This window comes from Lytechinus variegatus, chromosome 5 (genome assembly GCF_018143015.1).
Source record: "Lytechinus variegatus isolate NC3 chromosome 5, Lvar_3.0, whole genome shotgun sequence".
Classification (NCBI taxonomy): Eukaryota; Metazoa; Echinodermata; class Echinoidea; order Temnopleuroida; family Toxopneustidae; genus Lytechinus; species Lytechinus variegatus.
This window is the reverse complement of record NC_054744.1, coordinates 17,409,573-17,481,661: the sequence shown is the minus strand read 5'-3', so window position 1 is coordinate 17,481,661 and position 72,089 is coordinate 17,409,573. Positions and strand designations below refer to the sequence as shown.

The window sequence follows — 72,089 nt, the reverse complement described above, 5'->3', positions numbered from 1 at the left end:
GAAAATTACGTTATCATTGAATGTGTGGTTCGTTTTCGAACGATTAATTAAGCAGAAATGCATATCTTTATCTGAAGAATGGCAATATTCTTTCCCTCCCCCCCCCCCTTTAAGAGGGCCTCGGCTCAGATAATGATATACCCCATCCCACTGTCAGAGGCCATGTTGGGCCATGGCAGGGTTGTCTTCCCGTGATTTACATACTGGAGAGGGTTCTTGAAATGGAAGGCGATGTTGGTTAAATATCAAGCCTATCTTGGTTCCTTATTGATTTTAAATAAGAACGACAACAACCTGCATAGTGGGGGATTTACTTGGTGATGGAAATTTGCGATGACACGTATAATCATAGAGAGGTCGGCTATGATTGCCAAAGCTAAAAGCGTACCAATTAACGTCATAGAGCATTTTCCATGAAGAGTCTCGACTTCTCACTGCCCCTGTTTTTGTCTTATGCTCCTGACGCTTTTCGCCTGCATCTCATTTCTTCCAGTTTTCTCCTCTACCCCGTTCACTTTACACAAACACACTAGCACACTTCAAACACACCCACCCTACCCACCCTCACGCACACTGCTTGCACATACCTTGGACCTATTACCCATGCACATACAAACACCGAACACCCCTTTCTCCAGTATTGCTCCCTCTCTCTCTCTCACGCACATTCGCATGATACAAAACATACACATAAAACGCATCCTCACACTCTCACATTCGCCCGTTAACATAATAATACACAGAGACCCCCTCCCCCTCTTTCTCGCTTTACCTTCCCTCTCCCTTACCCCACATACACATGCACGCGCGCACACACACCCGCATCAGTGCACGCCACGCATGCAAAACCTTACCTATATCCTCACGCATCCCCTTCATCTTCTGTCTGTGAGTGTATACCATTCATCTCTCTTGCTCTACTCATATTTTATATTTGATGCTCTCCTACATTTGATGTTATTCTTATATTTCCATATTAATAATATACGCCCTCATGAACAATCGCCCATTCCGCTTTTTTCTTTCACTACGCATATCTTCTCGAGTTGGACAAAAAGAAATAATACAATATTATACAACTAGTCTGTCTTCCGATCACACTGAAATTCATTTCTTGTGTAGGTGAATTAACTCAACAGTCTCGCCTTTCAATTGCCGACAACTTTAATCTTTATAGGATATTACTACATGTATATGAAATGGTAGATATCGACCCATTAAATAAAAGCTTTGTCCAAATATTACGTTCCATGAGGTTATTATTTTCTTTTTTTTAAATCGCAAAATATAACACTTATTAGCATATTGAAGGTAGTAATTGGAAGTGCATGCTTCAGCCATGGTTCATCAATATAATTTTGGTTTGTCATTACCATGGATTGTAAATAAAAGACATTATGCTCCGTGTCTTCAGCAAAACAGCAGAATTATGTTGTCACAATGTCTTCAGCAGAACAAAAAGGCTAATTCGGTATCAATACAAATAATTATTGATAAATGGATTAACTTCAATTTATGCTGCTCTGAACTTGGAAAACCCGAGGAACATATGGGATATATTTATTGAATTACCTTTTACTCCTTGCATTAATGAGATGTTTTTATTCGGCTAGGTCTGAAAATAGCTGAGGGGCGAAAAAATATTTTTTGCTCTAGTCCTGTGCGTCTGCTAAGGAAGTAATTACTATTTTCCAAATATATTTTTCTGTAAGGGCACTAAATTGCCTTCATTGCTGTTAAACCTAGAGCGTTTTAATTAATTCGACAATATAGGAATTTCGCATTATCATGTCTAAAGCTAATTTTATGTTTCGTTTATGCTTCCGAAATGATTTAAACAACATAAACAATATTTTTATTATCTTTTTTTGTAATAATGTGGCATTGTATTTTAGTATTACTTACATGTATACCCAACTGTAAATGATAATTCAAATTGCCTTTTATCAAAATATGATGTCCAAACTGTTTTTTTTTTATGTGCTCTCTCAAACAGAAAATTAATTGGGCAAAATTTGCACAGCAAATATAAATTGTATTACCACACGTTACAAGAGATATTTTTTTACAAAATAGTTTTGTTAGAGACATCGACTTGAAGGTAGTATATGCATTACGTTCGGGATATCGAAATCTTCAGTTTTCTCTTTTTTCCCATTCAGATATGAAAGTATAAATAGGAAATATCCCTTCGCGCTTTGATTGCAATTTTGATTAATGTCTCCGTAAAAGACACGCACAAATTAACTGGGTAACAGTTTGTATCAGGTCGTTGACTCTAATGACCACTATTACCATAACAGGGTTGGTGGCAGTTCATGGTATTCTTTTCTTAAGATATATTGGGAACATGTAACACATCATTTACATTTCCAAGTGATCAAGGTGATAAAACAAAGGAATGTTTTTTTGCAATATTAATAATTGCATGCGGAGGCGGAATGTGATATTCTTAAAGTCGTTCGTGTTATTTTCATTTGGCTGTCCTTTGTCCTTTCTCACAATAAATCGCAGACATAAAAGATTGATCATCCAAAGTGGTTTCCTTGAGTTATCATGTCCTTATTTTGCTCTCCACCCACCTCGATGAAGATTGGAATAGGTTGATGTAGAGGTTCACCGATGGAGGAAGGTCTAAAAGAAGATGAAAAGGGGAAAACCTGGTGTATGTAGAGGGGACGCAAAGAGACACTGAGAAAAGGGGGTCACAAACAGGCATGCATGAAGATAGGGTAAAGGGAGGGTTACCTTTTGAGTTCTCGATTATGTGGTGTCCATCTCCTACATGTATGATACAGGGTCAAGCCGGTTCAGATAGACAATTGGGTATAGCAATGAGACGGGGGACGTGAAGTGAAAAAGGAATGGTGGGAGTGGCTAAGGAACTGTGTACCAGCGAGATGGGGTGAACCCATTGGCCACAAGGTACATTTGGTGGTGATCCTATCAAGCTACCTTCATTTCAGTAGAGCAGCTGTTTTCCATTTTTATAGAGGAACGTGCCAGACAAATTATTCATCTGTCATCGCTGTATAAGGCCGGTTAATTTTTATGTCTTTAGTGACACAATTTCAAATTTCATTTAGTTTGTTATAAATTACTTTGGGAATAGACAAATTTGATCTCCATGCAAGTATTTTGACTGGGATTGATTGGTCTAGAGGCTAGACTGCTCGGATATAAATGCTCTTGGACAAAACCGAAAAACCAGCCAGACAGCCAAACTTCCTGCAATCTCACACCCTTTGAATAATTTGATTGAAATACACATGTAGGTGCCCTGGAAAACAACCAGACTATCTAGCAATCAATCACTGAATTGATTTCATTGTTAATGGGTGGCTGGATCAAAGCCCAAAACGAGACATTTTTTTGTTTTATTCTCGGGGAGCAACCTGCAGGCGTGCCAGTCCATGTGCATGAGAGAGCGTGACATGATGGCGTGTTATGTAGGGCAAACATGCAAGTTCGCATAAGCTGCGTGGCGAACCGTACGAATTCTCAGGCCGACCGAGAAGGCGCCATCGTCTCTTGGCGGAGGCGTCAACGCAGTGTTTGGCCATCACACTTCAGGAGGCAGAGGTGGGTTCGGATGGAAGGGTGGTGTGTAAGTGCTGAGAAAATGGTAGAAATGGGGGGGGGGGGTACGGATGTAAGAAACGCTAAGAATCCAATGAAAAGTTAGCGATTAGCAAAATATTACCGAGTTGACATCGACATGATTGACAAAGGCCATTGATCCTGTCATGTAGGTGGATTAGGGATATCAATCAAGGGCAACTAGAAGCAAAAATCATTGAAGGAGGGAGCTAGAAGGGCACGTAGTCATGGATGCAGATACCCAAAGTCAGATTTAAAAGAATAGTCATAAAGGGTAAATCGAGGCAGACTAACTGACTGAAGTATATATATTTCAATAATAGCTTGATGTTATAAGAAAAATCAATACATATATAGAAACAGAAAGAGTTTCGTCGACAAGCTTAAATCAGCCTTGCCTAGCGACCTATACATCAGCTGCTTTTTGTTTACGATAAACATTTATTACATCAGTGATTCTGCATTTGTCATGTGTTTCATTAACCAATGCTTTCCAACCCTAAAATGACGAATGCTGTCAAAGGTCATAGAGATCCGTCACCGGTGAAATCAATTTCAATCTACCTGTGGCTAAAATAAGCTATCAAGATGGAAAAACAAATCAGTTTTAGCAAGACAAATCATTTTTATCAGAGTACACCAATTTACATGTATAGCTTATCACCATGACAATATTGTAAGTTAATTTGGAGTGATGCATGCAGACATTTTGGTCGTTATAATGTAGACTTCCAGGAATTAAAATTCACAGTCCCTTTTGTACAATTTGTTTGCTGTGCCAGTCTTGATACAGGTTGATTATGCCAAATACATCATTTCATATCCTGGTTAGTGTGATAGTGTGAGAAAATCTGCAACAAATACTGCCGAAGTGTGAGTACCAATGTCTTTTAGAATAACAACTTTAAAATGATGTGGCAACTATGTGTAATATATGTATAGACTAGAATGTTCTGAAGCTGATGTATAAGGAAAGTAGGGAGATGCAAATCTTCTTGTTTTTGTCGAATCGTTATGATGGTCACATTATGTTATTGATATTGACGTATTTGGGTATCCAAATCCCACTACACGTTAACTCACGTTGGCAGTGGCAATTCGAGCAACGGGATATCGTTCACTTGCTGTGACGAACTCATGACACAGCTTCGCTCACCCCACCGAAAATCCCTGAGCGCGTGGCGGGGGCTCTCTCTATTAGCTCCTTGGAGAAATCGATCAAATGGCTTTTATTATTCCTAAAGGCGACTAGGATCGTGAGGCAAGGACCAAAGTAGTTGCCTCACTCACAAGATTGGAGTAAGACATAAGATATCTCGTCGAGGAGAGGAGAGGGATATGCAAAGATTGATGGAGATGTATTGAATTTAGGCTCATTTGAATTGGCTGTTATTCCGAACAAAGTATAAATGGGATTTGCGTTACTGCAGTTGTTGTGTGTCAACGTGAACGTGTCAAAGATTGAAAACCCTTGAGAATGCACATTGCAAAGGGATTGAGCCGCATTCATTTATGATAATATTTTATAGAATTTTCAGACAAGACTATCCCAATAAGATGTATTGTTCAAAAGACAAATCTAGAATGAATAATATCCCATCATAAACTTCCGAAGGCGATACGAACTCAAAAGTATACATTGGTGGATAGTGATTAAAATCATATGAAAATATGACAAAATCATGTTTAGTTTTTCATGAGTATAAAGAATTATTGCTGGCAATCTTTCCTTCATTTGCCTAATACTCTTTCTTATCTTTAAAATGTTGGTTATATTCACCCCACTCTGAAACTGTCGTTATACATAATTATAGAATCTGCAAATAAAATTATGATCATATTACCAAAATCTTCCATTTACTGTTGCAAAGATTCATTTAATAGATTTGATATACACCCCCATCTACACATTGCATCCATGATATTGCAATGCTAGAAGTTCATGACATCTGTCATATCAATTTTAAGGAATCTGTTTGATATACACGTATGGCGGGACTATTGTTATGGAAGTTTGATTAGGTATGCTAGGATTATGTACGTTGCTCTTCATCACTATTTTACTGAAAGGGTCTCATGATATTTCTGCACATTTGTCAGAAGTAAAATATCCTACCTAACCATATCTACATGTATGTAAGAAAACCTCCGTGTATTTGAATGGAACATTTTCTTTCTTAAAAAGCGAAGTGTGAACTTCATGAAGCCGAAACATTTTGTTTTGCGCGCTCATATTTTTAGAAAAGAAATCATTGTATTTTTCACAATAAAAGAATGAACCTATTTTTTAGAATTGTTAGTAAATCCTTTACAAATGATCAATGACATTACGAATGAAAAGGCGGTGACGCACGAAAGGAGATGCATTGTAAGGCCGAAACAAATCTAACATCCCATTTTTTAAATTATACCTATGATTTATTATCTGTGCGTTTGTCTTGCCCGTAGCTAGTACATGTGATTAAGATGATTTTGCTGCCGTCATTGCACCTGAGCCCAATTGATTGCCTTGAGAGCACCAACTAATGGAAACAAAGGAGCATGAGAGACAGACAGACAGACATAGACAGATACAGACGGACAGATTGAGAGACGGATGAAATTTTGATATCATAGGAATACAGTTCATTTCTCTATTTCCATATTTTGGCATTTAAGGTTGCTAAAATCCGCCATTTTGTTTGCCTTTCAACACATCCTTGTTTAACCTTCGCAGAATGTCAGTTTCTCCATGTAAATTGCATTGATTGGAAGTAGCGCTATTCCTCCTACCCTCATCCCACATCGTAAAGAAAATTCCATTTACTGTAATTGAATTGAAATATTCATACCGCTGTCTCTCTCAATTCATTCTCGTGAACTATAGATGCGTTCTTCCCGTTTCATACCAGATATATTGCTGTGTTAGTATGGAATCGCAGGCAAGTCATTCTTGCAATGTTTTATGAACTTTCAATATCTCTTAATTTACTATTCTTATTTCATTATTATTATGTTTAATTTTCGATTCAGCCTTCTTTTAACATTTGAAATAATTTTTTTTCTTATCTTATTTTCTTTTTTCATAAATACACCCTTTTACTCCAATTGTTAGAATCCCTTTTTAATATTGTAAACACTCTTAGGCCGTAGGCACTCCTATTATAGAATATTATGATTGATATCTTGATGGTAGGATACTTATGGTATAGTGACATACCAACTGAAACTTTCGTCACATTTCAGCGAATCTGAAATGTAATTTACCTTGTTTATACATTCTGCATTTGTGGGCGGTGTCGAACAACCCATTTGTCTTATTCAGTCATTCTTGCATAATTTAATCGAGCGAAACTTTGATGAAAGGAGGGAAGTGGCATGCCGAATTGGCATTGGATGTATACTTCCGGGTCATAGTGAGTATGCCATAGTTATCAGCAACCGAAAAGTTTGTCATACAATGACGTCTCAAGTATGCAAATTCGGATTCGTGTATGGTGCAAAAGGAATGGTTCCAAGTCTGCAGAGGTAACACGGTGTCCCAGCCGGCGGCGGTCCGCAAGGGGTTAAGCCTGTAGATGGATGGATGCTATTAAGTCCTCCATCCGTCCGCCGTTGTTCCTCTCCAAATATCCGTCTTCTTTAGAAGTCGATGGCCTCAATTCCGTTACCATGGCAAGCCGCAGGGCATCTGGGTCTTGTCGTCTTTTCATCTCTGTTGCCATCAACGGCCAGAGAATAAAAAATCAGGGTTAGATTTCCGCCAGTAGTTTCAAGGTTTTGTGACGGATTTTTACCATGTTTAAACACATAGAGCACGGTGCACTAATTTGATGTGTGGTTTAAGGATCGTTAAAATTCATTGTAAGAGCGGGAGATAAGTAGTCTTGTCATATTATGATGTATGATGTGTTAATCATGACCGTGTTCGACGGAAAACGGTCAGTCCTTGTATTGGTCACTCACAAGCATACATGCTTCCCCAAAAGTCGGAAAATGAACGAGTCTAACCAATTACTTTCCCGCTCTAATCCATTAGCGTTTCATAATAATGCTAATGCTGAAATACTTGTCATTGACCTCTAAATACATCTCACAATATTCAGTAACAAAACATATGGAGGTATTCAACATGAGCTTTTGAAATAATATGGATTATTATCATGTAAGTAGAACGTTAAGACAGACCGCATCCCCTCTTCCCCTCAAATACAAAATGTATCAAGAGTCTATTAAAATTGGTTAACTATGTAAAACTTGGGTAACTCTTTTCCTGATGTATTGATGGCTACGATCATGACAGTCTAAACATGATTAGATAATTCATTCAGTATTTCATGTCGAGTTGAATTATACAACTTTAGAATTTGAAGATATGAAGGATTTCTTAAATTACGTAAGACCTTGCCCTTCTTTGCTAATTGATCATTTTACTTACTAGAAAACTACATATCGGCCTGAGCCAAAAGCGCTCTTCCTCAAATCAAAAAAATGTGTTGGCATAAAGAGAAACACGACTTCCCGCATGGCTTGGTGACATGATCTCATTATTGGAGGATCTCTTGCAAAGTTGTATGCATCACGTGACCAGAATTTGTCAGGACGCATTAGTTCGCTGAACCTCTTTGCCTGAAATATGCAGAAATTTTGCAGCTATCGGTAACACACTTGACATTTCATCTAATGAGGGCGCGAACCAGGTTCGTGGCATTGCGTGGTGTATTGCTTATCCACCGGCCCGAGGGGATTTTGGATGGAGTGAGGGGGGGGCTAGCAGTGCCGATATGCAATGGAAAGATTGTAATACAGAGATTGTTCGTTAACAAGGGTAAAGTGGGAGAACAATTTTAGGGGGAAGAAGCCCGAGATTCTTAAGTTTTTCTGATTAAATCTAATGGGATATTTTAAAATTATATTTGAGAAAACGCAGAAGAGGAGAAGACGAAGAAAGTGTAAATTGCCGATTCGTCCACTGCCAGCATTTCTCATCCATTCACCACCTGGTCTACCTTCATTTAGTCTAATCCCATTCGGTCCATCAACACTCTGTCTAACAACAATTTGGTCCAATAGCCATTTGCTCCAATCATCACTTCGTCTAATCCCCTGTTATGACAATTTCGTCTCATATTACCAGTTGGTCTATAGTATTTGTTTTATTTTCATTCATTTTGCCCAATTAACACTTAGTCTATTTAGACTAAATTGTATATGGACTACATGGCTATTGGACCAACTGTTTATTGGACGAAATGGTGAGTTGTCTAAATGGCAATTAGCCAATAAATGGCATTAAAATGAAAAGAACCTCGCCTACGTACAGTGCCAGCATAAAATGTTAGGGGAATGAATGTCTGGTCTGAAAGTGAATTGTATAAAGGACCTAAAGGTTTTGTGAAATAGATGTGGGGAACAGATAAAAGGAAGTATACATGTTTTACGAGAGTAATACTTTTGAGGCAACGTCTTTTTCACATGAATCATGTATTGCTAAGTTGTGACAGGATAATTATCTGCCTTGGGGTACATGAATAAATGAGCTGGTACTCAGGCTGAAACTAAGATGAGAACGCTTGACATTCATGGTCACTATGCTTGTCTGTTTGAGGGCGTCATAAATCATTGATGATCCGGGGGTGCTCCCTTCGGACATTCTAATTTCAATAATGATATCAATACTGGGTCCCCCGGGCCATTCTTCCGACCTCGCGCAACGAATCGCAACAAGGATTATTGTAACCAAGTAATATTGGCAACTCAATGGCTTATTTTTTCTCACGTAATCTGTTCTGCATGGTTCAAATTTCAATCTTTTTTAACTAAGATGTCGACAAAGTCAATTGATTTGATTTTTTGTACATTTTTGAAAGCATGTCAAGGCATGAAGCGCCAATGGATATTGTTGCAGTGTTTGTTCTGACAGAGATGTGAATAAGGTTATGTAAAAGACAATATATAACTCATTTTTGCTTCATAAAACATTAGTTCTGTAGTATTCATATTCATAGTATTTGCTATGTGCGGGGAAAATACTCGAATATTGTTTAATATTACTCTGGAAATTCATAATAAATAAAAAAAATGTGCAAATTTGATATTTTTGGAAAGGGGCTATGGGGGGGTTGAATTGCGTGCATTGACTTGAATACCACGTTCATCCACATTTAATACAGTGCAAAGATTTCGACGTTAGAGAAAGTCCATGTAAATTTGATTAATTGTAATCATAAAAGAATGTACGGAAATGTATAGTAGCAGACAGATATGATAATAAACTGAATATTGCGAATGATAAATGGACGATGATATGATAAAAGAAAATGAAATGAATGCAAAATAAGAGTATGGAATGGGAAATGAATGGATAGATACAATCATTATCATACCCAAATTGATCAAAGATTAATCCAAAAGATACATCTTGAATGGAACGTATAACCCTGATCATAAATTTTATAGTCTCACAACTTTCAAGAATACAGTGTCACGCGGTGTATTTAGTGTGTTCTTAGTGTAATCACAGTGCGTTTGTTCACAGTGTTTTCACAATACGTTTATGGTTGTCTACGTTGTGTTCACACTTTATTCAGTGTGTGTTTACTTGATATCTGAAGATAATTATTATCCACACTGGTTACATGGTCAAATTTAGCAGTGCAGAGAGGGTTCAGCATTGTGCAGCGCACTGTGCACGAACCACGGGACATTGTGTTCTGCGTTCTTTCTAGCAGTGAAATTCATACTGCACACATAATTGCTCGATGTGTGGTGTACATGAGCAAGATAGCCAGACACCTAAAGTTCAATAGTATTATGTCTTAAGTTACGTCGGACAAAGCACACGCTCGTTTTCCTGAAAGGGATCCTGTCTTGCGGTGGCGGGTGAGGATGAGTTTATTGCTAAACTTTTAATATTAAACGCGAAAGAAGAGATCAGAACGGAAACAAAATCGGTGTTAATTGCACAAACTTGTTTTTGCCGGTAATTAAGTAGAAAGAGCTCGATGGTACTTTTGAAACGAATAGACAGATACTCTTTACTCGTCGCACCATGCTTCAACAAACCCGACATACCCGCCGGTGGCTGTTTGCTTAACACATGCTTCTAGGATTCTTTTCTTTACACCATAATTATGAAGACATTTTCTAATTACCAAGCAACGTGATTGGCACTGACATTTTCTTCATATGGATTAGAGGGATGTAATTTTTTTTTAAAACAAAATCAGCTGATTTTGTTTTTAAAAATGTCAGCATCAATGTCACAAAGAATAAAGTTGATCTTTATCCTAGATTTAATCTGCTATTTCTAAAAATATATGTCTTGACCTTTTTAAAAAGAAAATAAACAGATCAAAGACAAATGATGTTTTTATTAGAGCAATTCATACTTTCTAGATGCTGATGTTGCTGTTGATGTTGTTATCATCGTTTTTAGTGTTTCCTTATTCATTAGATGTTAAGAAACATTTTGAATTGCCTTTCCTGCAATTGATGTCGTTTGCCGATGTTATCCATGACTTTTTGTTGTTTCCGCTATCAGGACATCGTTGTTTTCGTTGTTCTGATTTTGGTAGGTATGCACTTGAATAGCATGGCGTGTCTTCGAATGACACGAAACACTTTAAAGTTCTAACCTTGGCATTCGCTCCCCGCTCCTTTTGGAGAACTTGACAGACGACGGGTGAAGATGAGCCGAAGCGATAAGAATGTCTGCTTGTAGAAGCCAATTGATGAGCAGGGGAATGAGAACAAGGGATGACACAACGGGGCTAAGGCAAGAAGGATCAGAGTGTGATGAAAACTGACGGATAATGATCGGGATAAAGGCTTTTGATTGGTGTGCCGGTTAGATCCTAAATAATTCTATACTCGTTTGTCTTTAAGCTCTATAACATTTATCAAGAAAAGCGAGACTAAGAATCATGTTAACATGCAAGAGATCACCAGATTTGTTCATATCAGTCCAACATTTTGTGTAAGATACTGGATATTACTACCAAAATATTATCGTGAGCTGTGGGGTCATATGAAACCTTCACGATGACTGCTGGATATTTACTGTGAATAAGAGGTCCATATTTAATGACACAAAATTAAAAAGTTTATTCATCCCGTCCTCCCCTAATGTGTAAAAGTATTTTTGATCATGATTAACTCATTTTCTTCAGTGGGAAGTCGTTTTTTATAAGACTCCACCAAAGTACTGTATACAGGTTTGTTCTGCGTGATGATGAATTTATTCGTAGATTATCAACCATTGTAAAAGAAAATAAAAATGAAAAATACGACGAAACTAACAAAAATTGAAAAAAAATATATATCACATTTATTGCCTGAAAACAAAAGAACACATGGTGGCTCAGTGGTAGAGCGTCCGCGTCATGAACGGGAGGTCGTGGGTTCGATTCTCGGCCGAGTCATACCAAAGACTTATAAAAATGGGACCTTCTGCCTTCTTGCTAGGCGCTCAGCACTTAGATTGGAGAAGGGTAATAATAACATAATGTTATGCAGGGCCCGCTGGTAGAGCAGTTTCCTAACTGAAGTGGCTACCCTGGGTAAATAAAACGTTATTATTATTATTAAGACATTGTATGTAAAAAAATATCAACATAGATATTGATAGAAAAATATAAAGATTTTAACATGGAATAATTTTGGTGATCATTATGAGCGCAACAGCGTTCAGAATAAAACCTAACCTGAGCTCATTATAGGTTGATAAATGGGTAATATGTTTTGGAATGATTTTCATCTCACGCTAATGTATCCGCAGGAGGTTTTCGATTTCATGGCGCGGAGATAACATGAATGTGACTCGCTATTACCTGTCTTCTTTCCATCTGTCACCTGCTCCTCCTCCTCCTCCTGCTTCTTTTGCTATTTCCAAAATATGATCACGATTCTGCTTCAGCTCCCTCAATCCATATCGTCATTAGCATAATTCAGTTCGAGCGAGATCGATCCATGACAATGAAACAACTCGCAGTAGCTTCTTTGTGCGTACTCCTTTATTTTACCTCGAGATTGAGTTGCATTCGCCTTTTGTCAATTTAGTCTAAATTCTTCATTTAATTTTTCTCTTTGTTTACGGTAAATTTTACAGCGTACATATGTTGTTTGTTGCGATTCTCCTCTTAATAAATTCGTATTCATAATACCTGATTTGAATTACCCCGAATTTCAATTCGCCCCGTAACCATCCTCGAACTTCGCCACCTTTTTCTCCGGTAGATGACAGGGGAATCTATATCTCCTCAATAATCTAATCTCAATGGGTCCTGCGGTCAAATTGGAAAGAAAGAAGAGTCTCCCGATCATATTAGCGTCGACTGTTAACAAAACAGGGCACGAGCTATGCTCAAAGCCCAGCGAGGTGGAGGGGATAAAGAGAGAGGGGTACAGATGGAAAGAGAGAGAGGGGATAAGGACGTCTCAAAGGGGATCAGTCTAAACGAAGAGGAGCAACAAAAATGGATTCAGTTAAAGAGAGTGGGGAAAGAAGAGAGATGAGGAATCGGAGGTATAGTGTGAATAAAGGAGAGAAGGTACACCTAAAATTCAGGGTGATAACTGAGGCGATTGTAGCACCTGTAGACAGGGATTGTGTGTGTGTGGGGGGAACACAGATGCCTTATGCATACTTCACACTATGAAATACCAATGGCATGACCGCACACACACGCACACACATAACGTAAGGACTGTGCGTGTGTACTGTCTTTTGTGAATTTTATTCTACCCAGAACACAATCTCGAAGAATGCTAAGCAGTGAAACTTAATGCTCGAATAGCAACGGCATTGAATAAAATGCATCCATCTTCGCTTGTTGTGCGTCGCTGTGTTGTTGATACGACTAAATCGGTTGATGGATGTCTTCTAACACAGAACGCGTGTTTCGATGTGACAATAAATAGTGCGTTTCTCACAACTTTTAGTGTACAAGTGTACAAGGTTTTATCAATTTTCACAAGTCATGTTTGTTAATGATGCATGTCTTTATCTTGAATATCGTATAAGCTGCACTTTCAGTAAATCTTTGAGGAAAACTTGTGCGAATATGTAATTCGGATCAGAGATGGTGTTTAAGAAGATGGTAATATTTTTTTCATCGATATTTCATATGTTGTCAAAAGTCATATATAGTAAAAACAGTGTAATATCGTTTACTGCCGATTTGGGAAAAAAACCCTCTGATAAGCGATTCTACAGAAAAGTAATATTTGCCTGTAATCTAAGGTAGATGTAAACATACTATAATTATTTTAATATAATAAGTCAAGGATGATAGGCCAGTGGATTGATACATGGGAAAGTAGCTTAGAAATTTTATTTTGTTACGATATTGTATATAGCGTGAGAGTTTACTACATTTGTTTCCCGAAAATTCTTGTCAATCTTGTAAATTCGCTTGCTATCGTCATCAGATATGAATATAGTTCATTTTACACAATCCACCATCCTTTCAGGAAAATTGGAATTTCGTTCGACAGAAGAAATTTACATGGTAATAGATGTCGTAAAATGCGTTAATGTCTGGCATAGACCTATGACCTATTATTCTCCATCTTTTCATTCCCACGTTCTTCAAAGACCACTGCATTAAAGGATGGCATTTTTGGATCGTGCAAGCATCTTCCAGGTGTTTCAAACCCTCTAAATTTCTTTCTTGGTGATCTCCAACCCCCAGTTTCAATAAACTATCCTGCATCCTTATATATGAAAAAGCGCAAGGCGAATGGTATTGCAAGGATACTTTTACGAAAAGGAATGGGAAATAAGACCACTTTATGGAGGAAGGAGGCTATGCGTCAGCCAGTCAGTCGAGGACCGTCTGATTAAATACATCTCGTGGGACACTCGAATTGGAGGGAGGACACAGAAAGGGCAAATTACAAAAAAAGAGGAATGTGCAGAAACCGACTGTTTGACATGCCCTCAGCTGTCAAGGGGGGTATTTAAGAGATGACGTCATATCAAGCTCACGACACTTCATATACGAAAAACTTTGTAACACGACATATTCCACCATATTCGGGTTCATCTAGTGACAGTTGTTTCGTATTCTTAAATGCTCATCTATCTCGTTTTGTTTGAATTTTTAAATTTCCACTGTTGAGAAGTTGACCCTACGATGGCATCTACATGTAGGCATATGTATACGTCTAAGCACTATGGCTTTGCACAGGGTTATTAGTTACTACTAAGCTCATTGTACTTGATCAGGGTTTAGAGAAAATGCATATTCTGTAATGAGAATTCAAACACCTTTAGACGTATGAACGTATTATAGATATTAATTCGTAAAGAAATAAACACTATGTACATGTAGATATTTTTAGACCTACTGTATATGTGACATTTGAGAGGTTTTCATTTTCTCGTATAAATTCTTGAGTTTCTCAAGGAAAATATTATGCATTCCGATTCCACCTCTTTCAAATCCATTCAAGTAGAAAAAACAAGGGACTTAGATCTTGAGGTTATGTTTGTCCTCATTTTTCTCTGACTTCGCTCTATAGACTCACGCATCTACGCTCGTATCACCTTACGAAAATCCGATTATTTCCATATCTGAATATAATTCTCTATGACTTCGAGCGGTGCTGCTCTCCTTCACTCTAACATGCTACATTCTCACAAAGTCATGACAAGGACATGGTGATCTTTAGCAAGCATCCCTTTAATTTCGCGACCTTGATGAATGACGTCACAATGAGGATTCAAAGAGGCAGCTAGCTCGCTTCCGTGGCGTCTTCGCTCGATATTGTTGATTCATTCCACGGCAGGTGCAACGATTTCATCCAAAATAAAGTTACTTTGGAGGCCAAAATTTATAGGCTCTCATTTTTTCCCCCTTGTGCTAAAATCGGTTGGGAATATTTTTCGGAAGGGTGTAACTGAGAGAGGAAGAAAGCCTCGTTTCCATGCTCTAGACTTGTGGGGATGTTTTAATCTATAAAATATACATCAGTTTCCATAAATGAGACTATAGCTGCAGGAAGAGTTCTGTAAATTTGTTTAGACCTCATTATAGCCTCTGTGATTGACGCTTAATCGTTAGCTTGGCAGGATTCTCTATTTTATGTCTCCCTTGTCAAGTTGCTTCGAAAGCACACAACAAATTATACACGTCTACACAGCTATTCCTCCTTTCCAGTGCTGTGATAAAAAATTGCGGGGGCCCCGCTTGCTGTTACAAGTAACGATGACGTCACCAATCAATGTGACCGGGGTGCCTGGGAACGGCATATATGACGTCAATGGTGGGACCGGCAATCGATCCGTCGGTCGCATCGGATGAGTTTGAAAGCCGATGATAATGATAATCCGATGGATAGACCGCGTGTTTTTAATCACCCAGCACTCGCCTCTTAAAGGTTGTACGTGTTGTCCCAGCATTCGTACTACCCCCTTTTCTCCTTTTTTAAAACATTTTTCCCTTCTCTTTCTTTCTGTATTTTTCCCCTCTTATCTTTGCCTTTATTTTTGGAACCCACCTTTTCTCTCTTTGTCTATCTATCTCACTTTATCCCTCACCCCTTAAAATTTTTCCTCTTGGTTTATCTCTTTAATTCGTCGCCTCCCTTCGTAAACCTTCTCTAGGAATCTCTAATCTTTTACACATTTCTTATTCTTGACCAATGAAAGAATTCAAAGGCGTTTATTTTCATATCAATCTTTTTTTGGTCACTTTATGAATTTCTGATACAACTTTTATGACATAATAAAAAAAAAATAAACAGTAATGAACTTAAAATATTATAATTGCCAAATACTTTACACTGATTTATATGGATAATATTTCATTTCATTTTTTTCATGTATGGCTTCCAGAATGATGACCAAATTGTTGTCTTTCTTGCTCCTTTCTTCTCGTCCCCACTAACCCTTCGCTCTTGTTGGCTATCAATGTAAACACACAGTGTATCTCTATTCCTGGGACTATTAGGTCAAGGTTACATTGCTTTCGAGGGAACTGTTTCTTAGTAAAGCCCAGTGTTTGTGCTAGGGATTCATGGCGTCATCCTTACCAGGCGAGTAGGATTGTCCTCTTCTTCACTGTCGCTTCTCACGCTGCTTTTCCCTTCTCTAAAGTTGGATATTCACATGCTTGTCTTGAGTTTTAATTAATGCCTTCCTATGAAAATTATTTTGTTGCAACTTTTATTTGTTCTCTTTCTCCTTTTTAATCATCTTTGTATTTTTTCTTCTTCATAATTTCTTCTTGTTTTCCCCATTCTTCTTCTTCACATTCTCCCTCCTTTTCCTCTTCCTATTCTATTTCTCCTTCTTTTCCTCCTTCTTTGTCGTCTTCTTCTTCATCTCTTCTTCCTTCTTCTTCTTCTTGCTATTGTAGACCCTATGTCGACATCGACGTTAATAATTATAATATTAGAGTTAATAGTTTTCGTCTGCATGTACCGAGACTTTAATTTTGTTAGTATATTTATTTTTGTCTTTCATCTTTTTATCTTATTTTCGTAAGACATTTCGCTCACATCCCTTACAGTTATTTGTCCTTTTTCTGTAGACAAACTTTGCTACAGTTCTATTTTATATTCATTTATATTTTAATAGCCTTCCCTATTTCTTTCAAAAGTCACATTCCATGTACCTGATATGTCTTCTCTAAAGGTTAGCTTGGCTCCTTAATTGCATTTTCCCGCGAAGTATATTTCATTTTCCATTAACACAGAAGGTCTTTGCTCTTTTAGAATATTGGCTATTACTGGTATACTCTCTATTTTCTTTATCTCCCTGAATCTGCTTATTAATGCAGGCGTATTTATGCCACCTAATGGTGTTTACTACACGCTAGTTCGCACGGTAATGGTAGCAAAAATCCCATGAATCATGCTTGCCTCACAAATACGTGATTTAGGTTGATATCATTTACACACAACCCGAAACAAGATGCATTTTATAGAGTTTTCTGTACATAATCTTTTCAAAGCCTCGTGACCTCAGTCATGTTCTTAGAATTAATATAAATATCAATGTTAGACATTTGAGTTGAGTTTCGCGTTATGTTTGGTATGAAGATAATACATGACATATTTGAATAAACGTGTAGTAGATGGTATATGTTGTCAGGTTATTCCATTGTGAAAAAATACTCTAAATGAAAGGACTACATTGATAACAGACGGTATTTAGGAAGAACTTTTTTTAATGAAAAAAAAGTAATGAATCAAAACCCTTCCCTCATTTTATCTAATTGGCATTGTCATTGTTGCTGGTGTCTTCGTTTTCGTCACCAGCATCGATACTGATAATATCATTTCACAATTTATACTATAATCAGTAAAAAAAAAAACAATAGTCGTACTAGAAGGAAATACAAACAACAATTAGAATTTCGCTTAAAAAATGAAAGCGAAGTCGAATCTAGAATAAATGTTTTTGACCAGATATTCAGCGCATCTGTACTGAAAAAAGGGGTTTGCATTTTATTTCGCAAATCAGTGACCTTTTCACCAGTTTCTTTGTTCTAATTAGGTTGGTTTCTGTATAATTTGCTGCCTGTTTTTCGGTATGATGTATGGGCGAGGGATAAGTAGACCGTGAAGCGTGTGGCAGCACATGGGCTGTGTCGTTAGACATGTTAAAAAGGTCAAACAGGAGAAATGATGGATGCGCTCTCACCTGTGTCTTTTTATAATGGCTTCTTCCTCTGCCAAAGCGTGCATCCTATTTTTAGGAGCTGGTAGGGGTAATACCCACCCCCCCCCCCACTCTCACCTTCCAGCCGCCTATTCGTTTATCATAAAATTCATAACGTCGGTCATACTGGGTCCAGTCAACCGTCCACATTAAGTTGAATTGACACCGCATTGCAATTATCCAGAATTTTAATGTATCCTTGGATTAATGATGACATTGCTTCTGTAATTGATAACTGCATCATAATTATATGTTTATTGATGAAAGTGGTTACAAAATCTATATTTGTAAAAATATATTGTAAAATTGCATTATTTTGTGGGAGCTATTAAATTTGTGGGTGTAACAACCCCCCCCCCCCTTTCATTATTTTTATCATTATTTATTTTTGGTCCCTCTCTTCCTCTAGGGCCCTCATAATCAGCATTATCGTCCTTCTGGGGGGTGTTTCATCAACATTTTCATCCGACAAGTAGTCAGATCTGACATCTTTCTCTGATGTTGATTGGCTGAAAGGTATAGTTACTATGGTAACTGTCGGATAAAATGGGACTTGTCGGATAAAACGTCCGACAAGTCCTTTCATGAAACGCTTCCCAGGTCTCTTCATTATTCCCCGTTTCTAAAAGACGTCCGCTTCCATCTCTTTCTCCCCTTCTTTTTTGCCGCCTCTATCTGTTTGTTTTCCTCTCATTCTCTTTCTCTCTGCTCATTTGTTTCGTCCTAATCTCCTCTCACATTCATACTACGTCTATTTATCCCACCTTCATAAACTACCTCCTCTGGCTGAGCGCCCCACCCCCTCTCTCCTCTCCACCGCGATGCATCGCTCTGTCCATCTTCTTTTCTCCCCTCCTCCTCAACCTAACCATTCCACATTGATTTTCTCTTTATTTCTCTTACTCCCTCGATGTCTAATAACCCGTAGCCCCGAGCAAGGATAACCATTTCTGATGCCATCCTAACGCGAATGTCTCTTTAGAGAATAGACTCTTACATTTTTAATGAAATAGGCAATATTAGGGCTACCTGAACCAGTTTTCCATTATAATTACATTGGTAGTTTTTATAGCTTCCCCGATGCGCTGATGACATCTAGGACTAGGTGACCAGAGGGCAATACCTTGCTTGCAAGATCTTCAGTCACCGGCTGCCCTGGTTTTCCTTGCATTTATATTTCAGATTTGCTAATTATATGATTTCTCTATTAATTAACATCTCTGCGGAATATTCGGCAATCGGTGTAGATAATTCAAAATTGCAAACAGGTATTGATATAGGTACTGATAGAATATGGTTACAACTCGGTATAACGTAATAGTTTGTGTTAAATCGTAAGGAAGTATGCTGGAAAATAGAAAAATGCAAATCAAGATCTAACGGATGGCAATAATGGGCACAAATATACGAGCGCCCTCTCTGTCAGCCCCATACCAGATTATATAGGGTCTCATCTCCTTTAGACGAACGAATATCTTTTTGACGAACAATCGAATAATAACACTCAATGTATATGGTTTGGGAGTAGTCGCCACTCATCTGAGTGCCATTATGCCAATAGTCCTTACTACTTTACCTAAAAAGGAAAAAATGAATTGCAAAGAGATTTTAGCCCCGTTTTACTTGAATTGTCATCTTTGCAACAGAGGTACAGTTTTATGGGTTTATTCAAGAACATAATATGGCTATTTTGTCCAAGACGAAAACTATCTCTCTTCGGTAACGATGAATTCATTAACTATTCAAAATTGTATTTCTAGTATTCTAAGATTTCCCCATTTCCATATTTTTCTTGTATATCATTTTACGTCTTCCTATGATGAAAATTTCTGCTCTACAATCTTTTGTAAGTTTTGTACATGTAATTGATTTTTAACTTATCGTAGACTGTTTAATTGCAGTGAATGTGAGTCTAGCCCTTTTCAAGACCGTAATCATCATTTTTTTAATGAATTTAACTAGGGTAAGCTAAAGATTTATGACATTCAAACTCTATATAAAATCCTTTCGTTTGACGATGATACGATGTCTCTTATTCTGAACATTCGCGCTAGGATAATGAGCTTGAATAAATGCATTTTTCTTTTTTTTTACAATTTTCAATTTTTTCCATCAACACATTCATTACAACCATTAAAAAGTTTACTACCGAATTAAATGTTATCAATACCTGTTATCAATACCGGGCGAGTGTAAACAAGGCGCTCAGATTTGAGGAAGCAAAGCTGTAATATTCCCTATGGATACACGGTTTCTATGAATAGCAATATCCGGTCTTTGAAGAAGAAGAAGAAGCCTGGATAAGTGAGAATAACCGGAATTCGACAAAAGGGAACGCAGTGACGATGAAATTGACAGCAGGAGAGACTATCTAGGTAAACGGTTTATATTAGTAACTTAAACAGTCACGTTTTTGTTGAATGCGTTACAATGCAAAAGCAGTTAGATTTCATATTCAACATGTCTCGTGTATTTGTTTTCCTCTTTTTTTCTTTAAAAAGTGGTGAAACTATAAAGCCCAATTTAAATTCAAATATCCACAACCTTGAACTGTAAAAGTTGTGTTTGAAGTTTTGAAGGTTTAATTAGAATATCCACATATCGCAGCCATATAGACTGAATTGCATTGGATTTACAAAATTTATAAATAATAACAATAAAATGATAACATGGTAAAGAAATCGAACATTATAAATATATTACTTTCAAATAAAATACAAACAATTTGGATAACTTTACAGATTAAGGAAAGGGTGACCAGATCGTGGAGATAATGGGAAAGGAGGTTGGGGGAAGATGAGGACAGAAGAGATGAGAGTAGTAATACTACTTGTGTGTTTGACAATATTAAAATTATTTCTGCCTAAATGCATATCTGGGTGTAGTTGGGTCTTTTTTAATAAGGGTACCCCCTCCCTCATATCAGACTAATGCTAATGACACACACACCCTCTCACACATCCACTCTGTTTCCCTCTATTTTCTCCTCTCTCTCCCATTCTCTCTGCGTGCCAGCATTCCTCTCATACCAAACCCAAAGAAATGTACATGCGTGACCTCTTGTCCGCAGGGTCTATAGACTCGGGTCCCCAGGCGTTTTGACTTACTCGCATACGTGCCCCAAGCTTGTTGCTTGTTTATTTCGCAGGAGGGAGAACTTCAAATTGAAAGTGTAGCGCACTTTGAGTCATGAGTAGGAGGGGTGTACCTATAATGTATATTTAAATTAAAGTAGCTTGTTTGTATCGCGGTCTGCGGTGTATTTCGAAGGCATTCTTTCTAAAAACCACTGGATCATATCATTTAAAGGACAAGTCCATCCCAACAAAACTTGATTTGAATAAAAAGAGAGAAATTCAACAAGCATAACACTGAAAATTTCATCAAAATCGGATGTAAAATAAGAAAGTTATGACATGTTAAAGCTTCGCTTCATTTCACAAAACAGTTATATGCAAATTTAGGTCGGTATATGCAAATGAGGAAATGATGACATCACTCACTCTTTCTTTTGTATTTTATTATATGAAATATAAAATATGTTTATTTTCTTGTCATGTGAAATAAAGTTTCATTCCTCCTTGAACACGTGGAATTCCATTAACATTTTGTGCTTCAGGAAAGGAGGTCCTAATCGTCATTTCATAAAAATTGAAATATTGTATATTTCAAGCAATAAAAAACAAAACAAATAGTGAGTGAGTGACATCATGGACTCTCTCATTTGGATGTAACAAATAAGCGAAACTTTTAAATGTCATAACTTTCTTATTTTACATCCGATTTTGATGAAATTTTCAGCATTGTGCTTGTCTGATTTGCCTCTATTGATTTAAATCAACAGTTTGCTGAGGTGGACTTGACCGTTAAGGTTAAGTCCATTCTCCATCTTTCAATATCATTATCAAAGTCTATACTTAGATACTAAGTGGAGAACTATCCTAAAATCAAACTTCAAAATAATAGAATTCGTGAACTGATAATTTCAGACATTCTTATCCAAACAGTACCTGGTTGAATTCACAAGAACACCTTTAAATATGAACATCCGCCGCATTGTGATTGAATTTGAGACTACTGGGAAGAGGGAGGGGAGGGTGTCCCAAGAAAAGGCTGAGGCCCTTTGGACGTACTAAAGTCAAATTAATTTTTGTAAAAAAAAAATAGTGAAAACATTCCCGACTTACAATTTTCTTTCTTTTTTTTGTTCGTTCCGGTATTGTAGTGGTAATGCGATTCGTCAAATGCTCAAATATCTATGAAAATAGGAAATACCAACATGGGGAGCACCATGTTTCTATTGGGAAATTTCTACGATAATCTTTGTACGCAAATATGATATTCCGACCCATTCGACACTTTATAACAGTCATGTGCAATTTATTTTTAAAGGAAATGTGTCACAGTGAAGCATGTAGATGGATAGACACAAACACCAATCTGATTTAGCTAGTACAAATGGTAACGCTCGTGTGTTTGGGTCTAGTCGTTATCCCGTAGTCCAGTAGGCAGGTTACGTGTTGATTCCTTTAAATAATGCAATCATATATGTGAGAATGAGGCACTTTGTATTTTATACCCACTTGACAGTTTAAAATGAAATTGGTTATCAACTCGTATTGGAGCATACTGAAATATAAAGTTTCTGCGAATTGTGGAATAATGTGGTTGATAATTTGGGTGAATTTCTCAAACATGGGTAAAAATATTCCCATGTGGAATGGGTTTCCTTGTTTTCGTCTTTATTGGCCTTAGCCATGATATACTGCATGGCGTCTCGTAAAACAAACCACAAACATACTGTAGGTATAAGGGAATGAAATAGAGTAGCAAAGGACTGTAGAATGTGTGGAATAGGGACATGATGACGAAATGCATCATGGATGATTTTTGGCTACTTCTCTAAGCTGCAAAACGAAAATGACATTTTGGACTGCGACGAATGAAAATAGAGATTGATATAGACGAAGTTGTGATTAGAAGAAAGAAATGAACGATAATCGAACAAAATGATGTGGGAACTTTTTTTACAAAAATAAGAAAGCATGAAAGAAAGAAAGAAGACAAACACTGATTTTGTGAGTGGAAAGTATTTAAAGAGAGGCAGTGTATTGTAAGCCTTACGTGAAATGACAAGGAAGAAAAATAATTACGTGTTTTGTGTGTGTGTATTTTTTATGTGACGATGGGGCAAAATGGTTATTTAATAAATATAAATTATTTTTTCAATGTTGTCAGAAGATGGAGCTCTATTTTTTAATGATTTGTGCCACATTCACATTAACATAAATGTTTTATCCCATACATTCTTCAACTTCCTCGTTATCCATCAGTCATTTCAGACATCTATCTGCGCACATGCGCGCTCTTTCTCTCTCCTCAAACACATACGGTAACACGCACAGTCGCACACATACCCCACCAATGAACACAAAGCTCTTTCAGATTCAGATTTAGATTAATTTCGGTTTATTGCAAACAAAATCCTCGTTAACACAGTGGGGAGACTGATACAAATAAAGGTTACAAAGTAATCATAATTTAGAGTGAGTTAAGTGAACCCAAATACAAGAAGTGAAATAATGCTAATAGTGAATTGTTTAATATAAATGATTTTGGCATATTACACTAGTATAATTTAAATATATTATATATTTGCGAAAAGGAAACGACTAAATGTAAATAAAAAGAGTACTACGGTATCTCTCATCGCATTTCTCTCTTTCTCTCTATTTCATATTCCGTTTACTTCTCAATCTACGATTCATTATCTACTAGTGTTCTACATGAATAGAGGTCGACGAACCTGAGACTACCCGGCAGATGGCAATGGCTATCTCACCATTTTCTATTTTCTTTGACAAATTGATTGAAGGGATCATAAGATGGGGGAATGCTTCCCTAGTGAGATGGAATCGAGGCAGTGATAGATTGCTCCTGAAACAAAACAAAAAAATACTCCGCAAAGCAAACAGAGGAGAAAATCGATTTATTTGTGGGTATGCTTCGCTCGTACATATTATATTGTCATGGCAGAGAATATCAAAGTTGAAAAACAGTGGTTAATAAATACCCGATATTCATCTTACATTGCATAAAAATATTGCAGAGACACCAATCTACCTATATATATATATATATATATATATATGTATAATAACGATAACGCACCCTTACTAACACACACACACGTACATACGTAGAAATCAATACCAAATTGAAACAATGTGAAACTAATTAGTAAAACTGGTGTAAAATTGTGAATCAGATTTGACCAACATTCGTTGAGTATATACAAAATATATAATAAATCTTCTATCATATCTTCTAGCACAATTGAAGAAGGAAATGAAAATTAAATTCTGTCCCACACGAGCGATATCCGGAAAGAGAGGATGGAGAAAATCATGAAAATGAGATCCGTTACCCGTGGCACGACAGACGAACATCCCTGAAAAGTGTCGAAAAAGTTTGAAGACACCATGGGATACTGTAGTTTACACAGACGATCATTATTGCATTAAAATAAATTATTCTGCGATGATTGTACCTTTGTGTTACGGGCCCCAGATATGCAAAGCACAGTCACTTATACACCTACATCCCCCACACCAGTGGCGTACCCAGGATTTTCCGAAAGGGGGGCAAATTTGTTGGAGAATACTTCGTCCGTCAAAAATTTGACAAGCACAAAAAAATAATAGAAAAATGATAAGAAAAATAAAAAGTTCTTCAACCGCAAATAAAGGACATTTCGCACCAGAAAAAAAAATGACAAGCAAAAAAAGCAACAAAAAGAAAAAGGTCTTTAAATGTTCAAAAGAGGGGGCCACTTGTGGCTCGTCAGGGATCAGTTTTGACTCGTCAGGGGGGCAGGGGTACGTCCCTTGCATGATTTGTGACTCGTCAGGGGCAGTCTGCCCCCCCCCCTTAGGTAAGCAAGTGCCCCCACACACACTTACACACAGCCTACACACCCACCCTGATCTATAACGTAGGAGACGAAAAAAACATCAATACACCACGCATTTCATGACCACGATAATGTCAACGAATACCACTTTGCATACATAGTACAAAACACTTATACACCCATTCAGGAGGTGGGTAGCCATTTTTACAAAGGTCATACTCGTTTAAAAGAGATAAATTATCGTTATTTCTGAGTTAATTTCATCTTTAAATAGCAACATTGCAGAAGGTCAGTAAAGTTCAGTATGATTGCAAAAGTGATTTTTTTTTATCTGTAAACCAATTGAAATAATAACGAGCCTGAAATTGCCCATATTTCAATGTGCCCCTTGAATTAAAAAGGTCAAGTAGCTGTTCTGCTATGACAATTTTCATTTTCAACGTCAGTTTTTAGATTTTAGCTCGAAAGTGTTTTATTGTCTGTTCTAGTATGATACGATTTCACGGTGAATAGGCACAAAATATAACAACGTTCGACTCTCTTCCGTTGATTTATCATTAGATAATTCTTATTATCATCCTTCGAGAATTTGTCCTACAGGGAAATAAGAATTTTGAATATTATCAATATCTTCTGGGGCGAAGCGACTGCGCTGATATCGAATTCATTGTTAGCTTATGTCAGTCGAAAGGACTGGTGCATACTTAAAATTGATTTTTGTCAGGTTTTTTTTTTGAGGTGGGGGGGGGGCTCGTCTGTCCTGTTGCGTACGTTCATATGTCGACTGTCCTTTTAAGTCTTTGAACTATTGTTTAGTTTTGAATAAGATTATTCTTATAATCATATGCATATTGTAGACTATACACTTCTCATGTATGAATCGCGTGCAATCACATGCACTTGATACACGCATTGTATATGCAAGTATTATGCTGGTACGTGGTGTGTGTAATTTCAATGAGCAGTGCGAAATCTTAAAATGTGTTTGTTGGTCGATATTTTTTCACACCTCTTCTGCTATTAGAAAACGAGAAAAAAATCATACGAAGTCCCTTTTTCACCATTTTCCCATCTGTCTCATCGATTCATTGTTATCTTTGACACTATCTAAGGACATCTCCGTCTCGTATCTTCATATTTGACATTTCCATACAACTCTCAAGCTCAATAATTAGGTGACGAGGGAATAGAGTGTGGATGATGGCAGAATGACTATCGAGGTATGATTAGCTTCTATTTTCACAACATACATGTATATTTTTTTTTTGCTCTCTTTCTCACAATACCTTTTGATTCGCTCTCTATCTCTGTACAAGTTAACGAAGTGACTTTTCCCTAAAGAAAGAAAAACAACTACATAGATTTTGTGCTGTGAATTGGATTTTGTGATATTTTGAGACGACAAACACTGATGACACATTGAAGAGTTTAATTTCATATATAAAACTTCGTCCATACCAAACTCCTCTGCATTTATGTATACGCAATAAAATAGTATATTCTCAATCCATTTCTTATTTTTTGAAAGTTTTTATTGTTCTCCATTTCTTATGAAATAGAAAACCATTTCCCCAATGTCATTTTTTATAACTATAATTAAGATGTGTTTGTATTTACACACTGTCAGACTGTAGAAATCGTATAGGACACTATTGTTATGCCTCCAAGGGCCAAGCTATAAAGAGTGCTCGGGCTTATAGTATATACACTATTTTGGAACCAGATTAGTAAATTTCTGTTTCCAGGTGGATCTGGCTCAGCACCATATCAGATTCACGGAAGCGCGTGCAAAGTACAACCACTCCCTGTAAAAAAAAAATTGACATAGACATAGACATCCACACAGGCCTTCTATACTGGTATATCGTGAGAGACCGTTGTCAAAATCCGAACTACACAGGCCCTTCATTAAAAGATCCGTTCTCTCTTTGGGCCATTTTTTTCCGATTGGAAGCTTCGTGGTCTGATAGAGACCTATATAGAGACAGGTGCTTAATATCACTCAAATACTTACACATTTCAAAAAAAAATCAAAGTCTCACTTTGTCTTCAGCATTTTCTAGGAGCGCCAATTGACCTCTTCCATGTCTCTTGTTCATTTTTTTGTCATGCGGTTGTCACATATTGGGTTACATCGTAAAACTTTCTTTACTATGTGAGCCTTATAGTAATTGTTTGACTTTTTAAACAACTATGCTTAAGGTGTTGAAAAATCAATATCATGAAGTAAACTTGGTTGTTTAAGATTTTATACACTTCGTTAAATCGTTTAAACAACTACTGTAAGGTTTATATAGTAAACAGCGTTATAACCTAATAAGAATAGAGTTTTTGCCGTGTATTGAAACATTTGGTACACTCTGAATTCACTTGCACATACGATTGGCTTTCCCTCGTAGATGTTATGTAGCATCAAATTCGCTAAACATAAAAAAGGAATGATAAAACACAAATGCACACGCATACAGCGTTTCCACTCCTTAAGTCACCTCACCTTACATCATGTTATAATGGAATACTGAACACGAGTTTTTTTTGACATGGTACTAAAAAACCATTACCCTAAGTGCTTTCTGGACTCAGTTCTATACTGCATTTACACCCTATTTGAAACATTTGGTACACTCTGAATTCACTTGCACATACGATTGGCCTTCCCTCATAGATGTTATGTAGCATCAAATTCGCTAAACATAAAAAAGGAATGATAAAACACAAATGCACACGCATACAGCGTTTCCACTCCTTAAGTCACCTCACCTTACATCATGTTATAATGGAATACTGAACACGAGTTTTTTTTGGACATGGTACTAAAAAACCATTACCCTAAGTGCTTTCTGGACTCAGTTCTATACTGCATTTACACCCTATTTGATTTCTTGTACGTTGTATGTAGTATTGTGATGCTTCAATGGCACACTTGGCTTCCTCCAAGGTGTCTAGGGTGTAAGTATAACAAGACATCCGTGCTTCACATTTGCTCCAACTTTTTTTTTCAGATTAAAAACAAATTATTTTGGGATGATGGCAGGGAGGGACAGGATTAATGACATATGAGATGAAATTTTGTGAATTTTGCGATTAATGTTACCTGGAATGTATAGGGTTTTTTTTTCCTCTTACATAAGGAATTGTTTTTCTCTCTAGTATTTACCATTTCCATTTCTCTCCCTTATCCCCTGTATTTCTTTCTTTATATATCTCTCTCTGTCTCTCCACCTTTGTCTTTCTCTTTCTCGAAAACATATTATCGAGCGTTCTAGATTTCCACGCGGATGTGAAATCGAAATGTGTGGGTCGGTCGAAGGTTCATGTTCCCACAATAATTTGATAAAGCATCCATGTGGGGTAGTGATCATACATGGTGAGATTGATGAAGGGATCCCCCCCCCCCTCCCATTCTCTCTTTCTCTCTCTCTCTGTGGCGTAATATGAGCAAAAATGTTGTGGGAGTGGATATGGCGGATATAGCAAAAGTTCTAACGAGATGCCTGCGAGCGAAGCGAGCAAGCGAAATGTTTTCATTTTTAATTTTTAAAAATAGTTTGACCGAAATATTTTCATTTTTAATATTTAAAAATGGTTTTGAGAAAATAATGTCATATTTCACTCATTCCCTTTGTTTTTCTTTCTTTTTCTAATATATGTTCATGATCATGAAACTTTTGCGTGGCCGTGCCAGTGCTCTTACTTCCTCTATCCCTCTCTCCTCTCTATCATTTTCTCTCTCTTTCTCCCCTACTTTAGTTATGGAATCTTGCATTCCTTATTGAAGCAGTATGTTTGGCAACCAATGATGATTTCACGTCATGGTTTACATATAATTACCCGATTTTCGGTGGAGATATTACTTTCGAAGATTAATAATTTGCAAACTATTTCATTGGTGAGTTAATTACCGATTCATGATTTCTAGAAAGGTACTCCAATCAAGATACAATAAGATTTATATACCTTTGCGAAAAAGTGTAGGAAAATCCACCTCCCGCCAACTCCTTCATGACGACGGACGGGTATGGAGGGAATATGGGGGAAATGCATGGGTAGTCCCATGTTGAAGGCCAGATCTGAAACAATCGACAGATTTGTTTGTTGAACCCCTAATTTTCTATATTTTTGTTGAATATTAAGATATTTACTGGTAACCAAGCCATTCCACCCCCCCCCCATCGTTCTAGACTAACCACCATACTGTGATAAAGGGGAGCTGTTTATTGTAGACGAGTGGGAGTCCATGGTTTTGATACGTCTTTATCAAGCCCTCGTAATCTTCCATTTAATCCCCTTCCCCCTTTCTCTCAACTTTTCTTTTTAACTTATCTTAGCTTGTCCTATTAAGGACAAGAAGTCACAAGAGATGGGATATTGTCAGCATCGCGTCACGGTATCCATGACAACGGATGCTGCAGGGCATCTTTATTCGATACGCCTGTCGTTTGGACCTTTCCAATATTATTCTGATCCGAAATTACACTGACCTGAAAAAAAGCGGGAAGGAAAAACGAAGAAATTGCGGATTTCTTCCAAGTAGCACAGGTACAAGAGTTATAGATCGTGTCTAGGGTATTCAAGATGGGATATTGATGTCAGTATTCGTAGTGGAGCAAAGACTGACAAGATTGGGTATTACTTGAATTTGATAATATGACTTTATTAAAATACAAGGACACTGTTATGTTTGGCGGTTCGCATTTTTTATTTCTTTCTTCGCGTGACCTTCTGCTCTGAAGAAAAAAAAACAGACGGTAAAGATTAAAAAAAAAACGCATCTCTGTTAGGATACATGCTCTGTTTGAAATGGACTACTAGGTTCACACAATATACTTTTTGACCTTCAAGTTAAAATCAGATTCAGTTTGACACCCGTATGTTGTCTCACAATTTTTCTTTGTGCTATAATAGCTGAAAAGGAATACAGTTATGATGCCCATGGCCTACCTTTATTCAGGGACATGTAACACAAAGCTTAGCAATCGTCGTAGAACATTTTTCTACGATCAATTGAATTGAACACAATGTACAATCAATCGTGATTATACAACGTACGATTAATCGTTAGCCTTCGTGTTACGGAGCCCTGATTAGGCTTTGACAGTGAATACGAAGATGAAGAGAACATAATGTCATTGGTCTATGTATTTTACGGATTTTTCACAAGTATAGAGACGAGGGTTTTTTTCTATTAGTCGTTGTTATAAAATTTTTAGCCTGGTAACTTGCAATGACAAGGTTGTGTCGGTATAAAGCGATGAAAAGAATGTTCTCGTCTTGATAGAATTAGTAGATATGTATCAAAACTTTAAATTAGAACCATATCATGCCTACTGTTTGTGTTGCATCAACGACGTGTACGGAATTATGATAGGTGAGTGACGCGGTGATACTTTTGGTCGAATATTCAAAATCACAACGGTCCTAGATTGGGTGTAACAGGTGTAGATGGAATTGGGATGTCTGATTCTCTGATTGTTTTTTTTTCACACTCACCTTCATAAATCGTATCTTCCCCCTTAATCCCCATTTTTCTTAAGAGGGGCATCTTGCTTCATGCGCTCCCATAGCTAGGGCTACGCCAGTGCTTGGTTTTCCGCTCCAGCGTTGAAGTTAAACCCGAGGCGTAGAATACATAATGTCAAAATGGAAAGATCTTGAGCTGGATAGGCGGCAGGCGATATGACCCCCATGAGAATGATAATTATGACGGTAATAATTCGTGGACAACCTTTAATGACGTTCATCTAGACATGCCCTCTCGACATTAATATCAGCTCCTGTAATCACTGCATTATCTCAGCGAATATGAGAGAGAGAAAGACAAGGACAGAAACAAGCAGAGAGGGAGAGAGGCGGACGATGGAAAGAGAGGAATAGGGGGAGGGGGGAACAGAATTGGCTATCGTAATACATGAAGAAGAAAGAAGTTCCCACGTTTCTCAAATTGATACCTAAATATAGATTTATTATTGTCAGTGATGTAACAGGTTTGCATAATAGTTAGACCTCGGTTGGTAAATGGCAGCCGTCACGGCGAAGGGAACATGGTAATTAGTTCGCAAAACTGTGAAACTTAACACAGAAGCGTTGAATCTTTGACGGCATATTACTTTACTATACCTTGATTTTCCGTACACTAACAAAATTACAAATGGAATGAATTCCATTTCCTGGCAGCAATTATCGTCCGCTGTTTTCTGGGTTGCAATACAAAAAAAAAATGTTTTAATGGTTATTACTGAAGCACGACAATGTAATGTGTATGTCATAAATCACATACTCGCTTCCCTAAATAGTTCTACATAAAATAATGTAGCGGTAAACACGCATTGCCAATTGTAGATTTCATAATGTTCGGGATAATAAAAATGATAAATGTCCTTTAAAAGAAGTATATTTACACTTTTGAAAATAAATATGTTTTAATGATTTGTGCATATATACATTGACTACATTACCATATGATTGGAAAACGCTTAATGTTCGTATGCAGTTCCATTATTTCTCATAAATCAATACAGTATAATGTCTGTTCGAGGAAATTCCACATAAACTAAGGGTAACTGTTTTTTATTATCATTATTATTTAGCTAGGCTCATAGTTCGCACTTCGGGTTTGATGTTTTACAATAATCCAATCAAATTCATTCATCCATTTTTTATTATCTGTTCTCTATTTTTCTTTTCTCTCATGCAGCTTTTTCTGGTAGATAACTGTGCAGACGAATGGCGGATAGCAATGACGTGGTCGCGGGTCGCCCTAATCACAGCGGAGCTGGTCATCTGCGCAGTTCACCCTATTCCTGGTCATTATACATTTACTTGGGTTACACAATGGGCCTTCACTCACGAAGAACGCGAGGCCGAGGCCGACGTCGATATTTTCCTATCCATACCCATGTTTTTACGCCTCTATCTAATTTGCAGGTAACTTTCAAATCATCTATCCATGGTTCTTTAAAAGTTCATTTAAGACAATGACTAGAATTAAAATTTCTTTGTCCGACTCCTGTAAAAGCTGTTGGCATGACTTTACGCAGTAAACAAATGTGTATGCAATACAATATGTAGGACCTCCCGATTTAAACACAATTCAATACCGTATCTTATCAATTAATAACTCGTGAACTGCATATTTTCACTATAATTTCATTTTGTATACTGGATTTTTCTTAATGTACCATTAGTTTTATCATTATTACATTGTTTTATGTTACATGTATTGTGAAAATGTTATACCTCTGTTAATACATATACATTTCAGCTTTTTAGCTACAGTATGTGTATGATTGTTTTAGTGGAAATAAATAAGCCATGATAATGATAAAATAATTAAAAGATCGCCCCGTGTCCAACACTCAACACTACTGTTGCATAATGATATTGTTGATAAAAATATACACGAGTATGGTCCAGTTATATTATTTTTTAATTTTGATTAATCAATATTATATACCATTTTTGTTATATCTCACTTACATACCCAATACCTTCCATTCTTTTCTCTCTTCCGACAGAGTTATGTTATTACACAGTAAGTTATTCACCGACGCCTCATCGCGTTCTATTGGCGCCCTCAACCGAATCAACTTCAACACTCGATTCGTCATGAAAACACTGATGACGATATGTCCCGGTACAGTTCTCCTTGTAGTAACTATCACTCTTTGGATCCTCGCCAGCTGGATCATGCACGTGTGTGAAAGGTAAAACGCCCCACCCCAACCCACCCCCCCCCCATCCAAAAAGATGAATAAATGAAAAAAATGATAAAATATAGTAAATAAATGAATTATTTTATATACAAATAAATAATAGATAAATACAAATAGGTATATAAACAAATAAATCTATAAATAATCGGAACATTAAAAAATATTAATAAAAAATAAAAATCGAAATGAAAATTAAACAAAAAACAATAATACTTGTATCGTTCTTTAATTTCTTTTCGCTCCATGCATCATCACTTTTACTAACGATTTCATAACACAGTATGTTAAACAACTTTAATTCAAAGAAGGTGTTAAGTGACTTCTCATTCATGATGCGATATGACAGCGATTTGATTATGTCATGATAAAATTCTATTCATTTTGTCTGGTTGAAAAATGTCATACTTCCCTCCCTCCCTATACCGCCACCACCCCCCCCCCCCCCCCCTCCCCTCCCCAAATCATCGTCAATCCTCTCATGGCTTGTGGGTAGATCAATACAAATACAATTTATCTCGAATTGCCCGCCCTTTTTCAGGCCAGTTTTCTCCCCTGGATATTTTCACGTGGCGATATTTACCAGTGAGGTTATGTTCTGCAGCTACTTTAATGGAGCCGGGGCAAAGGCTTTGTTACAGTCTCACCAACGAAAAGGAACCCGTACCAAACGATAGTTTGCCATTGTAAAAAAGCATGATTGCTTTTGTCGGTCCCGAGTCTGTTTCGCAAGTGTGGCAGTAGAATAAGAAGTTAGACTTTTTATCTTCATTGGTAGGAAAGCATGCTTTTGTGTCATGTTAATTATTACAGCATGTACATCGATTTAACACCGCTATAATTATTTCAAGGCAATAGTAAATAAAGGGACACACAAGGTTTTCCATACACATTCAACACTTCATCTTTCTGCCTGCATACTCTTACATGACATGTGTTATGTGTGTGTTTGCAGTAAATACGGTAGCTTAATATCTACCTCTGATTGCGTATAGCGTGGTAAATGTCGGCACATTATTATCGCGCTTATATCTTGCATGGCGGTGGCGGGAAAGGATGATCGTTGGATGCTCTGGACGACATGTAGCGAGTTTCATCGATTTTATCTCTCCTCCTTTCTTTTCTTTTTTTTCTTGCGTTTTGTCTCGCCTTTGCTGCTCTGTAAGGATAAAATGAAGACACGGAGTGTTTTGTCTCATCATCATGGTTGAATATCGATGCGTATAGACAGGTGCAGGCGCGTGATTGTATCAAATCCGCGCTTTCATTGGTTTCTGACATACAAATCTATAAAAGAGAACATTGGGGAACTTGTGATTATTTGATACAGGGAGCAAGATAAGAATGCATGTTGAACAACATAACTTGTTTTTGCAGACGATAAAAAACGCGCGAAACCGGTGCGATGCATTGGAGAAAATTCTCTTTCGCCCTTCCCCTTCAAATGCAAACATGTTAAAGTGAACAAAAATAACGTGCAATGTGTTCAGAATGAAAATGCTATACTTGTGTCTGACGCTAAGAGAGAAGTTATCAAACGCAACTAAAAAAAAAGATTAATAGCAAACCCCTACAATACATGCACGATTCTAATTAGTTGAAAATCAAATTGATGGTGATATTGTTAGAGAGTGAAACTCTTTGTGCAACATCTTATTTGTAAATGATAAGTGGATAATCTATATTAGATAATCGTTACACCTTATGTTATGAGTGGGGTACTCACGGAAATAGATATCTTGAAAATTAGAAGATGCCCAGCAAACTGGAATGGATCCCATTTTTGTGATGAAGGAAACAGGGAAAAAAAGATTTTTAAAAATCACGTTATGGAAGGAAAATAAAGGAAATAAGAACATTAAGCAAAAGAAAGAATATAGATCAGCTCTCTCTCTGACTCATCTAAAGATGATCATACCAGGGAATATTAAGCCCATGCTTAACAATTAAGGAAATAAGATTTATTTATGAAAAATATGATTCGTTGCTATTTATTTTTGTTATCTTCTTTTTTCGTTTTTTATATACTTGCATATTTAGTGAAGTCTCAATCTGTAGATAGTGACAAATGATTATTTTTGTTTTCTTCGCAGATACCATGATAAAGACAACAGTGAGATCCTCAATGCCATGTGGATCGTATCCATTACATTCCTATCCATAGGCTACGGTGATATGGTACCCAATACATACTGCGGGAGAGGGGTGGCCGTCATCACTGGTATAATGGTAAGTCCCACTATAGCAGAAATTCGTGTCAAGTTTCTGCACGGTTATATCTGTCACCGTTAGTAGTGCACCGTTACAAAAGATGTTAGTACAAGAAATTGTGATCACAGAATAAATATATAACTGTCAATAAGCAGAACCATAACTTTATAATTTATTTGTAATCAAATGATGAAGAAGGATACCTGACTTGACAGGATTCCAGTGATGATATCAGTATCAAAATGAGCCTTAAACTCGGTAATAAGCTTATAGATCAAATTAGAAATCACCTCCATCCCGCCCGTGTACCATGTAAAGGCGTATTGACATCGGTTCAAAGAGAATGTGAATTGTAGTCTCACGGCCATTTTAACGTTCTTTGTAATAATTGAATTAGGGAGTTTTGCTCTACGACTCACGACAGATTAAAGAAGATAGAAAATATATGGTCAAATGCCCTTGTGATAATGAACACCCAGTTAGTATTTGTCAAGAATGGGTGAATAAAAAGAGTAGATTCATCCTGGACTAATATCAGCTCCAGGGCTCCGTAACACAAAGGTTTGCGATGGATTGCAAATATGAAAGAACCGCACTGATTGGTTCCTGGTCAGTATTTTAAACCAAATGCGCGTGTAACGTTGATATTGATTGGCCAGTTCACTTAGCGATTGGTCGCTAAACTTTGTGTTACGGAGCCCTGGACCTAGGACGAAACTTGCTGTTCCCGTTCACCACTTTTCGACAAAGACCTCCCAGCTGCTCATTGTTATTTGACGGGTATTTTCAATACATTTTCTGCGTTCTTGAATCCTTTATGCATCCCGAAGTAAAAAATGTCAACAACCATTAACAAATTGGTAATAACGGGAGAAAAGGCTTGATGTTTCCACCTAAGCAATCGACACAGGCTCGTAGGAATTGAGAGTTTATAACCCTGTCTCGCATTAAACTTGTCACTACGATATTCTGTTATTTTAATGATCGCAGCTCTCCCCCCCCCCCTCTCTCTCTCTATCCATCTATATGTCTGCCCTTCATCCAATCCCTGGTAGTCATCTCGTAATTACTCACCGGGATGAGAAGGTCACTCGGAAGAAAATTGATGAAAATGACAAAAATCAATGTTTGGGCAGAGTCTGATTGATTATATTTGCTTTTCTTGAAATAATTATTCTTGTGTAACACACAACTGTAGTTCTTTGAATCGGATTATTGGAATGTACTGGTGACTCGACATTTTCCCCATCTGCAATGCTGTATCTAGATGGCTTGGATCATAAGGATTTAGGTGACAAATGAATATGAATACATACATCCATTAACATTTTGTTTCGGTTTTGAGGTAAAGTTTTAAGTTGACCAACCTAGGACCGTTGTATGTAAAATAGTTATCATTTACAATCCCTTGATACGAATGAATAAATTGCGATTATGTAAAATGCGTTTGAACATTATGCGAGTTACGGGCGGGGGTCTGAAAAAAAATGTTTACGAGACACACATTTCCTTTTCACTGAAATAGATATAGTCATGAGAAGGTTATCAGTATAAGTTTCAATGATCCAAAGAGAAAACAATTCCCAAACTGGATGTACTCACGAGAACTGTTAAAGCAACCTTTAATATCAATCTACGAAACGCTGGTTAAGGAAAAGCAAATTCGATTAACGTGCGATTTGCTCTGATCCAACGTTTGTTGGTATTTATAATTATGAACGGCCTAATATTTTTTTTCGGATATAGTATTTAACTTTAGTTGGGATATGTCCTTTTCCCCTGTAAGTTGTTGTTTTCTTGTTTGGCTAACTTGTTCACAATCGCAAGAATAAGAAAATAAAATCATCTACATTAACAGCTCACAAAATTCAAATAGAATCAGTCGTAGTCATACTGTATAGTAAAACCGATGAAAGCAGCTAAATTGATGTCAAGAGCGTGGAAAGAGAAGCTATCGTGTTCGTTGAGTGATCGGACAGGGTGTTGCTGTTGGTTCGTTTCCCACGTCATTTTCCAAGCAGTTCTCGAGATGGATGGTGTGAAATTTGAATGATCAATTACCTAGTTATAGCATTAACAGGTTGTTCGAATTAGATGTTTACTGTAGAGAAGGAGTAGTCGCTTATCCTCCTTCACTCCATATTCTGCCCCCCCCCTCCTCTCTCTCTCTCTCTCCTTCTCTGTCTTTTACTTCCATCTTGTATTTCCCTGTTTTCTCCTCCCCTTTTTGTCTGTTTGACAATGTCTTCTCTCACACTCTTTCTCTCACCTCCAATCTTCTATGTTCTCTTTCTCTTCTCTCCCTTTATTCAGTTCTCCTCCCCTCTCTTCCCCCTATCTTTTCCTGTATTTTGTTTATATCACTTTCTTTTAGCCTCTAATTTACCTTTGTGCATGTCAATGTCGTTAGTGATTTATTTAGTAATATTCGTCATGCTTTGATATCTGAACTATGACACTTACATAACCAAAACATTATCCTAAGTGAATAGTGATTTAATGCTCTTCTTCTCATTCTATGTATTTTTAGGGAGCGGGTTGCACGGCTCTTGTTGTAGCAGTCTTGGCGACAAAGTTAGAGCTGAGCAGAGCAGAAAAACACGTCCATAATTTCATGATGGATAATCAACTTACTAAACGAGTAAGTATACAAGGCATACCAAGAGATAAATGAAAAAAGATAAGACATATTAGATGACGAGATCATCTTCATGTTGTTTTCATGTTGTTTTAATTATTCCAATCATCTTCAACAGCTGCAATGATATTTTGGTAAAGAATGTGAATATGCAAATGTTAACTTCATCATAACGCTGTATATTTAATGCACATGCCTCAACTACAATGATCAAACTTAAGCGTAGACTACCGTCTGCATTTCATTCGGGAAATGATAGACTTCATGGGATCATTGTTAGATTCGGAACAACGTAAAACACGAGAAATGAAGTAATGAGTATAATTGCAATTATCATTGGGATTCCTAAGATATTAGGGATTAAATCGAATTAATGGAAGAAAAGTATTATTGGTTTTGCTGGCGAAGTGGAATGCAAATTTTAATGCTAGGACATGAATTCACAAAACAAAAATGTCCCTATTCCCGCTCCAGATACTTTATTACGGCTTGAAGGCTAGCCACCGGTAATGTCATATCATAAAGGAACAGTCGCTCTGAGGCATCATACGTCACAATATTACTCGGTCATTCCTAAACTTGTTGGATTGTTATTACTAATACGATATGAATTTCAACATATTTTTTCTGTCTCCGGAGACACATATCGTTCCGCTTCCAAGTAGTCTCGCGGCACTACTTTTAGCTCTCTCTACAGTGTGATCTACATTCGAGGGAAAAAAAACACAATTTACTAAAGAAATGGGCGATGTATGTTTTGGCAGTGTATACATAATATCTCCCTCCTCCCCTAACAAGAGATGCATTTGAAAAACCAACCGAATATGTCATTTTGATTTCGTCTCTGACAGAGCTTTAAGCTGAGAAAGAAAATAATAAGTTAGAGAAAGTAGGCCAATATATCTCAAGTATGGGCCAAGCAAAAGGGGTAGAGATAAGAATAATATAGTAAGCATATACATCACTATATTAGAAACCCCAGATGATGAAATTGTATTCATGTATTACCTTGTTCAAATTATATTCAAAGAACTGTTTGTTCAAAACAATGTCCATCGATTTTCCCCCATTTTGTGTTAATTATCAGCCAGTAAATTTATGATGTTAACCAATGTGGATGTTGGTTCACAATTTCCGATGATATACATTTAAAATAATTTTGAAAAAAAAAGAAATACACACAAGTGGTCTGATTTAAGCACTGTATTCATCATATTGAAAGTACAATAAATTGCGGTGCTTAATTCATTCTCTGGTGATGTTCGTTCACCTTTCTGTACTACATTGGCCATGTTGGCGTACATTATTTGCTCAATTCTAGTGTAGCAGAAACGTATTTTTTGGAATGAAGCCTGTCCTGTCGAAAATTGGCTTGGTAAATATTTCGTTTACAAGAAATTGGCAATAAGGAAAGCTTCAATCAGACATGATACAGGCCCATCAACATACCCAATGCTATTTTAGTTATGCTCATACTCTCCGTTTCTATTTATCTGCCCTTCCTTTTTCAGTTTCCTTTCTTCCATTCAACATAAGGAAGTAGGCCAATGAACTCATCTTTCACGCATTCAACATGAAAAACACACGCACTCAGTGCACAATGTCCCCCCCCCCCCCCCCTATATCTCTCTCTTTAAAGGACAAGTCCACCCCAACAAAAACTTGATTTGAATAAAAAGAGAAAAAATCAACAAGCACAACACTGAAAATTTCATCAAAATCGGATGTAAAATAAGAAAGTTATGGCATTTTAAAGTTTCGCTTATTTTCAACAAATTAGTTATATGAACGAGCCAGTTACATCCAAATGAGAGAGTTGATGACATCACTCACTCACTATTTCTTTTGTATTTTATTATATGAAATATTTAGATTTTCTCGTCATTGTCATGTAAAATGAAGTTTCATTCCTCCCTGAACACGTGGAATTCCATTATTTTAACATTTTGTGCTTCAGGCAAGGAGGTCCTAATTGTCAAATTCGTAAAAATTGAAATATTGTATAATTCAAACAATAAAAAACAAAAGAAATAGTGAGTGAGTGACATCATCGAGTCTCTCATTTGGATGTAACTGGCTCGTTCATATAACTATTTTGTTGAAAATAAGCGAAACTTTGAAATGTCATAACTTTCTTATTTTACATCCGATTTTGATGAAATTTTCAGCATTATGCTTGTCTGATTTTACTCTATTGATTCAAATCAAGTTTTTGTTGGGGTGGACTTGTCCTTTAAAGAGAGAGATATAGAGGGAGGGGGGGACATTGTGCACTGAGTTCGCACCACTTTACTTTACGTCCTTGCCCTCCCTCATGTGTTTCTGATATCTCTTGTATATTTCTTCTTCAAGAACGCATGAAATGTATTGAAAATACCCTGTCAAATGGTGTTACAACAAAGTTGAGGCAAAAAGTCGAAAGTACGATTCCATTTTGTGGTATTTTTTCTACTAGGATTATTCCACCATACCACAATTAGTACCGGTATAAACTTCTAAGCATTAGTGTTTTCTCTGTCTTTTTTGGATCTCTTTGAAGATGATTGGTTTCGTTTTAATACAGATCATTATTTTTCATCAGCTGCCTATGACGTCACAGTTCTCAATTGAAATTCATGGTTTTCTATACATAAACGTGGATTTACTTCGTTGCCATGGGAACATCTCCGATGAGAGAAGGAGGAAAGGGCTTAAGAGATAATCATTTTGATAAAAATACTACGCAAGACTTTGGCTCAAAACCACAGCCGTCTTTTGACGTATACTGCATTCTGACAGCTTTTCACTACTGAATCTTTTCATGTTTGCTAAATTAGTCGCTTAAAACCACATGCGTAAAAAATAGAAATGATTTGCTGTTTATCTCAACGGCATATATGCATATATAATATTGATGATTGCTCGGTAGTTACGTTACTAACTTCTCTCGTTGAGAGTGTGTAGTGATTTTCGCATGAAAATAGGAGAAAATTTGCCCACAAAAAAAGCCTGAAATCGTGGGAATGAAGAGTCCTCATTTAGATTTTCAGCTATTTTTCCCCTCAATTTTAGTTGTTGAAAAGTGGTGTAAAGTAAATCCAGCAAGAATGAAAACCAACACCATTAACGACGTTAACTCCGTTTGTTTTGAGAAGTTGACGATTCGGGTTTCATGACAAAATCACATTAAACTTGGATAAGATCTAAAAGAGGGTTGGTGAAGCAATTCTACCCTTGTTATTACTACTTAGTGTTTAAAAGATATGCATACGTCCTCCGTTTCTTCCCTTTAATAGTTGAATCAATCACATTGTGTTTAATATGGGTAACATGATATATATGATTCTACTATGGCCAAGCCTAATGTAATACGTACTCACTGACAATAGACACGAAATGTGTTATGCCATACCTTTGAAAATTATATTATGGTGCTGGTTATTAAAGGGGATACAAGATTGTATGATTCATCCCTCAATGAAATAAATTCAACAAATCCCTTGTGGAATGCATTGTATCAATACAAATCTAATTGATATGAAGTACAAGCGTTGGGTAAGTTGACAGACATTGGCCAATAAGGAAATAATTGTGGGTGTGAACAGCCTGCAGGAAGGTTCGGGGTGGGTTTTTTTTTCTTTCTCTATTACTGTTTTTTAATACTTTTTTGAAATCTTCTCTATAAAGTGTCCTTATACGGCAAATTTATCTTGTATGATAGTGTGTATGTTAATGCACTTAATATTTTTTTACGCAGCGGAAGGTTTTCTAAAGGCTATGCATATATCGTACAGGAATCGTGCGATCGTCCTGCGGTCTCCTCGGGTACTCGTAGGCCCAATGTGGCCTAAACATAATGGATGCCTATGCCCAAGTATGCGCAGACATCTACCATCATGTATGCCTATATCGAATGAATTAAAATCACATTCTACCAGTTCATTGAAGTTTTCTTAAATATAATGTTTTACTTTGGTGTTTTCTTCATCCACAGTTAAAGAATGCAGCTGCAAATGTATTGAGAGAAACCTGGTTGATCTACAAATACACCAAACTAGTCAAACACTCAAGCACAAGAAGAATTAGAAAACACCAAAGAAAATTTTTAAATGCGATTCATAAGTAAGTATTGCTTTGTTTATTTCCAAAGCTGCCTTGCTTTCACTCATGTTTCTTTCTTTTCCCCTTTTTTTCTCGTGAGGGGGGGTTACAGTTACTTGTTAATGTCAATTATGCCTCCGCCCACCATAATGGTGGGCGCAGCGTTGTACAGTGACCCAGTGGATTAATCTCTGGACTTTAAAACATTGGGTCGTGGGTTAAAATCCTAGGCATGGCTTAGTTTCCTTCAGCAAGGAATTCATCCACAGTGTGCTGCACTCGACCGAGGTGAGGTAAATGGGTAACCGTTAGGAATTGATTCCTTAAAATGCGTGTACGCTGTACAGTTATTATAATCTCCTAACTTATGCCAGTGTAAAATTATCCAAGTCCTTTGAAAGCACATAGAGACGTTATATTCATAATGTGATATGCGCTATACAAGAACTGGTTTTTATCAATATCATTATTATGGTTGACGGAGGCAATGCGCTTTTGGTAATTCCGTCCATTGTCTATCTGTCCCCTCTATATTTCGCTTTAATCTAATTTAATTCAGTTTAATTTGATTTAATTTTGTTTTATGATTGTTTTCGTTTTCCTAGCCGGTGCAAGGTTTAAACAAAAGCTTGCATTGAGCTTTTGGGATGCAATCTGATATTTTTTGCAATTATAGATTGTACGAAAACAGCTGAAAATTGCCTTCTTCTTTCGTAAGACTTTGTCATATGTGAGAGGCAAAGGTTCATTAACACAAATGCCTCTTGGTACCAAGGCCAAACATGACGAAAAAAGATACAGGCATTGGCGGCAACAGGGGTTGGTATTCTTCCACCCCACCCCCAGTTGCCCGCAAAGAATTTTGAAAAACAAAGAAAAAATGAAGAGTGACCCTCCACTCCCCCCCACACCTTCAAAAAAAAAATGGTGACACCACTGACTACAGGTTACGTTTGTTCCAACTATCCCACCCCCCACCCCCTCTTAAAAAAAATCTTTTTAGACTTGATGTTACCCTCATGTAAAATTAATGGGAAATATGATCTGGCCACTCTAAATGGCCTTCCGATCAAAAAGTTCAATCTTTGCTAGTTTTCCCATCTAGCGCGCAAAATTCGAAGAGCATATAGGACGTCAGAAAATGATGATAGAATATGCCTACTTCGCCTCAAGATCTTATTTTTAATGAAGTAGGGGTATATTTGAAAAATGGAAAAGGTAGAGAATACTTTGGTGAGTTATTTGGTAGTTATGCATCCGATGGTACTTTAATTTATTGATTCTTTTTTTTTCAAATTTCAAATCGACAGTGCTGCCCGTATCATGCTTGGAAAATAAATGAATTCGGTGAACTTTTGCAACGAAGCCACCCTCCCTCCTGCTCTTTTCACCTCCATTAGTTCCTCTTGTGAAAACTTAATTACTCACACGAATCCTGTGTTCCCACTTAGACCAAAATTAGCCTTCCATTTTTTTTACTCCATTCCTCAAGTCCAAACCAGCCCCGCGGCGTGTTACGTTGATGACAGGGTTAAGGTATTTCATGATTTTAATGGCGTTATGAGGATTTACATCGCAGGCAACACCGGACTAACCATTTTCTTGTGCGAATATTCCTCTCTTTACAATCTACACACTCTCCCTCTGCAGATTAAGAAAAACAAAAATGGATCAGCGAAAGTTAGCTGACGAAGCAAGCACGGTCGTTGATATGGCGAAGGTAAGACTGTGTGTATAGGTGACCATTGTATCATCGTCTTGCATTTATCTGTTCTTCTCCATCTGTAATATTCCACCAAAGGTTTTCATTTCAATAATTTGATCATCAAGTGGATCCTGTAGTCTAGTTCCCACTGCCCTCTGGAACTCTTAATGCCCTGAAGTCATGAACATAAATTAAGAATGCGTAACGCAATAACTTGGTCAGTATGTAATTCTAACGCTGTATAGTTTAGTCTTGTATGAAAAATGGACTGTCTAGGTGTATTGTGTTGAAAGGAATGAGGGTCTTTATGTGTTGAACACGTGAGAATGTGAACATTGTCCATGAATGGCCTTTGAAAAATCAGTATGTCCAAAACAACACCCGATGGCTGTATCCCAAGAATGTCAAGATTCACTGAATGACTATGTGAATCCACTCGGTCTTCATTTTCGTGGACGTCGTTGGTCGTAGTTCCATCTGCCATATTTTGTCTGTATCCAGTTAAGGGACTGCTTTTGATGGTGCAATGGTGTCCGCAAAATTACGGCATAGATATCAGAAACACAAGTGGCCTCGCAACAGGCAACAGTTTCTGTGCCGTCATTTTGGGACACAGGCTGACCTTCAAAAGCGGACATCTTCCTGACTTGGACAGAGCATCATCTTATTGCCTACACCATCACAAACTAAGCTCGTATATCTGTCGGTCACGTGGTCACTTGTTTCCATCCGTATGTTTTTCATTCATTTTGTGATGTCTTGACTCGACCTCGAAAAGGCGTCTTTCCAATGCGCTCAACACACGACCATAAAAAAGATAAACGTAGTATAACATGCACGAAGATCACTGGTATGCACACTGAATATGTTTGCACCCTTTCTCTCGTTCTCTTTATTTTTGTCTCTCCACAATGCGTGACCAAAATCTTTCTCCTTTCTTCATTCTTAAACTTTAATCATTGGTTATTATTATCATTAGTATAATTCCTTTTTTTTGCTCTGCGGATTTTAATGCGCTGCACGGTTGATTGGCATACGCTGCTGCAATTGATTACTTTCTCCCCCCCCCCCCCCTCTCGATCTCTCTCTTTCACTCACTGCCCTCATCTCCTCCTCTCTCTAGAGTAGTCAGAGAATGACACTGTTCGTATTGAAGTGATAATAAAAGTGAACTTGTTTCATGACCAATGTGTGAATGATTGTGATCTTCGAACCTCTGATCTAAAGAGATTGAAGACAAAAAAATCATGATCACCATAAAATATGAAATTAGTGCAGGTGGTATGCCCTAAAGGCACCCATATTATGCGTCCTAATGAAAAAGCTATTGAAGACAGGAAGTTTAAATGGAATATGCATGGGTATACCTTTCCAACTGCGATATAAAGTCACTCAAGTCAGGCCCCTGCCGAGTCAGTCGGGTTGAGTTAGAAAAATACCACGCTCGTCAAGTGACATCTCGACTTTTGATTCAAGACCCAATACAACGAGATTTCAATTCTATTGTACGCTGGATGAACACGGGATTCCGATATATAGGCCAAGAAATGAAATTTAGTATAGGATTTTCGTACCAGAGCAAATATATTTCAAAACTTAAAATTTGTTATGACAAATAACTGGTGTTCCATGTTTTGGCGCATTATTATTTAACAGAAGCGATAGTTCCGTCAGTGGATCAATGATACCTTTAAAACATATGATTTGTTTTGTTTTCATTGTTTTATCCCGCCCTCCCCCCCAAAAAAAAAAATAATAATAATAATGATTTCAAAAAATAATAATAATACAAAAAAATAATAACAATCTCAAAAATGACATGACAATTTGTTCCGTCAAACAAATCTACATTTAATAGTGCACCGGCATTGGTGATCTGCAGTGAACTTATTTTGAATGACTGATTATTTGGAGAATATATCTTTTGGTTTTGATAGTTATCATGTATGATATGAAATAATCGCAACAGAGGCGGAAAAAGAATAGATGAAAAAGTGAAGGATTTTATGATATCAGGAAACTACCCACACACACACACCTTCAAGCAAAAGGGAAGTAGACTGTTAATCTCTTGTATTCGGATGCGGTGTGATTATATCTAAGTGATCGGCGGGAGGATTCTTTCATCATTTTTTTTCCCAATTTTCAATTAGATAGTTGTGATACATCTCGAATGAATAGTTTTTGTGATGAAGAAAGATAATTAACGTGCTGGAAGGTCGGACATCTTCTTATCATTTACCACTTTATAGGTCAAGGCAAAGCTCAACTTAATTTCTAAACCAAACAACCGCCATGCCAGCAAGCCATGCATTGCCCTACAGAGAAGCGAAGAGCGTGCTTATAATAATAATGTTTCTAATGATAATTCTCACTGAATTCCTGCATATCTCCTATTCGGTAATACCACGCAAGAAATTCCACATCGAGCCCCGACTCTTGTTCCCTGTAGACACCGGAGCTAGGTGTTGCACTCCCCTTTCTTGACGCCGTGACCTTTTGCAAGCGCATGGCCTGGGGCCTGAAAAAAAAGCATTTCTGCCGCTTTGCGTACACTCTGTGTATTGAATTACCTCTAAAATGCAGACTCAATTCTGATATGGCGTAACATTGCATATTATATTCAGTCATCACTGCACACGCATATCATCTGTTGCTAGAATTCTTATTCTATGCTTACTGGTGCCTATTATTCATTTTGCAGTGCATATGAGCGTGTACCGAGGTGCAATCTATCTTATATTAGGATACTCTCTAACATCCAAATATAATCATCATTTAACACGTTCAATATATTGGCATGTTGGAATTAGAATGGAAGAGCCTTTATTATCTTTAAGCTACTATATGATATACATCCTAACAATAAAATAAAGATAATTAATTACCTTTTGGTGATGACTCGCCATGATGATCGTAAGAAAAGAAACAATGTAATGCACGTCCTTATCTGAAAGAGGTAGATTACCATGATAACTGTAGTTATGTAATTACTATACTGTCACAATTTTATATAACAATGTTATTGAAAGACAATACATGTATATTTCTAAACATTTCTTTTTTAAACAACTCAAGCAATTTGCAGTTAACTAGAGTGGACAGGGATAAAGCAATTATTGATTAAACATATTGTATAAAAAACACAATGTTACTTAAACTGACCCGAAGTCAGAAATGGCTGCTTTGTGTCAACTCGGAATGCATAGCGCCCTCAACGATCGATCTGGTCAGCAAGGCTTTAGTTTCTTCAGGAAGTATGGACGTTGATGCAGACGGTTGAAGACCACAAGAACATGGGATAATGACCGTACTTCTACGTAAAACGGACAGAGCATGAAAAGAGAAGAATACACATTGGTTTGCACGCATGTTTTCTCCAAACCCAGTCGAGGTGTTTGCCAGTTCTTGACAAGAAAAGATGTGTAATTGTTTCATTTTCTTAAAGGGGAAGTTCACCCTGGAAAAGAAAAGTTTCTCGTAAAAATAGCGGGAAAATGATTTTAAAAGATATTGGTAAATGTTTGAAGAAAATTCATCAAAGATTATTATCAAAGTTATAAGAATTATATCTTTTTATTTTCATGCACCAGCTTCCCATGTATGGAAAATATTTTTAAAAATATCAATGATTTTTTTTTTCTCTCTCTCTAAAAAAGGGAAATTGGGTTTTAATGTATATCAAAAGACAAATTATTTCACACCCGTTCCTGAAAGAAGAAAATGTTTAATTATCATGCACCATTATAACAATTGCAATTTATGCATTTTTTATATTACACAACCACTGGGGCAGCTGGTATGACGTCACAAATAATCCAAATTAAATTTGATATCTTTCTTCATCTTTAATGGATTTTCCTCAAACTTTTACCAATACGTAGTTATCATTTTTTCGGGTACTTTTGCAATATTTTTTTTGTCATTGTGATATTCCCCTTTAAGTATCGGCAAACATGATATGAGAAACGTCATACAGGACATGTACGACACAACAGGACACTGCAGTTCACAATATATCGTCATCGTGAAACTTTCAGATAAGGCTAGTTTCGAACTTCCGAACACGTGCAGTCGTCGTGTCTGAAGTTCTCACGATGACATGATACCTTCAAACTCTTTCTAGATTATATCGATTATATATTGTTTTATCACGCTTGTATTATTCATTATCATGCAAAGCACTGCTTTTCATTTCTTTCATTGTACCTCTTACTTCTAATGTATATACTTATTTAATATTTATTGAAAAAAAAATGAAGTAAGAACAGAACTAACCGTCCTCCAATAAACTAATTTAGTTAAAAGTACTAATTATGTGACAATTGAAAACTTTATGGACTTTTTCTGTAACATCACGTAGATCACGCATCTAGATCCTAAGAATTCATTATTCCCGATCGAAACCTTAGAGCCCCCTCCCCTGACCTCCCATTAAGAAATTGTATACATTGTATAGGCTGTAACCTCTATGTATGACATGATGTATAGGTGGCCACTTCGAGCTCTCGTATGGGCGCATGGTGCCTTAAGAAACACTCGAGAAAGCACAATTGATATATTGACACAGAAAATGAGAAAATGCGCTTTCGGTATTATCATAATTATTATCAAACAAATATGAAACTTATTTTCTATACCAAAATGTAATCTGCGCAAAGCACCAAGTGGTCGAAACCTTGAAGTATCGGGGAGATTTTTTTTTCAATAGACCAATGGGCTTGCCATTTCAGTATATTCGAAAAAAAGCCAATTCAATTTTGTGCCAACCTAGCTTGGCGCTGCACCCGTCGATTGCTCATTGTGGTCTAACCGAACCAAAAATGAAAAGAAAATAAGAAAATCCTCTTTCCACAAATTCACATATATTTTGTCCTCTTATAACTAACCTTCCTTTCCAGAATAAACCGGAAAATGTTAAAAATAAAGTGACTTGAGGTGAACTATTTGGCAATATATTTTCCCTTTTTGCTTTTCATCCCCAAGCAAATATTTTTGACTTCTCTGTTTGTGTACCACAGCCGTTGCTAGTGCGCGTATCGAGAGCTGAAATGGCCATGTACGCATCAAAACCACCAGTGGTTTTCAGACATGTAGGTAATACGCCCTCTACGTCCTCTCCCTGCTATTCCGATGGCTATTATTATTATCATCATGGAGAATTTATTCTTTTTATGCTCGCATTCATCCGTTGATTTCATTTTTCATATCTTCTGTTGACGCCTCATCCCCTAACATATATACTCTTAAAATTAGAGAGAGGTGTTACTATTAACCCGCATGTTGCTATTCCCCGTATAATATACTATCTCTATAATCAACGACTACCCTCTTATATTTGTACCTGACAAGTGAATTATTAATTCTTATAACCAGTTTACCCGGCTACCTAATCTGCCAATTTTACTATTGTTTTCTATTTCTACGGCCATATATATTCTTTTTACCCGAGCTATTCAACTGTTAGATTTTATCCAATCAACTTAAGCCATATGGTTTCGCCATACTCCAAGTCGGAAAACGGCTTTACTATTCCTCGCATGTATGATTGCATGGGTAGCCTTGCATTCATGCCTTCACTATAATTTTTTTCTTCAGTTTCTCTTGATGTGAGAAGACAATTATAACCATCTATAACTGCCTTTGATTTATTTTTATCATTTTATTCCTATTTATTTTCTTGCAGTGTATTATTTATTTGCCGCCGTAATTCTCTCAACCTAGCAGCTTACTCCAATATTAAGACAGATTATTTACAGTATAATGTTAACATATACTTTAAAAAACGAAGAGCTAATTTAGCTCTTAAAGAGCGTGTATAGTGACCGCACTTCGGAGTGCTGATTTTTCTCGTTCAAATTTGAACTAGACAATTCAGCACTCCGAAGTGCAGTCACTATACACGCTCTTTAAGAGCTAAATTAGCTCTTCGTTTTTTAGAGTGTATCTTTTGGTAATACATGTTCAAGTCAATATTGTATATCCAAAAGCCTATCGATATGTATATATTTATATTATTCTATATTTATATCCATATATATATTTATATACCTGCAGTTTCCTGTAAGCTATTTGTTCTGTAGTTTGCGTGTCGTGCGGAACAGCAGGTCATCGATACTGACGTCACCGCCCTTATTTCGTTGATTACAGCGTATTGAGGTGTACTACTAATCTTACTTATGTATGTATCACAATGGGAGGATTTGTATTATATACAATGTGTCAAATAAATTCTATGAAAATGTGGATCGAATCATGTGAGTTAGAGCAAAACAACAGAACTATTGTTTTATAAGAGTATTTAAACAGGTAAAGTCTAAAGAGAGTTATTCTACCTCAATCAAATTGGTGTTTTTTCTCGACATCGTAGATAACTAATACTTGATGATATTATGTTTTGTCTCTGTTAATTAAATAAGTGCGTTAATTTCAGATGCGTTCTTGAATCAGCATTAAAATAAATTGGTGGCATTTATACAGATCTAGTGGTATTTTCCTTCAAATACAACAGGAAACCATGTTCATGAAACCATTTGTTTGGAGCAAAGTAGTTGCGACGCTAAACTTGGTTTACATCGAGTCCACTACAGTATTTATAATTTAAGAAAATGGGAATGGGGATAATCTCTCATGTTTCCTATATTCCTCTGTCACAGCGTCATCATGTGTGTATATCGTAAACGACTGTCGAGGAAGTCTAAGATTGACTAAGAGCGCCTTTCAATTTGACGTAAAGCGTGGGTGTTAAAACACACAGCTCCTGGGCTGACACGACTGGCCTTTTGCTCGATGCGTAATTATCGACATTTTTTTTTAGACTAAGACTAATACAGTCTTGCATTGCAGACATTCATAAATTAAATACAAATAATTGTTCCAAGACAGCATATACACGTACATTGTCCTAGATCCACAGATGTCAAAATTCATTAAATGGACACTGCTAGACTCATCAACAGGCCTATTTGATGTGACACATCATTCATTTGTCTTTTGTGGTAGGGAAAAAATAATACGCACATCGGTGATGTTTATTACTGCACATACCGTGCAACATTATTTCAAAAAGTTTATTTTTTGTACTTGAACGTTTATCACCGCTCCTGGTCATAATTCTTCTTCTACTCCCACTCCTACTACTACTACTACTACTACTACTACTACTACTACTACTACTACTACTACTACTACTACGACTACTACTACTATTAATACTACTACTACTACTACTTCTAGTACTACTACTACTATTACTGCTGCTGCTGCTACTGCTGCTGCTACTGCTACAACTACTACTACTTCTACTAACAATCTATAATTTGACAGTCTAATGATGTGTTACAACTATATTCAACTCATGCAAACATTTAAACGTTTTACGCTCTCATCCTAACACAAAAAAATGCCATGAACAAAATACCTAATCTAATTCATGTCCGATATTGCGCCCGGGTATTCTATCAAAACAACACGAGAGCCATTGCGTATTCTATATTATTTCGTGCTACACCTACATTTGCAATAGCCTTGCGCGAAGCGCTTTCCTATTTTTTTCAATTATTTTACTTTCTACCTCTATAAATCGTTATCAAGAACTTATTCATTTATTTGTGTTGACGCTGTCTGCCATTCTGGCTGTACTCAAAGTACAATGTGAGAAGTGATTATAGCACATAGAGCACACGATTGTATTATAATTATGCTTAATGATATAACGCTTTGCATGTAAATGCATGAGGCTGTTTGTGACTGTATCATGTCGTGTTGTATGATTGTTTTAGCATAGGTACCGACATACATTCTCCAGAAATCTTTGAAAGTCCTGGCGACATTCGTCTCTATTTCATCATAATTATGTACCTAAACGAAGAAACATTGCATCATTTCGTGCAATGTTTTAATAACGACGAGATATCGAATATCAATATCATTAACCAGACTCCATGTGAAACACTGATGTAACCCTCAAAAGTAAGATAAGATTTGTTGCTCGATTTCGTACTGTAGCATGGCACCAAGACACTGCTTGCTACAATTTGAAGTAATATGAATTGTTAAGTCTTGTGGTTGTTGTCTTTGCTGTTGTTCATCGAACCGCCTTGCTGAGCGCTTCCCTGTTGGCATTTGTACAATTGGTGTCATAAAGTTCGATGTCACTGATGTACATGTATGTTTGTTGAGTGTACGTATTTTCTGTCTTGGGATGGATCGTATGGTAGCTTAGAAACTGTGTGGGATTATCCAGTGGAGATAATTCAGGGACCTTTTCAAGAACAAGCGTTTTCGTTGTAAACAAAAACCTGGAAACATCAATTTCTGTCAAATGAAAAGAATTCACCCCAATAGCACTTTGATCTACCGGAGGTTATTATTTCTTACGATGATTCCTTATTGTAACTTTCAAACCCGTGGCAATACTCAAATACCTTTTCCTCCTCTCGCCTTTTAATTTACATTGCAATATGAACTCTGTTGATAATGTTCCCAGGAATTATTTCAGGTAACAAATGATAAACGTAACATCTCAATGTACCAATTATTTTCATTAGATTAGATGAGCATTCTATTCATTCCAATAATTATTGTGTCCTTGTATGTTTAATTCCAGACACAAAACGTCATGTTCGAGATGATATCAGATATGCATACGGGGAAAGCCGACTTGGAGGACAGGGTTAGTCGTCTTGAACGAAGACTAGATCAACTACAGACCTCCCTCGATGGTTTGCCTCAGGTCATGTCGGCTCTCATGCAAAACGCTCAACTTCTTCAACAGCAGACACAGCTTCTCTCCTCTCAGCAATATCTAGCGCCCCCATCGCCCAACCTCATCCAGCCGACAATGCAAGACAACCGCTTCAACCAGCTACAATGTCTTGACAATGACCTCACAACCAATAACCATCACGCCGCAATGAACTCGACGCGTAATTCCGCAGGGATGCGGCTGCGACCGCTCCATTCGTTACCCATGCAGTTCCCGTCGAACGAAGAACCGCGACGAGACGATACCGTCAGGGCATTTAGCATACCGGATGTCAGTATATCAAAAGAAGGAAACCGCGGACCTTGATAGTGGTTATCATCAACTCATGAGTGCGCGTAAAATGTACGGAGAAAGAGTGTATGTGTGTGTGAGAGAGGGTACGAGGAAGATAGAGTCGTGAAGCTTCGCTTCCACATATCTAAAGTGACTTCCTAAGATGCTCCAAAGATGGCAGATGGCCTGGTCACAAGATACCTCTGAAATCCATGTATCAAACAGAGAAGAAAAAACACACCAATGCAACGACCGCACCTTGATGAGCGCATTGAGCCGCGCGGTTGCCTGAGATAATGGAGTGGTCAGAGTAATAGACTACTAGTATTAGCGCCAGTAAAATTACGCTCTATGATTTAGCATAATACGGCAAACGAGGATCAAGTGGCCATGCTAGATGATCGGCCCATTAACCCTCTTATCAATTCTTTGGCACACATAGATAGCGATGAGAGCCCAACTTTCAATATTCTATACTTGTCAGTATAGATTGATGGAAACCAACACTTACTTGAGGAATAGGGCAAAGGTCTGAACAATTAATAGGTACGATGATGCATTCCAAAGACAATAACTGAAGCCAGCCGTTGCCGCACCTATATAAGAACAAAGAAGCTCGTTGTTATATCGGCGGATAAAATGATTTCCGCAGCCGATGCAAGAAGTGCCGACATGCAAAAGGGCTGTCAGTGACTATAAGTAGCTGACGTAGAGGGCGATATTCTCTTCAGGAGATCTAACTATAAGTCCTTCTCTCACTGAAATTATAGGAATTAATTTTATCTATATAAAGGTAGCCTCTTCAAATGCAAAGTGTTAACTACCTGTTTAAAAAATGTATTTATCCTCAAAATTGATGTAGTTTTCTTTATTCCAATATTTTTAATATTCTAATGACGGTACATTCTCACATTGGGAATAAATTCAAATTTGCATCAAAACTGCTTTTCTATAGTTAAAAAGGTAATCTAGTAAGTGTACGGGGCTCTGATATATAGATTATCATAGCCACTCAAATTATAACCACCTTGGTATCGATTGTTACGGTTTATAATCGAATAATAGATTCGATCGCCAGGGATATATATACTCGTTTATAACCGCACTCAACTTCCTATGCATTATTGCCCGTGAAGCGTTCCATAGTCACGGATGGCAAAGAGTGGTGAACATGTATTGGGAAATGTTATTACAAGTTATCAATATTCACTTATTTAGTGCTGCTTTATACTTTTCCTCGGAATATACGGGTCGATAGAACTATAAGGTGTGTTTCGTAATCATCATATATACACATAGCTTCAATATAATGTCTAGGAAATAGTCACATTTTGCTACTATTATCTCTTTATAAACAACAGCGAGATATACAATAATAAATGTGCTTTATAATCGAAGTCAAATACTTTTTTTCAGATGAGGGAATTAGAGTGCAGTGATATTTTCTATCTTTTCTTTTTTTTTCTTAGTCCATGAGATAAGATTTTCATATTTTACTGGGTTTCGGGGAGTTTTACTTTTTAATTTATCTGGATCACCTTTTCGTATTTTGTTAAACTTTTGGTGTATCGACAGAAGTTTAAGTAACATTGACCCAATATTAAGAATTAAAAGAAAGAACTGCACACTTATTAGGTAAGATTTTAAGCAGAATGTGTATTTCATAGGAGAATTTTCACGGAGCCTAGCATCAAATTAACCATATTTACAGCAAACATCTTTCACAATTTTAATTTTTAATATGGATTTTTAGAGTGACCCCAAATTGATGTGAAAGTAATTTTATAGTAATTGCTTATTGTTTAGTAATATTTTACCATTAACTTTTTATCCCCACTTAGAACCGAAAAAAATCCTTTCTTTTCCATTCTTTATTTAAGTATTTTTATATACAAATTGTTCTTACTCGAACCATGTTTTGAACAGACACTTGCTATATGTTTTTAATCATATTTGTCATAATTTTGAAGAGACAATTGTCTATGTTTAGAAAAAAAATGTACAACATCGTAATTTGATATTGTACAAAACGATATTTTTCAATTATTCGAAATCAGTAACACAAGGTAAACCGTCCAATCCATCAAAATATGTTTATAATAGAAAAACAAACTTTAATTTTTTTTATGATGGTTATGTTGTCAAAGTATGCAGAATATTTTTTGTTATGGAGTTGTTTTAAAGAAAAATCCTTCTTTGAATCGGTATTCGTAAAAAGAAAGTTTTTTCCGGGGGGTTGTCTGTCGTAGTTTAATCGATTTCATTTTTTTTTCGCTTTGTGAAAAAAAAATCGGGAAAGAAAGGTGAATTTCTTGCAAATCACTAATGAGACCTCAACATGTGCACTGCACTAACGCATACACAATAGCACGCCCTTTACGACAGTATCGGTCTTACCTATGATTTTTATATTGATACCTCTTACGCGTATTTAACTTTAACTTACCCCCAATGAATGAAGAGCTCGATTTAGATAATCACTTAATTAATGTAATGCAAGAAAGAAGATGAATAAGCAACATGAATACAAAATAATTTATTTTAGAGGAATTCAAAAATAAACTGTAAAAAAATGAAGTACTAATTTAGCACTTACAGTGCTTGTATAGTGACTGCACTACGAGTGCTGATTTTTTAGTTCAAATTTAAACTAGAAAATCAGCACTCGTAGTGCAGTCACTATACAAGCACTGTAAGTGCTAAAATAGCACTTCATTGTTTTACAGTTTATATAAATCAAAGCACCCTTGATAATTTTTTTTGGCTGGTATTGAATGATTATTTTATATCATATGCCAGTTATGATTGTGAAAGATGAAGATAGTGAAGGGGTCGGGAATTTCGTATTAATGTCATATTCTTTTTTTTAAGACAATTTATCTTTAGTTCATTTGAAAAATAAACCTGCACATGCTATTATATATGCCGTTTCATTGTGCACTGCATCATCATCACGTGAATTTTTTTTAAGATGGTAAAATGGCTGTGGATATAATTATGTTTCATTCTGTTACTTTTCATATAACAGTCAACTTGGGTGGTATGAAATTTTGGGCTTATAGAAATATAGACTATATGAGCCCGACTCAGAAAAAAAAATAACAACAAGAAAATATATCAGGTATTAATGGTATGCTTCTAGACGATGGTATTATTTAGCTACCAGGAAGACTTGAGTAGCCTATGTAACCCACATGCATGCTAACTCCTATTGATGTAAGGTGATTGATTATAAAGTCACATTTTGCTATGCAAAGATCTTATGTGGTTCGAAAATTCATTTGAAATATTTACTTAATTTCACCTTTACCTCCATTATGAAAAGAAAACCCATTGTGACACACAGTGCATTCACAATGTGAGAGACAGTGTGGAATCTTCTTCAAACTATTAAAAAAATCATTTTTTATTGTGAATGTCATATTCCAACACTGTGAACACATATTGTGTACAATGTAAAATCATCTTCACATTGTTAAATCCGGGTATCCCAAACTTGTGAATCACATATCTGTATAGTCATTTTTTTTATTGCAGGAATAATATGAGGGTCCCACAGCATAAAAGTTACTATTAAGGTAACATTGGCATTCTATAATGGTTACCATGGGATAGTGCCCAACAGCAAATCAAAACGTTACCACTGGATACCAACCAAATAACATCTTTGCATTAGAAAAATCATTTTGTTATTTGTTTTTAGCTTTGTGGAGCCATAACAACTTATAAAAGGGAAAGCATGCACTTGAGTTACATGGGCCTTCAAAGGTCGCCAAATGCTTCAAACTGGTAACCTACCAAGGACGGGTATAACTAACGTAACGTTAACTTTCATTTATTAGTTGGTATTTCATTAGTTAGATGTAGAGGTTTTCTATGAGTTTAATCTGCATTAAATTTTAGTTCTCGATTACAAAGTAGGTTGACCGGATGGTTGAGATATACACGAAGTCTTGCCTACGTCACTGTGCGTGTTTGTAAGGTAATGCTAACGTTTACTATTTTGCAACTCTGATTTCAACACCGCCCCGTGCCTTAACTGTTTATATTATATATACATATATATATTTGCGATATTGAGTGAGCAAAAGTTTATGTGTGTGCGGCTGTGGGTGTGTGTGAGAGAGAGATAGTGGGGTTGTGTGAGAGACAGAGAGGGGGACATGTCGACTAGATAGGGATGCAAGAGACTCAGGATTCGGGTGAATTTTTTTATTGGAAAAGTGTCTAAACCAGAGTTGTGACCAGGAAAATGCTGAAACGAGGGCGGATCCAGGGAATCGATAGGATATATCCCCCAACACTTACAAACACTCTTTTAACCGAATGATATTTGATATAAATGTGTGTTTCCATTGTGTTTCTCTATGTTCTTGCTACTGATGTAGTTTACATGATTCAAGACACACTGGTTCTCTGCCTCATTCGAAGCCCCTTCCCATGAAAAAAACCCTGGCTCCACCAAGTTTGTTTTACAATATTACTGTCATTATTTCGGTCATAGAGCTGGTGTGTTTCACGCGAATTCATGATGGGACATGATTTCCGCAATATTCTCAAGGGTTGTACCAGTTATGTTTTATTGTAACAAAAATTACAGTTCTAATTTTAGAATATGAAAATATGTGGTAATGGGTCACTTTACATCAGAACTTTGTATCACTTAAATTAATCATCATACCGTGTCCATTATTTGCCTTAAGGAGTATAATTCATATTGTTTTGTTTGTATTAGATTTTAGAATGAATTTTAATTGGTAATAAGTAGTAACTCAAATAACTTTCACAGATAAGTATGATTTAAAAGTAAGACATGAAAGTGTGAATGTACTTAACGAAAATTACACCCAAACACGATTGTATGATTTGTTTACTTTCAATATATGGTAAATGTTTTATTGATTTTTTTCAGGAGATGGTTGTAGAATATTAGGATAATTTAAAGATGACAAATATTCCCCGTAAGGTTGAATAGAACATTGAATATTTAAGGTCAGACATTATCCAGTAATGACTGTGATCGTGGACACACACCGTTCACACTGTGAACATTCTTTAATACACTATGTTCACACCATGACACAGTGTTCATATTTTAACACATTATGTGTGTGTGTATTCTTATAACATTCACATGTTGTAATCTCAGCTATACATGTGACTATCACCGTTTAACCAAAGTTTGTAACTGTGTATGCTATTGTTACTTTTCCACAGTATTTTCATTCAAGCTGTGTTATGTGCATGGAGTTTTCTCATATGTGTACTCCGATGCGGGGTATGTACCACAGTGTGATCAGATCTGTGGCAGTATGGCCACACTCTATGACAAAGTGTTGCCACTACGATGTGGATATTCTCCATAATCTGAAAAAATTCTAATACTAGAGAGACGATCTAATGTAGCCGCATCTAGTCGGAGTATACACAATGTGAACTCCTAGTGTTAATTCGTCTGGTAAACACACCATATTGCCCCAGTATAACATAGTGTGGGTAAAGTAAAGATGTTTTGAACTGTTGAGATTAGTGACCGCAGTTATATCTTGAAAGTACACCGTTTTCGTTCAAGATCTAACTGCGGTCACTTTTTTTAAGTATGAACACACTGTAAACAAAGTATGGACACAGTAAATAAAGCAGATTAAAATTACATGTCAATGCGTTAACTATGGCATGATGAGCATAGTGTGGGCGGCTTTGGTGTGTAGGGATGTGTGTGTGAGGGTGTGAGTGAGTGAGTGACTGACTGAGAGGAAGAAGAGTGGAAGGAAGAGAGAGAGATAATATTGTTTGCTGGATGGGGTCCACGTTCATGTCTTAGTGTACGCTGTTCCAGGGCAAACACATTTTCCATTCTCCCTTACTAACAATCACAACTTTTTTTTATTTTAAAGTGTTCAAGTGCATGTAATCAGACTACAGCCCCTGTCACTTGTAGTACACAGCAGTTTTGCTATAGACTCATTCGCTATTTTTTTTTCACACTAAGATTTTAATACCTAGCTTTGTTTGATCTGATAATAAATTCCATCACTCATTTGTTTTGATTTGTGTGATGAAATTCTTAAATTTGTCATTGTTTCAAACGGATTTTAAAACAAATTTTGTGAACAAACTTCAATTTAGAAACGGATTTCTTTTCTCGTGCAAACGCCTATGTAGAATATGTTTTAATATTTTTCTTTTTAACAACGGATTGAACATTAAATGTTTTGACGGGGTTTTCAATGATCATGGCTTATCTAAAGTTTTGATTTACAACTGGATTTAGAATAGGAGATCTGATTTAATGTTGGTATTTTGTAGTAGGTTTGCTATTATGAATGCAAGTATAACAAATTATCGTCATAAGACAATCAAAATGTTCTTGGGGATGTGTTTGTTCTGTTTACATGTTGACGTATGACGTAATTACACCATACATGGTACCGTTCTTTGTGTTCATTAATGTCCATATGATAATGTTATACCAGCACTATAATAGCGTTTTGATATTGCACGTATACTCAAAGTGTCTTTATTACTGCCAAGAATTATTATATGTCGAAAATAACATTGGTATCATTATCTAAACGAGCAGGATGGTATATTTAGTAAGTTTATTATGTTTATTGTTATTTTTATTATTCTATTATTACAAACATGTATGACTTGTAAAGACTCTTGTAATTGAAATATTATGTGGGAAATCGTTTTGTACATATCTTGAAAGCGACAGAGATCTATGTAAATGAGGACGTTACACAAGAGTGCAAGGTTATCTCTTTTTAAATACAGTACTTTTCATATAATGAACAAAAAAGGAATTATAACAAAAATCAACTTATGTTTACCTGTGTTTTTATTCTTTCCGAAAACCAGTGTTACCTTTTTTCCAGCTTTGTATGTTCTTTGTTCTTTGTATGATGGATGGATGGATTGATTGACCTATTAATGAAAAGCAGTGAATGAATGGAACGATGATTGATAAATGAATGAATGGGTAAATGAATGATATGAAGAACTGAATGAATGAATGAATTAATTAATTAGTAAATGAATCAAAGAATCCATCGAACAATTAATAAACCGAGTAATGAATTATAATTGCATGAATTAATGAACGGATGAATCGTCTTATTAATGAGCTTCAACGAAAAAATCCAAATTATTGGTAAAGGGCTAACCCCTTGCCATTTTCTCTAAAAAGTGAGGATTTCAATATTTTCCTGAACACTGCCCCAGCCTCTTCGAATCATGTAGTCGTAGTGTAATCTGCGTTCGTTGATGAATGAGCAGTGATAGACAAAGAATGAATACAAACTAAGTTTGAAATATTTTCGATCAAATCATAAACAAACACCTTGCCAATCAATAAAGAAAGTAGCGATTACGTTTTCTCTTCTATAACAACCCCGTCCACAATTGAACAAAAATCAGTCGAGATTGAAACTGATTATCTTGGATGAGGGAACATTAAATACACAAAGAAATAATAAGAACACGAAAGAGGGACGAAGACTGATTTTATTTCTTCAAAACAATGCCCCTGTGCTCCCATCCCCATCCCATTATTCAGGGTTGAAATATTTTTTACTGGAATACACGGAAAATAAAGATGAACGAAATAATCAATACTTTTGCCAAAAAAAGCATGAAGTAGCCCCTTGCCAATATCTCAAAAAAGTGACGATTCGAAGATTTTTCAGGAAACCTGACCTATATCTTCTCTTAATATGTAGTCACGGTTGAAATCAGGTTTCAGGAATGAAGGAACATTAATAGAAAACAAAGAGTAAAGGCGAAAGAACAATTCAATATTTGTTTTAATGAAAATCGTGAACTAACCCTTTGCCGTGTTCTCTGAAAAGTTAAGATTTTGAAACTTTCCTAAAAACTAGCCAAAACCCCTTCTAAACAGTATAAGTCAGATTTAAATTGATTTTCTTGAATGAGTGCATTCTAATAGACAAAGAAAAAAGACCAAGGAAAAGTTTGTTTTTTAATACTTGAACTTACCCTTTGCCAATATCTCAAAAAAGGTGACTATTTGTGGATCTTTTTATAAAAAAAAAATCTCACATACCCCTTCTAGAAAATCATTCGCGGATGAAATCGGTTTTGGGGGGATGAACGAGCATTAAAAGAAAAAGAGTCAAACGCGAGGAAAGGGTTGTATTTTTTCTTAAATCATGAACAAACCCGTTGCTCTTAGATTTAAATAATTCCCTGTTAACTGCCTTGCACACTACTTATGTAAACATGGAGCCGGGGTTGTAATGGGTCTTCTCGGTTGAACATGTTGGAGAAACATGTATTAACGTGTATAAAAAGAATACAAAGGAATGAAAAATTATGTATATTTTATCAAATCAAGAACTAACCCCTTGCCACTTTCTCTAAAAAAATGAGGATTTTCCTGAAAACTGTCAAAAATCCCTTCGATGCATGAAGTCGAGTTTCAAATTGCCTTTCTGGGATGAGGGAGCATGCATGGAGACGAAAAAATAAAGAGCGACAATTTTTTTTCCCATAAAACAATGAACTAATGATTGAACTTAATTCATGAACTAATGATTGTCTTTGAGCCTGGTCACTATTTTTTTTTGTCAAATTTCATCTTTAAATGAAAGTTACCCATCCATTCCAATTATCATCAACAAAATATTTCAGGGGCCCGTTTCATCAAGAGTTATACAGCTATATTGTAGCTTTGATAATATTACAATTACTATGGTAAGAGGGCTCATCAACCAATCACTTTTAAGGTTTCCATGAAACGGGCCAAAGTCTCGAAATGTTTATCTCATACACAACGCACATATCCACCGAATAAAAACAAGGACAAACAGATATAAACAATGTTTTCTATATCTTCTATAACCGTGATTATATATACATAAATGATGAAAATGCATTTACAATATAGTAGATATACAAAGCAAAACAAATTTGGTAAAGGTATCACAGTATATCCAAGCCTAAACTGACAACTATTTTGAGCACCACTGTGGCACAAAATATTACGAAAAAATCACAAATAATATAGGATTAAGAAGCGTGCACAAGTTGAAGTTGAATGCTTCCTAAACTTCGTGATGATTTTTAATTCAGTATTTTGAATGCTGCCCTACTTCAATTATAATGAATTCATCCCCTGCATTTTAAGAAAGAATGATGCGCCTCTTCATGAACCTCAAATAATTACTGGGCGAATTGCTTAACCGGGCTAATCAATAACAAATCAAGTTTCTGAACGTCAATTTTTCTTTTAATGCCATGAAATTACTTGTTAATATGGACTAGAAAACGGAAACAAATCATTTGGCAAAGGCTGACGTATTGGGTTTGGACGTGCATATTCAACATTTTGCATGGCAAAACAAGTAACAAGTACTGATAAAAACTTGTTTTAACTTCCATATTATAGAGGCGCCTTGGAGCTCTCCAACGACTATCATCGGGCTCTAAAGAATCGTCCCAAATCAGAATTGTCTTCGTTACCATAGTAGAAACTAGAATTTTGCACACGAAACCGCAGATCTAATGTCACCGTTGCGGTTGCAAAAGACAAAATTTTCACATGTCGTAAAAGACATGACTAAAAGACTCTTCCAAAATCAACTAGCGTCGTTGAGCGAAAAGTGTCTAGTACTAGCAGGGCAGGGAAAGTCACTCTCAGATCCACTGGCGGAGGAAGCCAACAATTTTAGGGGGGCCACGAAATTGTTTTGACAAGCAACCAAAAAAAAGGGTTATCAACAAAGAAATAGGGGGTCGCCCCCCCCCCCACCTCAAATTTAGGGGGGAAATCCCACTCCTCCCGCTTCCGCCGCCCATGTTCAGATCACTGTTTTTCGATACCTACTTGATATCAACTTCAATTATTTGAATGAAACCATTCTATACACCAGCATTGCACATTCCCTACATACACTGTATAGTTTTATAATACTAAAATGCAATATTGCATACCCCAACATTCATGTAACAATCGATATGAACTTTGATAACACTTCGAATGATAGCTAGTGAATTTAGGCCTTCTCGATTTGTTTTCCGGGCAGATTTCGTTACTGTTAGAAGTACATAATAAATAATAAAGTACAACCATTGAAGAATGTATTTTGGGGAACTAGACAACTCCCATGAAATATTGATAGTGATGATAATAATGAATAATAATAACGAAAGAAAAGTGCCCCAGAACCACTTCAAAGAGCAAAAGGTTATCAAGCTCAATTTTGTGTTTTTCAGCTAAGCAGTCGCACCCATTTGCATCTTGCGTTTAATTGTTTTACTTGCGGTTGAGCTACGTCCGCGGCAGCATTCCATCAATATTTTTCGTCTGACAAGTGGTCAGATCTGACAACTTTCTTTTATTCTGAATAGCCAAGAAGCACTGCTCCTCTGGTAACTGTAAGATGAAAACAGACGTTGTTGGATTGCAACGTCCTTTCATGACGCGCTCATCAGAACAGTTCCGCCTACCTACTGATGTTTGCAAATTACACGTTCTTGTCAGCTCTGGACAGCCACACCCAACTGCGTATTTATAGATACGAACCAATGATCCCAATGATATACCACCCTAACCCTTAACAAGTATCCACTTAATCATTGTCTCTATAATAAATCATTATCATCTGTACTCAAGTAGCGTAGCACCTGTAGGAGCTTGTGCCCCTCATTTGACTTTACTTGGTATATCAGTACCCTCCAACTTCTACCAATGTCTAGTCGAAGTCCGGTCCATTTCTTAAGATCATGATTCCAAGTAATTCACCTGTCTGCCTTTTCACCCATTTTTTAGTATATATGGCGCACATTCAGGTCACATCTTCCACAATCAACCTTCGCCTCTTTAAAGAACAGCGCCCTCAATGTCAGAGTTCCTAATACCTCTCGAGGAGGTACTTCTTCTTTATTTGGGACCCTGCCTGGCCCTTTGGCAACACTTTTATTCAGACACACCTAGGGGCAGTAAAAGGTCAGTGGTAATGACGTTGCGTACTCATACCAATCGCGAATATCCCACTGAATATGTCACCCTTTTGCTGATCATGCCTCACAGATATTTGACTTCATGAATATTGTTTTCGGAAAGGAAAACCATAGAAGACTTCAGCGCGACATCTGCACTTGATTAAAAACTGTCTCTAACTAGCAAAGGGACCAATGTCATGCAGCCAATCATTACCTTCACCAGAAGGCCGTAAGAAACCAGCATTCGCAGACTGTTCACAACTTCTGTCGATGGTCTTTGTCCATGATTTGAATGTCTTTCAGCAAATGGACAACTGTTGTAAAGCCAATGGTACTTTCCCACTTTAGGATCCCCTCCATCATTTTCCAGACTCTGATTAATTTTTGAACATGTCACAGAGTAACCTCTCCATGGGTGTGTCCCCAATAGTACATCTAAAGAAGAGTCGCTCGATCTGATCTGACGTCACGAATCGCAAAGAGGGGAGGAGAAGGAGCATACGACCAAACCTACAGGAGAGTGCAGAAGCAATAAATGAAGGATTACTATATAATAGGCAAGTGTGACATCTACGACCGATGTGAGATCCAAGGCTAGTCTCAAAAAGTTGTGATTGTTTCAAATCGAACTCAAACTGAGATTCATCTTAAATCATGTGTTTGAGAGAAACGAATAATTCTGATTGATTGATTGATTGATTGATTGATCGATTGATTTTAAGACAGAGCTAGTGGCTACACCACGTTACAAAGAGTTTTGATTGACACGATCAATCAAAATTATGAGTGAAAGCATGAGACACCATCTGGAATAACATTCAAAGTGTCCTCTACGACGAACGAAAGTGCATTCATTACAGCTGAGACCAATCAGTATGCTCCTTTGTTGATTAAAAGAGGGGACCATTCGTAGACGAAGAAACATCATAGTTAAAATAAATTAAATTTGGTCGCATGATGCTATCTGAACCAATCACTATACAAGATTAGCCTTTAATGTGGATATAAATGAAATGATATCGAGAATCATGCTTGATTGATGACGTTCATTATAAGGAAGAAATTTCATCTTTTTAAAGTGTTGAATTCCTCGCTTGTATGAACTCATCTTATAGATTCGAACCTCTTACCTCGCAGACTGTGTTGGTTGGTGTGCCCGTATGTGCTGGGTCAGCATCATGTGCGCTTGATCCTGCAGAATTTCGACCTGTTGTGGGTCCTTCAACCCGCGTGTTTCTGAAAGATGAAATGAACAAGATATTATGAGAAGCATTGTTTGACATATAAGTAGCCTGTGTGGATGCAACATTAGCCATACGTTTATCTGGCAAAAATAATGCACAGCGCTTGTGCAAAAAAAAAATCGGCGTTTGGACGCTTATGCGAGATCGGCGCATTTCGGACATTTAAAAAAAACGCTCCGCCGAATTATATGACGTCCTCGTGTACGTAAAGATCTGCACTTGTAACTTCACAATCTAATATTTTTATCATCTATCGGTAGTATTCTTATAGTTTAGTAAAACCTGGGTTAACTTAGACCACACCTTATGTAGTGCCAGTGTCAACTTATATACCGATTAAAAATTATTCTTATCCTGTTGTCAAGTTGTCAAAAAACTAATTGAGATGTGAAATGGGAAGAATATAAAATACAAAAATATAATGACTTTTAATGAATTGACGGGAACTAATTGCGACGAATATCGAAAAACTGTTATGAAACAAACATATTGAAATGTAGTTTATAATTCTAGTTTAGACCAGGGTCAGGCGCGCCGGAACACTTTCAGTTTTGGGGGGCAAAATCCCGAAGGGGGCACAATATTTTTGACAGCGTGAGATACCAAAGCGATCGAGCGGGAGAGGCTGTGGGACCCCCCCCCCCGGTAAGGACTTTGTGTAAAAATGGAGTATAAAAGTTGCGTTTCTAAAAGCATTCAAAAATAAATTTCTTGAGAATTAAACAGTCTTGAAGTTCTCTTTGCTCCTTCTGTTTCCTCCCTTCTGACCCAGACTGGTGTTTCTTCATGATCAGGGTCGCTGTTCCAGCAAATTACGAGCCTTATTGCAAACGAAATTATTTCAAACAAACCAATGTAATATAAGCCTTTTAAAGACTTTAAGATGACAAACATGACCGTATGCAGCCGCGCCGGGGGCCGCCGATCGAGAGGGCGAAATTCACAAAATTCACCAAAAGTGTGCACGAAATCCTTCAATTTTATTCTAGAAAATGCAAAAGCTCCCCCATCACAAACCCCTTCGCTTTTAAGTTTCTTCGAAAATTTAGGTCTTGCAGCCCCACCCACTCCCGGATTGTTTTTTTTTTTGCAAACGTCCATGAATAACAAAAGCTGGGATGAACCAGAGAACATAGCTGCCATCTCGATCTGATTAGTAAGAAGTTTTGGAATCTAAAATACGTAAGTGCTATATCATATGAGCTGAAATAGTATCAGACAAAACGCCTTCCAATCATGCCAATGAAAATGAATAGAGGAAAATACGGGGCTGTGAAAATATCTTAAAGACTTTTTTATAGTAGAGCGGTACTGTAACGCCTTTTTTCTTTTATATTCTTTATTTACATTTTTATTCATATCTCGGATAATATGAGTCCGGTCAAGAAGACACTTTCACAGATGATTTTATTTTTTACATGTCTAAACATTATCTCTAAGTTGCTTTCGAGTGGGATTGACCATTTTCACAAATTATAAATTATAATCCTCTACACATGATTATTCTGTGTGTAATTTTCTGATAACATGTCTATATTGAGTTGAAATGACCTTTAGGGCACTGACTTGTTATCACTGTATTAACTCAATTTATATTTAGTTGAAAATGAAATAATTGAAACAAGTTTCTCGAGATGTTATGGTTTCTGGGCTTGACAGCTATGACATAGATTCCATATGTTGCTCGAGTAACTAGTGTTCACGCGCGTTAGTGATATCGGGTCCGGATAAGCGTTTCTGGGCGACCGCGCGTTTGTTAGACGACACAGCCAGCATAATTATAAACCTAATCATTGGTGGACCACTATCAATTTGCCATTCGCTTTTAGTTTGAAATGTATTCCTTAAAAGGTTAAACGTTATCACACTGTAATGAGATGGAAAATGGGCTTATCAAAGATATGTTTCACAGAGGAACTGTTCGTCAAAAGGCGATAGGCTTACTATGATAACGTATATTTGCCCCGTCAGGGGCAAAAATTTTTCATTTCTGACAATGGAAATGACAATTTTCAGGCGGAAAAGTGCCTTCGTTTACTTTTGTCCTTAAATAATTTATCATTTTTCTACTTTCAGGGGGCACATTGGGGGGGGGGCAAAATCTCGTTTTGCCCCCCCCCAAAAAAAAATGTTATTTGGGGGGGCAAGTGCCCCCCCCCCCCCCCCCCGCTTCCGGCGCCCTTGACCAGGGTTAAATCTAGGTTTAATTATCAGGGTACCGCCCTATATATCGTTTCTCATACCGCATAATGATTCACCGTCAATTATACTGAAAACTTTATAATGCAAAGCGCCATCTGTTGACAATATTATACTTCAGTATCATGCACGTTCACCCATTCTTCTTAAACATATTAATATTTTTGGATTCTTTTTTTTTCATAGCTACTTCCTCGTCCTAATCTTCTTTATCTTTTTTTTCAATGTGTTTCTTCTATCACTTTCTCTTTTTTTTCTCTACTTTTTTTCTATTCTCTCGTTCTTGTTCTGCTTCCGTTTTTAAAATAATTTGCACTTTGTTGTTTCTTATTAAATTCCTTCTACTTTCATCTATTTTTTCTTCCTTTTCGTCTATTATTTTCATTTATCTTATTCTCCCTCCACCATCACTTCTTCTTCTTTTTCTTCTAACCATCACATCGTCATCACCATCATTGTTGTTGTTTTAGCATAATTATTGTCACTATTATTCCCTTTCATCATTTTCTTCTCCTCCTCCTCCTCCTCTCCTGTCCTCCTCCCCGTGCCCCCTTTTGCATTTCCTACTTTTTAGCAGTTATCATCATTATGTCTTCGTCTTCTACCCGCAAACGGTTTTTTTTTTTTCATTCAATTCTTTAATTCTCTTCAATACATCCGCGATTGATTGGTGTTCAAATGGGCGAATGTCCTCTAGATATCATGAATTAAAGACGATAAAAACAATCGTGCGTGACCAGGGATGTTTAAAGTAATCCTTCCTCATAAACTGATTCTAAAATAATGAAAAATAGACACAAACAACGATGTGTTTAATGTAAAAAAAGACTAGAATTTCTGTAAACATAAAGATCAGAGTTTCAACTTCAGAGGATTCATGAATAATCTACACAAAGAAAAAATACTACGCATTGCAAATGGCAATATTATTTTCATCACAGGCAACAACGCCAGGTATGAGTTCTTTTTGATAACACGTTGATAAAACCGGAAAGGGATATTCAAGCATCTTTGGAATTCTAATTCGTGAATGGATTTCATTACTTTCCTCATCACTATAACGTTTTTTGTAACGATCCGCTGAAGAGTTATCACCCATATTACCATCAAGGGAGTAAAAAGTTACCCACCCCCATTCCTTTCATCTAAATAAATCACATCCGATTTTGTACTCACCAGGTTTGAAGAGCACGATCGCCTTTAGACAGGCGAACTCGGCTGGGTCAACCCGAAGCCCGCGAAAGCGAGACATGATCTCTTGCAGCAGGCGAATGTCCGAGACACAAGTCGCCGACTTGTCCGTCTGGGATTGCTCGTGCAGACCGGTGAGCAGCGGGCATGATTCCAGCGGCATAGACCACTGAAGAGCACATAGCAGGAAAAGCTCACTCCAGGCTTCCTCAAGAAGAATAACCTTAATATCAATATAAGAACAAAGATTATTCGAGCAGGATGATAATTCTATAAAATTTATTTATTGTGGTTTTAAATTGGACGAATATTACATGGTTTTAGTGTGATTCGTAAAATGAATAACAGCATCTTTATCTTATGTGCCAGTTACATCTACAAAAGATAGCAATAGGCCCATAAAATATTTTTGAATGAATTCCTTTTTGTAATGGAGTATGTCTACATTTTAACAAGATCTCAACAATTCTCACTCGATATAGAAAGAACGTATGATGGTATATCGAAGGTTTCACTCCATAAAGGGTGACTGTTGGAGTCACTTTCTAGATTTAGATTCGATGCATTCCGATTCATAATACACTCTAAAAAATGAAGTGCTAATTTAGCTCTTAAAGAGCGTGTATAGTGACTGCACTTCGCAGTGCTGATTTGTCTAGTTCAAATTTGAACTAGACAAATCAGCACTCCGAAGTGCTTTTATTTGAACTAGACAAATCAGCACTCCGAAGTGCAGTCACTATACACGCTCTTTAAGAGCTAAATTAGCACTTCATTTTTTAGAGTGTAACAATCAACATTGAGTATGTAATTATCTTCATAAGATATCGACAAATCTGATTTATCTAAGTGGAGAGTTAAAAACTATAGTAATTATTAGTGTTTTCACTCCCTCTAGGAAGACGTGTATTTCTTTTTCGGGTTAATTTTGTTTCGTGACAAAGGTTACATACTACGTAGAATACGTGTACATCTTCACATTTTTATCCACCTTTGTTTCAGAAGAGAGCAGAAAGTAACTGAATTAAAGTTTATTTAGATTTTTAATAAGAATCAATATAATAATAAGAATCAAATATGACATGCTTTCCTTCACATGGAATCAACAAAATTAAAATTCCTTTAGGAAGACGGTATAAAGCCGAGGTAATAGCATTATCACGTTACATGTACGATGTTGAGCAAGGCCGCTGGGGAAATAGTTTTCGGAACTGAAGTGGAAACCGTTGGTAAATATGACGTTATCATTATAAACTGTAAGCTGTGTTCACTCTGACTTGTAACAAGATATACAGAGTATGTCTACATCTTCGCAAAATATCAACATACCTACTCTCTTTTAGAAATGAGGGAATTAACTGTCCTTTTGTATTATCATTTGTTTGATGATGAAGAGGATGAGGATATGGAACAATTGTTTTGGGTGAACTTTGATTCGTAAAAAAATGTAGAGTATGTCTACATCTTCACAAGATATTAACATAATCTACTCTCTTTTAGAAATGAGGGAACTAACTTTCCTTTTGTATTATCATTTGTTTGATTATGATGATGAGGAGGATATTGAACACTTGTTTTGGGTGAACTTCGATTCGTAACAAAAAAAATGTAGAGTATGTCTACATCTTCACAAGATATCAACAAAAGTACGTAAGCTATCAATGGTCTCACTCAAAACATTGGTGATGTTGGTTTTCTTTTTTTTCAGAGAGAGAATAATGTTTCGATTACGCGGATGGTAATTCACATTTGGTTTATACTACGTTTGTGCACCCCATAAACCAACTGTAATGGCAATACCAAATATGTCTACATCTACGTAAGATATCAAACAGATCGTTTCTTTTTAATTTTTATACGTCAATGAAACACTAAATACAATTACTTTAAGTTTTTACCTCCAAAGGAATCATATTCGATGTCAGGGGTTATTAGTTTTGGAATGAAATTGATTCGTAGCACGGGTAACACAGAGTATGTCTACATCTACGTAAGATATCAACAAAACCTTCTCTTTTCGAAGCATAAACTTCAGTGGGAGCTTTGTAAATTTACCTCATTTCGCTCACAAAATAGTGACGTCAAGAATCACTTATCTTATTTGAGTGATGAACCAAAAGGTTAAGAATGTACATGTCACGATTTCCTTACTTTTACTTTAATAATAAAATTACATAAAAAGTACTAAACAAATCCTATTTCACTCAATTTTTTCTAGAACGGAAAATCAATAATACACTACTTTAACTATTACTACTTCTATTACCACTACTACTACTACTACTACTACTACTACTACTAATATTACTACTCCTACTCCTAATCCTACTACTGCTACTGCTACTATTACTACTAATAATAATAATACTTCTACTACTACTACTTCTACATATCCTTACCTGATCTCGGAAAGGTAGACTAGAAAAAGATGGCAGCGTCTTGGCCCATTTGACGGCCATGAAGAGAAGGCGTGCCGATGATTCATAGATGCTATCATTGCTTGATGGATAAACAGCAATCTCCTTGGGAGTGGTCGCAAGCTCCGATCCGCTCAGGATCATTCCTGCTCGTCGATGGTGATGATGATGATGATGGTCAGAACGATGGTCTGGTCGCAGATCGCTTCTGGGATCGCTGTCACCGGTTACGTCGATCTCGCATGCGTCTTGAAGTGCTGCATGATAACGTGAAAGTCATTTTCATACTGCTTAGATATTTACTTAGTGAGTGTGATCATGAATCTTGTATATGTTTTTCAGTGCGACGATATGAACGTGAAAACTTATAGGTCAAAAGAAGAAGAAGAAGAGTAAGAAGAAGGGGGAGAATGAGAAGAAAAAATTGAAGAAGAAAAAAGAAGAAGGAGAAGAATACATCTCTAACGATGATCATGGTGATTATGTTGTTGGTGATGGTGGTGGTGATAGAGATGAAAGAAAAAGAAAAGTAAGAAATCAAAATAAAAGAACTATCACCCATTCCACAGCTTTACATAATAACAAGTAACACTCTGACCCTTTTGATTCACTGCTATGATAAATCAAATTTCGGACGTCAATGGTCAAGTATGCGACCCCAAATTTGATAACGGGTCCGAAAATAAAATCAATGTAGCTGAAAATTTAGAGATCACAGATCGAATACATCATTACCAACTTCTACCAACAACTATTTAATTTATCATTATTCAATAGAATGTCACCTACCATCTTCTGGTTCCAATTTTGCACATGTTTCTGCTGTCATCAATCCTGCCATGAATCGGTGATTGGCCGTGAACGCAAACGCAGCAGCGTGCGCCGACGCCGACATCGGCCCACCATACGATGACGATGGTGACGTCGATGATGACGACGACGTTGAGAACGATGAAGAGGTCGGTTCTCGAGCCAACGGACTGGGAGCGAGCTCATGGGGCTCAGCCGTTGTGACAGAAGGTACACTGTCGAGTCGGACATGGGCCATGTTTCGAGGCTGACGCTCATTCTGTACAGCTAAACAAAAGAAAAGAAGATCTTAAAATAATCAAATCTTTTGATTGAAAATCATATATTCATAAAGTCTGTTTTATATTAGCTATAAATGAAGGATGTGTTTGTTCAAACTCAATGAAATCGAAAAATTCATTACTTATCCTTTCACATTTTCTCCTTATTTTATCTCAATCTGTCCTTTTTTCTCGCTTCCCCAACACATAAAACATCCTCATAAATCACACAATAGACTCGCCACTATTATATCGAAAGCTCGTTAAACCTTTTTTTTCCTTATTACAATCAAAGACTAATAAATTCAGACTTTTGAAAATATATACACCCACATTATTTTCCTTCATCAATATGGTAATTGAATCTACCGACTCTGTAGCCGTTGAGATGGAACTGCCCACAGCTTTTAATGCAAATTAAAATTATACACCTTAAACAAATCATGGGTGTTGT

At 36.7% G+C, this 72,089-nt stretch overlaps 2 protein-coding genes across 3 annotated transcripts in view; one reads left to right on the top strand and one right to left on the bottom strand.

The window, feature by feature from the left end:
- The first annotated feature begins 31,791 nt into the window (after positions 1-31,791).
- Positions 31,792-55,096, top strand: LOC121415606 (small conductance calcium-activated potassium channel protein 2-like). The gene is made up of 7 exons (XM_041608884.1): positions 31,792-32,087; positions 32,678-32,866; positions 34,966-35,101; positions 37,614-37,724; positions 41,695-41,822; positions 43,452-43,521; positions 52,115-55,096. The coding sequence occupies exons 1-7, from the start codon at positions 31,852-31,854 to the stop codon at positions 52,577-52,579; spliced, it is 1,335 nt and encodes a 444-aa protein (XP_041464818.1). The 5' UTR covers positions 31,792-31,851; the 3' UTR covers positions 52,580-55,096.
- A 6,294-nt stretch (positions 55,097-61,390) lies between these two features.
- The window catches only part of LOC121415605 (photoreceptor-specific nuclear receptor-like), a 71,435-nt gene continuing 60,736 nt past the window's right edge, over positions 61,391-72,089 (bottom strand). For both annotated transcript variants that reach the window (XM_041608883.1, XM_041608882.1), the window contains exons 5-9: positions 71,355-71,642; positions 70,548-70,822; positions 68,134-68,371; positions 64,645-64,750; positions 61,391-64,024 (exon numbers count right to left, since the gene is read on the bottom strand). In XM_041608883.1, the coding sequence (XP_041464817.1) occupies positions 63,892-64,024; positions 64,645-64,750; positions 68,134-68,371; positions 70,548-70,822; positions 71,355-71,642 (1,040 nt within the window). In that variant the 3' untranslated portion in view covers positions 61,391-63,891. The remainder of the gene's footprint in view (positions 64,025-64,644; positions 64,751-68,133; positions 68,372-70,547; positions 70,823-71,354; positions 71,643-72,089) is intronic.

Bases quoted from the DNA above. Each gene is read 5' to 3' on its own strand.
- LOC121415606 (XM_041608884.1), top strand. From the start codon at position 31,852: ATGCAGCTTTTTCTGGTAGATAACTGTGCAGACGAATGGCGGATAGCA. The intron at 35,102-37,613 runs GTAAGTCCCACT...ATGTATTTTTAG, and splicing joins CCGTCATCACTGGTATAATG to GGAGCGGGTTGCACGGCTCT. The intron at 41,823-43,451 runs GTAAGTATTGCT...CTCCCTCTGCAG, and splicing joins TTTTTAAATGCGATTCATAA to ATTAAGAAAAACAAAAATGG.